Raw genomic sequence first — 72,089 nt, forward strand, 5'->3', positions numbered from 1 at the left:
CTGCGACGAAATAAGGGGTAGTCAAATGAAAACCACACACATTGAAAAACAGTAAGTAAACTGTGTATTGTTTCAAAAGTAATAACCGTAATTATCAATACACTTATCCCACTGTGGGACATGACGGTCTGTGCCTTCATGAAAAAGTGTTTGCGGTTGCCTACAGAACCTTGATTGTACCAAGGCGAGAACCTCTTCGTCCGAAGCAAATCGACTTCCACGGATGTCATTCTTCAGGACTCCTCCACCACCACCAGGGAACGTCTCACACCAGACGAGCGTAACCCCTATGTTTGCGGGCCCACATGTTGCCAAGGTTGTTTCCAGTACGCGCTTAAGTTGCGCTGACAAGCCCTTACACATACTCCAAGCAGTTCCAATCCCTCCCCATCCGATTTCCACATTTTTGGAGTCCTGAAGAAAGACTTCGTGACCATCGATTTGTTTCGGACGAAGAGGTTCTCGCCTTGGTGCAATCATGGTTCCTTAGGCCACCGCAAACACTTTTTCATGAAGGCATAGACCATCTTGTCCCACAGTGAGATAAGTGTATTGACAATTACGGTGATTATTTTTGAAACAATAAATAGTTTGTATTGTATTGTATGTTAACCAGAGACCTAGAAACGACGGAGAGGCTCCGTCCCCGCCGCAGCCGCAGTGGTCCACAACCCCACGACGACTGCCGCAGTCCATCCCTCCGCCGCCCCACACCGAACCCAGGGTTATTGTGCGGTTCGGTCCCCGGTGTACCCCCCCCCCCACCCCCACCACCACCAGGGAACGTCTCACACCAGACGAGCGTAACCCCTATGTTTGCGTGGTAGAGTAATTGTGGTGTACACGTACGTGGAGAACTTGTTTGCGCAGCAATCGCCTACATAGCGCAGCTGAGGCGGAATAAGGGGCACCAGCCAGCATTCGCATAGGCAGATGGAAAACCGCCTAAAAACTATCCACAGACTGGCCGGCTCACCGGACCTCAACACAAGTCCGCCGGGCGGATTCATGCTGGGGACCAGGCGCTCCTTCCCACTCCGGAAAGCCGTGCGCTAGACCGCTTGGCTAACCGGGCGGGCTATAAACAGGTTACTTTGTTGTTTTTTTTTTTTTTTTTTTTTTTTTTTTTTTTTTTTTTTTTTTTTTTTGTCTGTCTCGTTTTCATTTGACTGTCCTTTATACATGCCTGCCTGACATCTTGGTTTATTATTATCTCATCTGTTTTTGAAGTGCCTGTTTCTATGAGTATTTTGATATCTTCATATTTACTTCTGATTACGTGCATAAGATGAATGGGCATCCTCACTTGTCCGTTATTGTCCATAGTCTATTTTGATGTCTTCATATATACTTCTGATTACGTGGGTAAGGTGAATGGGCATCATCACTTCTCCGTTATTGGCCATAGTCTATTTCTAAGGCTTTTTTGAAGTCAATGAAAGTAACATCGTTTTGGAACCTGATTTCTCGTCGTTTCTCTAAAATTCTCTTGATGTTTTGATTTTAAATACATTATCGCTGCACGAGCTTCCTTTCCTAAACTCACTTCGCTCTTCTCCCAAACATGAGTCTGTTACCACTTCAAGCAATTGTTTATTATTTTTAAGCAAGCTTTGTAAACTGTATTTCTAAGACTTACACTCTCTGTCACGTGACTTCTTTGACCCTTTTTGAAAAATAGAAATTACTTCGCAGTTTTCCAATCATCAGGAATTTTGTAAATTCGATAGCATTCATTAAAACGAATGTATGTGTCTTAGTACGCACAATATCCTTTCATGCTTAATAAGTTCAGCATTAATTCCATCTGGGTCACAACGTTTGACATTTACAAAACTTTTCAGAATCTGTTGAACTTCACATAAAGTTAATGAAAAGCCAGCCCGGTTAGCCGAGCGGTCTAACGCACGGCTTTCCGGCGTGGGAAGGAGCGCCTGGTCCCCGGTACGAATCCGCCCGGTGGACTTGCGTCGAGGTCCGGTGAGCCGGCCAGTCTGTGGACGGCTTTTTAGGCGGTTTTCCGTCTGCCTCGGCGAATGCGGGCTGGTTCCCCTTATCCCTCAGCTACACTATGTCGGCGATTGTTGTGCAAACAAGTTCTCCACGTACGCATATACCACCATTATTCTACCACGCAAACATAGGGGTTACACTTGTACGGTGTGGGACGTTCCCTGGGGGGTGTCCACTGGGAGCCGAACTGCACAATAACCATGGATCCGGTGTGGGTCGGCGGAGGGGTGAAGTGGACTGCAGTAGTCGTCGTGGGGTTGTGGACCACTGCGGCTGTGGCGGGGACGGAGATTCTCCGTCGTTTCTAGGTACCCGGTTACCATACAACAAGGTTAATGGATTGCTATAACAGGGTGTTGGGTATTCTGTATTTAATGAGCGGTTTCACAGTATCATAAATTGTTATTATGTTGTATCCACTGTTCTTTATCAATGACAGTATTTAATTTCTTTCACATTTTACATGCAATGTTCAATTTTCCACGTACATCATATGAAATATTTGTAATTATTTGTCCTTTTCTTATTATTATCTGCTTAGCATGCTTCAACTTTTCGTTATATTGATGTTCTGTTTCTTGTGTTCTCTTTTTAGCAGACGTTGAAAAAATTTTTTCGTTTTTGGTTCACAGAATCTTCAGTTTCTGTATTCCATTTTCTTAAAGCTATTGCCCTTCTCACCGATTGCTTCAAAAGCTTCTCTTCATATACAATCTTTCGTATTGCTCCACTCAGCCTCTACATCATCTGCAGTTGGAATTTGTACAAGGTATTCCTGTAGTCTCTGTTGGTACAGTTTCTTGAAACTCTCTTCCTGTAATAAATATACTCTCGATACTTCTGAAAAAGCTGGTTTTCTTTTAACAAATTTATTACCTCTTGCTATTAAATTTATTGTTCCAACTAAGATGAAGTAGTCTGAACATGTAGGGCGTATCATAATTAATAGCACAAAAACATACAATTGAAAGAACACGACACTAGAAGCCTTAACGTATGCACTTTAGAGCCCATGTTTAAGGGACAACTTTTTTCTTCTGTTGGTCCTTACTACTCCTCTCAAACAATGGAGAGCAGAGACCGTGCAGTAGAAGAGATTTGTTTCACAGTATCGAAGATGAAGTGCTCATTCCTCTTAAGTTATGCTGGGCGATGATGACCACGCTGTTTAGCGCCCGAAAACCTCAAACCACACACACACACACACACACACACACACACACACACTCTTAAGTTATGCAGTCCACTTTTATTGAGGCTTTTTTTTTCTTCTTCTAGTATCGTGTGCTTTCCACTGTACGCCTTTCACCCTTAATTATGTCACACCCTGTATATCTTTCCCTCTATACGCCTTTGTCTTGTACTTGATTCTTCAACTTTGATTTTACTATAAAATAATCTATTATTGATTTAAAACCCCGTCCAGTCCACGTATATTTATGAATGTCTTTTTTTCCTAAAAAAGGAAATACATGGTTGCATGATTTCTATATACATAAATAAACTTTCACATACACTAGGGTTTCAAATTTTTTGTCTGGGACGTGTCGTCTCAGACCTGAAGATGGTTCCCATCCCTCACTTCCGACCAAGTTTCTCGGGAGTTTTCTCTTGGCTGCAAGGCGTCACCACCAGCTCGCTTGTTATTTGGCTGTACGTCTCTGCATTTCAGCTTAGGCTATGAAGATAGCAGCCACTTGAAACTGAGCTAACAGGTCAATTTGATTTTAGCATCCGGCTGCAAACACGACGAACAGACGATGAATTATTACGTCGGAAAAGCCTATACTGCAACATCAGACAGTGCAAGTCTCAGTTGTGCACTTGGACTCTCTTCCTTTTTGACAGTTTTCTTTACGTCGATGAATGTGGTTGCCTTTGTCCCTGAGAATCTATGTATGAGCAAGATTATGATGTGCATTTGAAGCCACATCGGCCGGCGGACAGAAGTCACAGGGAGTTGAACAAGATGCTAGAGGAACAGTGGTTGTTGGGAGATGATGCACAAATACTCGTTGTATGAGCAACCACTATTTCTAAAATATTCACCCTGTATTTTTTATTACGGAGGGCAGCTATGGCGGTTCTCTGAGCTATCAGTTACGACTCACGACCCATCCTCGCAGCTTTACTTCCCCAAGACCACGTAAGGCAAAAGTCGGCACACAGTTTTAATCTACCAGGAAGTTTCATACCATCATACACTCCGCTGCAGAGTGAAAATACATTCTGGAGATATATACCTCTCTTCCTCAGACGAAGCAATAACTACGTTAAAAAAAGAAACGAAGTCGTAAGGTTTAGTCAACAATAAAATGATCCATATAAACGCAATATGTGATACGTATTATTACTTTTCCTGAGGAAGACAGGTTTATATCTGTAAAAATCTAGGTAAAGGTTTGAGTAAACTTTTGACGTGCAACTGGTTGGCTATATGATTCCCATTGCCTCCATAAAGTGGTCCTACCTTTCTCCTGATAGGCCAGTAGACGTCACGCGTCTTGGGAGCTCACAGGTTTTCTATTCTCACGTTGCTGAATGACTGCGACGGATCCTCGATGAAAAGATTCTTCTCGTCTACTTTGAACTTTTCTATAATTCTTTTTTTCAGCTGCAGAAACCTTCTTTTAGAAAAGTTATTTCTATCTGGGGTCCTCTGTTACTGTGCAGTCTTAGCAAGGAGCAATGTCACTCTTTTTCTTGGGAAAGTGGTGACGGATAAGACACAAACTATTCCGATTTACAAGATCTTAACTTCCTTCGCGGAAACGTATGACGGACCAGAACAGAATGTAGTGAGAGTTACAAGACGATTAACATCGACAGACAGTAGCTTCAAAAATGCGACAATTTGATTTAATCACACGCAAGGACTGCTGTCGATGAAAATACTAACTGCGTATTTTCAGAACTTCAGTGTCATTTACAACGCTGGCACTGAGAGGGGGGGTGGCATAAACTGTACCTCACTGCATCCCGCGTCCCCCACTTTAAAGTAAGGGTGCAAGTGCTTCCTCCCCTCCCCACTTCATTCCCTCCACCCCACTCCCTTCCGCCAGTTGATACGCTGTTGAATGGGGTATGTGAACAAGCCTTCGTATTTTAGCCCGGACAGCTACCAGTAAATTAGTCTGTCAAACGCATATCCACCGAAAATCGACAGTTGCTATACAGAGATACATGACCGCAGAAACGAAACTTCATAAATGACATATTGATAACAGTCGTTGCTTCGTATCGCAGGATCAGCATACAGCATGCGAAAGCAGCACTAGCGTACATCAGCACTACCGAATACGTCCCTTTGGAAGCTGAACAGTCTCTAATGACTGCGCTGTCGATGAGACATTAAACTGTATCTTCTTCACTTTCTTACACCAGAAAATAAGGAAGATAAACAATATGAAACGTTTGGCTGGATACCATGAAGTCAATGTATACACATACAAAAAAAGGAAGGAGAGAGAGAGTTTAATGAATAGTTACTGCCAAAAAGGTAGACCCCAATATAAATATACTTTCATATCACTCGTCCAATTTTATCTTCAGGAGGCTATTCTTCAGCCTTGCTTACTGTCAGATATACAAGTGAGACAGAGCATGTAACGAAAATAAATGTCTGGTGTAAACTGTGAGACTGGTAGCTCTTTTTATGAATTCAATAATTAAGCAATCACTTATCACTTCATAACAGTGATTTTGAAGTTGCCTGGAGTAACACTTAACGAACAAGATATGCGACACGCCTCCGCTGGTAAAACTCTAAATTAGAAGTAATACGTTTAGAGATTGAAAGAGCAGTTGTCAGCTTAAAGACTATATCGAGAACTGTACTGCTTTATTAACTATGAAAGTGTTGAAGATGGTATGTATTTGCTTTCTTCTGTTCAACTTTGGCAAACTAAAAAAATGTAAATATGGTATGGCATTGTTCTCCACGATATGCTACGGGGTGGATTCAGCTGCTTGTCGGAAAGAGTGTTCTTCCTCCGACCACATTGGCCACTTCCTTACGGATATGTGAGAATTGTGTCGTACGTGTATGTGTAAATTATAGGTTAGTGTGATGGATGCGTGTATAGTGTAGTGTTGTATTTGTGTTGTATGATGACGATGTTAGAAGGTAGAAGATGGAACACAGTGCCGGTACATAGCCTACTATACTCAAATAGCACCAAGGGCACGGCGGAGCTTATCGGCCCCATTCGTCAGCCCTATTCGACGGACGGATCACGATCAACAGTGTCACGTACCCTCCCTTCATAACACATTGCGGAGAGGTTTGGAATGTAATTCAGGACTTTGGCGCAAAGTCTAGTGATCAGAAACTGTACGCCACATCTCTCCTCCTCTTGCCAGCCAAATAATGGCATTTAAAATTCGATCCAGCGCATCTCGACTACGGAGGCGAGTTCCGACACGGCAACATAAAATGAATGAACGTGATGCTGTATCTTCCTAGCGTAAGCCCACCTTTCCTCGAAAGCTTAACGGGGTGACAAGATGAGAATCTCCTGAAGTCTGAACAAGCAATAGCAGCGTCCTGTCTAGGTGTTTTTGCTGAATCATCGGCAGTCACTGCTGATAAAAATTTAGCTTGTTGCGCTTACCACTGCTGCGTCAACGCCTTGTACCGAGTTGCACTACCTGCTGCTCCAAAAGTCTTCAGCACTGCATTGGTTTGAAAGTATAGTGGTTAACATTCAACATCATTGTAGGTGGAAGACCATAAACTCGTTTGCAGAGCAGAATCATCTTCATAAAAAGTACATAGAAACACATTATTTCAGCCTAGAACATCTCTTGCAGAAGACAGTTCACGTCAAAAACGTAATCTAAGTGAGTAAGCGCACCACGAGTAAATAACTCCATCCAGATGAAACCGGCAGGCAAGTCCACATACAAGTTATGAGCTATTTCTGGTACCGAGCACCGCGGGTTTCGAATCCGCGCCAGACGCCATGGAACTCGATGACCACTAGAGGTGTCTGCAGCAGTCGTGACGTACGCCGTGGCTGCGTGCACTCCTGGCCCCGAACCTAGCGTGAAGGCGCCACTGTGGAGCACGTGGTCCCAGCGACCAATAGCGATACACCCTGTTGTGTATTTAGGCGCCTGCCCCTCACTCAGCGAAGCAGTCTGGTATTCGCGTTGAGTCGGTTGATATCTCGCTTACAGACATCGTGTTTATGTTGCGTGTGCTTACTTCCCGTTTACAAATGGACGTTGTTTTGATTTCTTGAGGTTATCTCTTGTGAACCCGTTGCTTAATACTTTGTTGTTGATCTTGGTGTCTTGCTCGGTTGTCCATCGTCGTGTTTGTCTTTCCATTCCCGTTCGTCTGTCTTCTTTGTTCGCGGGCCCCTCCTGTTAGGTTCCGCTGCGTTTTCGTTAGCGGCAACCTCGCGACCATTCCTGTCGTGGCTACATTTTGGCGACGAGGTAAATTGTAGAAGTTGGTAGCATGGAGGCTAAGTTGGTCTGTCTTCTAGAGAAACAGCAGCAGCTCCAGTTAGACATCTCACAAAAGTCGATGCGGTTGCTAACGGACAAAGTCAATGCCCAGGACGCATTACCACAATAGTTTCCGAGCCCTCTGGTGTCCGATGCTTTCCCTAATATGCGTCGTTCCCACCATTTAATGGCGCTAAAGAAGACTGGGAAACATACTTACATCGGCTGAAACATTTCACAGCTTTTAAAGTCGCGGATGACCCCTTGCAGTGGTTGTTGTTTCTGTCTTGGACCTCCCCAGAAAGTCTTTCTTCTCTGCAAGTTGTCACCCTTGTCCAATCCTGTGGCTCTTTCTTTGCAGGAGATATGCCTTTTGCTGGCAAACTGTTATTCACAGCGCTACCACGTGGTCGCCTCTCGGCTGGAGTTCCACCAGTACCACAAACAGCCTGGTCAATCATATCGTACCTGGGCCACGCAGGGTGTCAGCCGTCGATGCGATTTTACATGCACCATTCGGCAGTGTAAGGCTTCATATGCGGACTCCCTGGTCCGGTATGTGGTGGTTCAGCTGGCTCCCGATCCTGAGGTCCGCACTGCGGCGGTGAAACTCGATAATCCCTCATTGGAAGAGATTCTCCGCATTGCCCACGCATTTGAAATTGCTCAGGTAGCTAACGAGCACCTCATGGCGCGGCCACAAGTGGAGGCGATCGATATGTCTCTACAGGTTCCGCCCTCGCGACGTAGACGTGGCCCGGCCCACAGAGGCCAGCACCGTCGGGACTCCTCTTTGTCCAACGTCTCTATGGCATCAGAGCCTCCGGTCGCCCCTCGTCGCCGGTCGTGCAGCCCACTTCCATCTTGCCCACAGTGCTTTACAGCACACTCTCGAGCTGATTGCCCCACCGCTGGATAACGTGCACGCTGTGTGACAAGGGGGGGCCACATCTAATCTATTTGTCATAGTCGCTCGACTCGCTCCCATCCTGCCCCTACTGAGCATAGGATACAGTACATGCTCTGCAATCGGTCGTCCCACTGGAGGTCCCATCTGCACGGAAGCTATTCTTCACTCTCCGCCTTTTTATTGAGGATGTCAGTTTTCAGGTCGACACTGGGGCCACCGTCTCCCTGATTAATATTGCGACATATACCCACCTGGGCTCCCCTGCGTTGTCACCTCCCTCTCGGCGTTTGGTCGCCTACAGCGACGGTTCGTCGTCCAAGCGTCATACAAACATGTTCCCTGGCTCCTTACCCTATTTGTCGCCGACCATCCGTCGGATTCGAATATTTTTTACCTGGATGCGTTCCAGCTGTTTGGCTTTTCAATTTCTGATGAAGTAAAGGTCATTTCCACGGCTGTTCCTTTTCAGGACTTGGACGATCTATGCTCGGCTTTTGCATAATTGTTTACAGGGGATCTCGGGTGTGCTTCACTTTTTCAGGCACACATCACACTTCAGCTGGATGCGCAGGCTCGCTTTTTCTGGGCCAGACCCATTCCAGTGGCCTCACGGCCAGCAGTCAAGCAGGAACTTGAATGGCTCCAGGCCGCTGACATCCTCGAGCCTGTGACATACAGTGCTTGGGCGACACCATTGGTGGTTATACGGAAACCCAATGGGTCCCTCCGGCTGTGTGGGGACTTCAGCCCTACTGTCAATGCTCAGACCTTAGTACACACTTACCCCATTTCCCAACAGGAAGACTTTCTCGCCAAGCTTGCGGGCGGTGAGTACTTTTCTAAGATCGACCTGGCTGAGACATATCACCAGTTACCATTGGATATCGATTCCCAGAACATCATGGTTATCAACACACCTTTCGGATAATACAAGTACAAGCGCTTTACATTTGGTCTCTCTTCGACGCCGGCAATTTTCCAGTGGGTCCTGGAGCAGCTTACACAGCCCATCCCAGCCTGCATGAATTATCTGGATGACATCTTGGTCACCAGGCGTTCCCGCCAGTAACATTTGCACAACCTTGGCGCCTTATTTCACGCTCTGCAGTCTGCAGGTTTACACTGTCTACCGGACAAGTGTTGTTTTTTTCAACCGGAAGTGGAATACCTAGGCCACTGGTTTAGCAAAGATGGCATTCGCCCTTTGGATCGCAATGTTGCGGCCATTGAGGCCCTCCCTCGTCCCAAAGGACTTATCTGAACTCCAGGTCTTTTTGGGCAAGTTATTACTTAAAGTTCTTACCTGAAGCTGCCTCCATTGCTCAACTCCTCAATCACTTGCATCGCAAACGGGTAAATTTCGATTGGACTCCTGCCTGTGACCAGGCTTTTCTCCGTTTAAAGACGATGCTGAAGTTTGCCCCATGCCTTACTCGCTTCTCTCCAGACCGCCCCTTGGTTGTGGCGACTAATGCGTCGACATACGGCATTAGGGCCGTCCTCGCACATTGGAATACCGATGGCTCAGAACAGCCCATCACTTACGCATCTAAGAAGTTAACCCCAGCACAACGGAACCACTCCCAGATTGAAAAGGAGGCCCTGCGATAGTGTTCGCCGTACAAAAATTTCACATCTATCTCTTTGGTGCAAAGTTCACCCTCCTGACGGATCATAAACCCTTAGTTACGTTTTTCGGACCCCTCTCTCATCTTACAGAGATGACGGCTCAGTGTCTCCAGCGCTGGGCGTTATTTTTATGGAATTACACTTACACCATCCAGTATAAACCCACCACCCACCGTGCTAACACAGATGGTTTGTCACGTCTCCCAGCAGGCACCGATCCTGCGTTTGACCAACAGGACGTCCTCTGCTTTCGCATTGATTCTGCCTGCCAGGATGTGCTGGATGTCTGTCTCTTATAGCTGCTCACATTGTCACAGCTATGCACTGAGACACTATCTTGCAGCAGGTTCTCTGATTCATGGTCCACGGCTGGCCCTCCTATATTACTCGTCGGATGTGGACTGACTTCAGCCCCTGTCCCACAGGCTCTCTAAGGTCGACTGTGTTCTTCTGTTGGGCGTGGAGTCGGATGCCCATCGAGTGGACATCCCTCCAGATTTTCAACATCATGTGCTCAGTTTGTTACACTGTGGGCACTGGGGTACGTCCCACATGAAAGTTTTGGCTTGCCGGCACCTGTATTGGCCCAGCATCGGTGGCAATACTGACTGCCTGGTCCGCGGGTGTACTGTGTGTGCGCGTCACTAGGCAAGCCCCCCTCAGTCATTCACACCCTGGCCTGTGCCTCGTTGGCCCTGGGATCACGTCCATCTCGATTTTGCAGGCCCGTTTTTGGGGTCCATGTGGTTACTTATCATTCCATGTCGCCCGCATGGCATCCACCACCACAAGGGCCACACTCATGACCCTGGCCCAGGTTCTCACCATTGAGGGCCTGCCTCACACATTGGTCTCTGATAATGGACCCCAATTCACAGCATCTTCAAGCCAACTGTATCAAAAATATGTGTCCCACCTTTCTACCCTTCCTCCAATAGCACAGTGGAGAGGCTTGTCCGCAAATTTAAACAACAGTTTGCAAAGATGGTCATAGCATCTCCAACCACATCGACCCTCACCCTGTTCTTGAACACGTATTGCACCATGCCAATTGACGGACATTGTCCATCAGAGTTCCTCCATAGGTGACAGCTGTGGACCCTGCTGAGGCCATCACCCTCGCACCCCTGCTCCTGACCCTCTCAGCGTAACGCCCCCGGCGCAGCTGTGTGGTCCTGTGTGTATGGGAGCAAGGCGGGTTGGACGCCCACCATAGCAGTCACAGTGCATCAGCTGCGTGTGATGTCAGTGCAGACGTTGAAAGGGTTGGAGCACTGCCATCATAACCAGTACCATCCGTGTACCCTCGCGGGACTCCTGGCGCCGCTTTCTCCTACACTCCCACCTTCTGGTACCGACATGGTCCTTGAGTCACCACCACTGCCCCTGGTTGCTGCCTCCCCACGAGCCTGCCGCCGGCCCTTCCCGCCCCCAGGTAGATCGGAGGCTCCCTCAGATGCCCTGGCCTCTGGATCAGCCATCATGGACACCTCAGACGCCACTTCCTCCCTGACAACAGCAGTTGAAGAGCCTTAGTCTTCTCCCATCTGCCGCCCACTGTGACACCATCTGGAACATTTTCGCCCCTACGCACAAGTTTCAGGCGGGAGGGATCTGGTACTGAGCACCACGGGTTTCAAATCTGTCCCAGACGGCATGGAACTCTATGACCACTAGAGGTCTCTGCAGCAGTCGCAACGTACGCCGTGGCTGTGTGTGCACCTGGCTCCAAGTCTAATGTGAGGGCGCCACTGTGGAGCATGTGGTCCCAGTGGCCAATAGCGACATACCCTCTCGTGTATTTAGGCGGCTGCCTCTCACTCAGTGAGCCCTCCTGCCTTGTCTTTCCCCTTCACCTCCTACCCCATCAGTCTCCTGCCTCTTCGTACCAGCTGATGCCCCTACTCTCTTCATCCCGCTGCCTCCCCTGCTGCCCCTTGCTCTCCCCTTCTTTTCCATCCTCTCCGACCTCTCCCTCGGCAGGTCCCACCTGGCAGTTTTATACTTCATTGTGTGTGCTCCAAGAGGGTTTTAAGTGTGTTGTTCTGGAGTGCTTTTAATACTGTCGCCGACTTTTAACCTGTGCAAGTGCATTCAGTGTCTTCTTTGTGTTTTAAGAATCGCCAACTGTGTTTTTTTTAACTTTATGGTGACTCTTAATTGTCCCCTCATGAACGTCTCCCTGTCAGTGCATTTTTACCTCCATTATCTCCCCTTGCTCTCTTATGTTTCCCTTTTCTATCGCCTTATACATGTAACATTTTATTCTGGTTTCAGTTGTCATGTCACTCGACTGAAGAGCGGCGGATTGTGCCACTGACAGCCCCCCTTGCCCATGTGGGGCAGGTGAACGAAATCACAATAAAGAAATTAGAAACTCAGCGAGGCAGTCTGGTATTCACGTTGAGTCGGTTTATATCTCGCATACAGACATCATGTTTACATTACACGTGCTTACTTCCTGTTTACAAGTGGACGTTGTTTTTATTTCGTGAGGTTATCTTGTTAGCGGCAACCCCGCGACCATTCCTGTCACAGTTAGAACACTATTAAGCAAACTACATTGCCTGACAACAAATGTGAAGCACCCAGAAGGGGCGAAGGATACAACATTACACTTCACGGGTTGAAAGGGTACGTATGTTACTTGCATGATGAGAAATTCGAGTCATATCTACAAAGAACTTGACAATATGAACTACTTATCACTACGATGATAGACCCTCTCTGTTCTCGATCCATGCACTGATTCGACTGGGAATGATATCCGAATACCGTTGTATCTACTCCTGAGACAAGCTGACCCAGAACTGCTGTAACTGGTCCTTGATACAGGGTATAGGCAAAATAATGTGAACAACTGTAGTAACTTGGGAATGGTTTATTAATAAGGGGTTGGACCCCCATTTGCGCGCAATACAGCTGCGATTCTTCTTGGAATACTGGCACATAATAATTGTATATTCTCCAATGGGATGTTATGCCACTCTTCGATCAGATCCTCTTACAACTCCTGTAGTGATGAGGGAGGCAGAAATATGCTCCGGAATCTGCGATCCAATACCTCTCACAAGGGATTGTCAATGTTAGTCCGGGGACTGTGCTGGCCAGGGAAGACGCTGCAGTTCAGTTACATGCTCCTCATACCACGATTGTACTGTCCTGGCTGCGTGAATGGGTGAATTATCGTCCTGAAATATGGTATCATTGTTGGGGAACAACATTTGAATCATGGCCTTGCACGTAAATTGTTCACATAATCGTTGGCTGTAACATGGGCTTTGAGAGTAATGAAAGGACCAGCAGAATAACATGATATGGCTGCCCACATCATCACATCTCCACATCCATGCTTAATCGTTGGAATCAAGGAATCAGGATTGTAGGCTTCTTTGTCGCTCTCCAGACGTAAATCCGGCCTGATGTTGCAAATAACGAAAACGTTGACTCGTCGGACCGTATGACGTGTTTCCACAGAACAGCCATCCAGGATTTATGCTCCTGACACCGTGTTCTACGCTTCTTTGCGTTGGTTGGCTTCGCTAATGATTTCGGTATAGCAGCTCGTTCAGGAATATTCGTTTTATGGAGCTCTCAGCGGACAGTATAGATAGGTACCGGATTTCGAAGATGGCTGTTGAGCCTTGCAGTCACTTTAGCCGTCGTAGTTTTGTGTTGTTTTGACGCAATTCCTGTTAGCGTACGACGATATGTCATTTAGTTTTGATTTGCGCCCACTATTACGTTTACACGATGAAGTCTTTCCACGTTTCATGTAGGCTGTCATGACTGTAGAAACAGTTGCTCTTGAAACATTTAATAAGTTGCCTGCCTTGGTTACTGATGCCCCAGCTAATCGGGCCCCCACTATCTGCCCTCTTTGGAACACTGTTATACCTTTCATTGCACGTCCACCTCTGCTTCTGATCGCAAATACTAAGTGTGCACTACTCGCAAATAACCTGCAGTGATGTCTAGTCCGTACTGAACACACACAGTCCAGTGCGACACGTGCCTTACCTGCGTTGTTGACCGTCAAACATAATCATTCCGTTATTAGCGCTGTTCACGTTATTCTGCCTATCCCATGTTTCTTTCATACTGGCATTGAGATGGAATGGACGCCCGAGGTGGGCCCCGCACGTGTTCTATCGGGTACAGATCTGAGGATCTTGCCGGCCACGTGAATACCTCAGCACCTCGCAGAGAGTTCATAGAGATGCGTGCCGTATGTGGAGGATCATTGTCCGGTTGAAAAATGCCACCATGATACTGTTTCATGACAGGTAACACACTAGGATACCGTTGTCATCAGTGCGCATTAGTCATTACCAGTCATTACCAGACATGACCTGAAATCATACTCAAAGGGTCCCAACACCATGATGCCAGGCTGAACCTCTCCAAAACAATGGAAGAATAGGACCTCTCGCCATGTCGCCTGCATTCTCGCCAACGAGTCGTGCAAAGCCGCAATTCATCGCAGAACACAATGCGACGCCATTCATTAGGAGTCCATGTTCCCCGTTCACAGCACCACTCCAAACGCAGCTGTTCGTCTTTTGGTGTAAACAGCAGACTGAGCATTGGATGGTAATTCCCTAGACTGGCTGCTGTTAGTCTCCAACCAATGGTGCGGGATGATGAAAAATGTTGCAGGGAGTCCATTACATTTTCTCAATGGCAGGCGCATTTATGAAGTGGTTGCAGTGTGTTTGGTGCACAACACGGCGGTCTTCCCTTATGGTGGTCAGATGAGGTAACTCGGAACCTTGACGACGAGTTCGCCGTCGCGTTCTCATGCAGTCCAACACTGGGCCACCCTCAGGACCGAATGACGCACAAATCTCTACAGGCGATTCGACCAGGCAGCCAAACGAAGACTCACAATGAGGCAACGTTCAGACTTTGTCAGGTGCTGATAACGGCGTCTCACACAAGAACGTGGCATCTCTATGTTCTTCACAGTGATCATTCAATATCTGACCCCCACTGCGGGTCTGGGGTAAGAATAGGCCCGAGGTATTCCTGCCTGTCGTAAGAGGCGACTAAAAGGATTTCAACCGTTTCGGCCTTCCATGTGATGGTCCCCCTTGGGGTTTGACCTCCATTTTTCTAAATTCTACAGAAGTACGAGCCTTTTGGGGAAGGACACCTTACGTGGTGTACCACTGGTCCTAAGTGCACAAAGACCTTGGCACTCAGCATTGTACCGGCGTTGTAACCATACCCACTATTCCTCAAATTGGGCCTAAACACCTGATGGGTTGTACAAGTTACGCCCATAGTGCGTCCCCATCTGCACCTACGATCATGATGGACTTTCCATGGCACCAGAAATCCAGCACGGTAGCCAGCCCGTTGTGGTGGGGTCGTCATGTACCCTCTAGGTTGTAGCCCCCTGACAACACAGGGATCGTACTGCCGATACCTGAGCTGCACCCTCCCCATGTCGGCCAAGGAGTAGATGCCCGTCTCCTTGGGGCATCAGGACTCCCAGCAACGGTCATCCTGCCAGGTGGCCCTTGCTGAGGCTGGGTGGCGCCCATGGGGAGAGCCCCTGGTCGGAGTGGGTGGTATCGGGGCGGACATTTCGCAGATGAAACGTCAACACGTATCAGGTCGCTCTGCGGCCGAGTCTTTCAAAAGAAAAGGTACCGTTTCTAGTTCTGGTTCTCCTGCCCTTTCCCCCTTGGCCACTCCCTGGGAGGAGGGACAGGCCCGCCGGCTTGGGGCGAAGTACTTCCCCCGCTATTTGGTCTCATCTCGAACCGATGGGGGGACGTTCGCCACCTCCAAGCCCATGTTCTTTGTTCAGCACTATGAGGACATCTTCGGGGAAATCGAGGCTCTCAGTAAGATGCGTTCGGGGTCCGTTCTTATAAAGACCACCTCTGCCACACAGTCGGCGGCGCTCCAGGCGTGCGACCGCCTAGGGGACATCGGCCGGCCGAAGTGGCCGTGCGGTTAAAGGCGCTGCAGTCTGGAACCGCAAGACCGCTACGGTCGCAGGTTCGAATCCTGCCTTGGGCATGGATGTTTGTGATGTCCTTAGGTTAGGTAGGTTTAACTAGTTCTAAGTTCTAGGGGACTAATGACCTCAGCAGTTGAGTGCCATAGTGCTCAGAGCCATAGCCTAGGGGACATCCCAGTGTCCATTGTCCCACATCTGGCACTAAATACGACACAGGGGGTTATTTTTCATCGTGACCTCCTGCTACAATCTGATGAGGAGCGCCGAGGCGTGCATTTCGTCCGGCGCGTCCAGCGCGGCCCCAAAGACCGTCGCATCGACACCGGGGCCTTTATCCTCGCCTTCGAGGGGGACGTTCTCCCGGAGAAGGTAAAGGTGATGTGCTACCGGTGCGACGTGCAACCTTACGTCCCGCCTCCTATGCGCTGTTTTCGGTGTTTGCGCTTTGGGCACATGTCGTCACGGTGTGAGGCTGAGCCCCTTTGTGGCGAATGTGGACGTCCTCTTCGTGAGGAACATACATGCACCCCACCACCTCGGTGCGTTAATTGTCCTGGCATCCACTCGCCTAGATCCTCAGACTGCCCCGCATATCAGAAGAAGAAGATACAAGAACTCAAAACTTTGGATCGGCTCCCTTATTCTGAGGCCAGGAAGAAGTATGACCGCCTCCATCCCGTGCCGTTGACGACTTCGTTTGCCTCAGTTGTGTCCACTCCTTCCACGGTATCCTCACCCCTATCCTGTCCCCCCTCCGCCTCCTCCACCCATCAGGGGGCTCTGCCTCTGCCTCCACCTCCCAAATCGCTCCCTTCGAAATCCTCCTCCCCCGTGGTCCCCGCCCCCTCTGCCCCAGGGGCCACCCTTCCCCCTCCTCCTCTCCCCCTGCCACCTGAGAAGCGATCCTCTTCTCATGCGTCCATCGGGGAAACGTTCCGGACCCCAGCTTCCGAGCTCCGGCGTTCCAAAACGGACCCTGCGCGTGAGGACCTTCTTCGGGTCCAGCCCACCATCCCTGTGCCTCCTCGGCCTTCCAAGAAGGCCTCCAAGAAGCAGTCTCTATCCCCCTCTCCACCCCGGCGCATTTCGTCTGACGCTCCATCCGTGGGTCGCTGCTCCCGGCCGTCCTCAGTTTCGCCGGGACACTCTGCTGCCAGGCGCTCAGCTGGCCTCTCGTCGGCAAATGATGCTGCCCCTCCTACACAACCAGGGACAGCGGCCGCAGCTGGCGACGACTCGATGGAACCGGATCCGCCTCCCGCCGGTTGTAGCGTTGTTCCCTCGCAACCTGGCCCTCTGCGGCCGTTGAGGTGACCAGCTCATCCCCCGTCTCGTTCCCCCAACTTCTTGACTAGCGATGGCCTTGTTACATTGGAACATAAGAGGTATTCGATCTAATCGGGAGGAATCACAACTGCTCCTCCGCCTGCACTGTTCGCTCGTCCTTGGCCTCCAGGAAACCAAGTTGCACCCGACTGACCGTATTGCCTTTACCCACTATACCTCGGAGCGGTATGACCTCACCCCTGTGGACGGTATCCCAGCTCATGGTGGGGTCATGTTGCTCGTTCGGGACGATGTCTATTACCATCCCATCCCATTGACCACCCCACTCCAAGCAATAGCTGTCCGTATTACTCTTTCTGCTTTTACTTTTTCAGTTTGTACCATCTACACTCCACCGTCATCTGCTGTTAGTCGGGCTGACTTGATGCACCTGATCGTTCAGCTTCCCCCACCGTTTTTATTGTTTGGCGACTTCAATGCCCATCATCCCCTTTGGGGCTCTCCTGCATCCTATGTCAAAGAGGCTCACTCTTGGCGGATGTCTTCAACCATCTCAATCTTGTCTGCCTCAATACTGGCGCCCCGACTTTCTCTCGGACTCTACTCAAACCTACTCCCACTTGGACCTTTCTATCTGTTCTACCACTCTTGCCCGTCGGTTCGAGTGGTATGTCCTTTCTGACACCTATTCGAGTGACCACTTCCCCTGTGTCGTTCGTCTCCTGCACCACACCCCATCCTCACGTCCTTCGAGCTGGAACATACTGAAAGCTGACTGGGGACTTTACTCCTCCCTGGCGACCTTTCCGGACCACGATTTTCTCAGTTGTGACAGTCAGGTCGAATACCTCACGGCTGTTATCATCAATGCTGCCGCACGTTCCATTCCTCGTACTACCTCTTCTTCACGTCGCGTTTCCGTCCCCTGGTGGAACGAGGCTTGTAGGGACGCTATCCGTGCTCGACGACGTGCTTTACGCACCTTTCGCCGCCATCCTACATTGGCGAATTGTATTGAATACAAACGACTCCGAGCGCAATGCCGTAGAGTCATCAAAGACAGCAAAAAAGCTTGTTGGGCCTCTCTCACCAGCTCCTTTAACAGTTTTACTCCCTCTTCTGTCGTATGGGGTGGCCTGCGCCGGCTGTCGGGCATTAAGGCCCACTCCTCGGTACCTGGCCTGACCTCAGGTAATGAGGTCCTTGTTGATCCTGTGGCTGTCTCCAACGCCTTTGGCCGCTTTTTCGCGGAGGTTTCAAGCTCCGCCCATTACCACCCTGCCTTCCTTCCCAGGAAAGAGGCAGAAGAGGCTCAGCGACCTTCCTTCCACTCGCTGAATCTGGAAACTTATAATGCCCCCTTTACTATATGGGAACTCGAACGTGCGCCTGCACTGTCCCGGTCCTCTGCTCCGGGGCCAGATGCCATTCACGTTCAGATGCTGGCACACCTTTCTCCGGCGGGCAAAACTTCCTTCTTCGTACCTACAATCGCGTCTGGACCGAAGGTCAGGTCCCCATGCGTTGGCGTGACGCCGTCGTTGTTCCTATACCCAAACCCGGGAAGGATAGACACCTTCCTTCTAGTTACCGCCCCATTTCTCTTACAAGCTGTGTCTGTAAGGTGATGGAGCGCATGGTTAATGCTCGGTTAGTCTGGATTCTTGAATCTCGACGGCTACTTACTAATGTCCAATGCGGCTTTCGTCGCCGCCGCTCCGCTGTTGACCACCTTGTGACCTTGTCGACATTCATCATGAACAACTTTTTGCGAAGGCGCCAAACGGAAGCCGTGTTCTTAGACTTGGAGAAGGCTTATGATACCTGTTGGAGAGGAGGTATCCTCCGCACTATGCACAGGTGGGGCCTACGTGGTCGCCTGCCCCTTTTTATTGATTCCTTTTTAACGGTTCGAAAGTTTAGGGTACGTGTGGGTTCCGTATTGTCCGACGTCTTCCTCCAGGAGAACGGAGTGCCTCAGTGCTCCGTCTTGAGCGTAGCCCTTTTTGCCATCGCGATCTATCCAATTATGGATTGCATTCTACCTAATGTCTCAGGGTCTCTCTTTGTCGATGACTTCGGGATCTACTGCAGTGCCCAGAGAACATGCCTCCTGGAGCGCTGCCTTCAGCGTTGTCTGGACAGCTTCTACTCATGGAGCGTGGCAAATGGCTTCCGGTTCTCTGAAGAGAAGACGGTTTGTATTAACTTTTGGCGATATAAAGCGTTCCTTCCGCCATCCTTAAATCTCGGTCCCGTTGTTCTCCCATTCGTGGACACAACTAAGTTTCTAGGGCTCACGTTGGACAGGAAACTGTGTTGGTCTCCACATGTCTCTTATTTGGCGGCCTGTTGTACACGTTCCCTTAATGTCCTCAGAGTTCTTAGCGGTTCATCTTGGGGAGCGGATCGCAGTCCTGCTTCGCTTGTATCGGTCCATAGTCCGATCGAAGCTGGATTATGGGAGCTTCGTCTACTCGTCCGCTCGGCCATCCCTCTTACGCCGGCTCAACTCCATCCACCATCGGGGGATACGTCTTGCGACCGGAGCCTTCTACACTAGTCCTGTCGAGAGTCTTTATGCCGAATTACCATTGACCTACCGGCGCGACGTACTGCTGTGTCGGTATGCCTGCCGGCTGTTGTCTATGCCCGACCACCCCTCTTACCAGTCCTTCTTCGCCGATTCTCTCGACCGTCAGTACGGGTGTCTGCATGCTGCCCCCCGGAGTCCGCTTCCATCGCCTGCTTCAACAATTGGATTTTGCCCTCCCTACCACCTTCAGAGAGGGTGAGAGCCCAACACCACCTTGGCTCCAGGCTCTGGTTCATATTTATCTCGACCTCAGCTCACTCCCAAAGGATGGTACTCCGGCTGCAGTGTATTGCTCACGGTTTGTCGAACTTCATGCTCGACTTGCCGGTCACACCTTTATTTACACCGATGGCTCCAAAACTGACGATGGTGTCGGCTGTGCCTTTGTCGTCGGGGCCGCCACCTTTAAATACCGGCTCCTCGACCAATGTTCCAGCTTTACGGCCGAGCTTTTTGCTCTCCATCAGGCCGTTCAGTATGCCCGCCGCCACCGCCATTCATCGTATGTACTCTGCTCTGACTCACTCAGTGCTCTTCAGAGCCTTGGAGCTCCCTATCCGGTCCATCCCTTGATTCAACGGATACAGCAGTCCCTCCATTCTTTCGCTGATAATGGTTCTCCTGTCAGCTTTCTGTGGGTTCCCGGACATGTCGGAGTGCCTGGGAATGAGGCTGCTGATGCTGCAGCCAAGGCTGCAGTCCTCCTGCCTCGGCCAGCCTCCCATTGTGTCCCATCATCTGACGTTCGTGGGGATGTATGTAAGAGGCTTGTGTCGTTGTGGTGGGATGCTTGGTCATCCCTCCAAGGAAACAAGCTCCGGGCAGTAAAACCGCTCCCAACTGCTTGGACAACATCCTCCCGAGCATCTCGGCGAGAGGAGGTCCTTCTGACCAGGTTGCGGATTGGGCATTGCCGGTTTAGCCACCGCTACCTGCTCTCCGGTGACCCAGCCCCGCAGTGCCCTTGTGGTCAGGCATTAACAGTGCGCCATGTTTTATTGTCGTGTCCCCGTTTTAGTCAATTTCGTGTTGTCCTGTCCCTGACGTCTACTTTACCAGATGTTTTAGCTGATGACGCTCGAGCAGCTGCTCGTATTCTGCGTTTTACAACTTTGACTAGCTTGTCCAAAGACATCTAACCTTTTTACTTATTTTATCTGCATCCTTGTCAGGTCCTTCTGGTGTCCCCCCATCCCCTTGAGTTTTACTAGATTCCATGTGCTCTAACAACAGTGACTGGGCGCTAATGACCTCAGAAGTTGAGCGCCCTTAAACCACACCAAAAAAGAAAAAAATTCAATATCTGACGCTGTTCATTCCTTTTATATGCCCTAACAGGTCTGGTAACAACACCAGACACGAACAACACTAAGGCACTGTGGTCGCCGTTCTACTTGTCGGAGAGAATTGCAACTCTACATCATTTACATAGGGGCGATATTGTGTGCGTGAACGAAGTCCAGTTGACACGCACTGATTTCATTGTTGCAATATCTGTGTCGTTTTTTTTGTATCTAAAATACCTTGTTCTATATTTTTAAAGTGATTATTTTATATGACCATGTTGTAAAACTCTTATAACTCTCTTACTTGAAATAAAAAGAAAACCATTCACTGGGAATACTGTTTTCAAGTTCATCACTAAAAACACTCTTGAAAGAAAATAAATGTCTAGACGATATATGTAGATGAAGCAGAAAACTACCTCGGCTTATGTCACAATGTGCTATTAACAAAACAACCGCAATTTTTATGGACAAATTCATTAATTTATAGAAGGGTCTCTGTGACCCAGATGTGCATTCTACGTAAGAAATTTAGACCTGTACAAAGGGAGGGTTAAAAGTAGCTTCAGGAATTGCCAGAGTGAGTACTATTACTCTTCATAATACACAGTGTTTATCATAAGTAATGGCGAAAACTGACACTGGTAAATGTACACGACAATAGAAGCAAATATTCCTGTACACATGGATCATTTTTAGGTGATTGCGATTATGAAATTACGAACCACTTTTTCAAATGGTTCAAATGGCTCTGAGCACTATGGGACTTAACTTCTGAGGTCATCAGTCCCCTAGAACTTAGAACTACTTCAACCTAACTAACCTAAGGACATCACACACATCCATGCCCGAGGCAGGATTCGAACCTGCGACCGTAGCGGTCCCGCGGTTCCAGACTGTAGCGCCTTTAACCGCTTGGCCACCCCGGCCGGCCACTTTTTCAGTACGAAATATTGTCCTAGTGAAAGCAAATGTACTTGAAATATAAACTTTTTAATTACGACTCTATCTAATTGAGCTTGAATTCCATTCTTGATTGGTGTATCACATTTTGGTATGAACAGTAAGACATTTTGCCGGTTTGTGGTACTGCAATTTATTTCCGCCTTTCGTATACAAATTTATTAGCATTTTATAAACTGTACTCGTATACTATTATCGTGAATCACTGCGTCCTTATACAAAAAGTAATTTCTGTATTTACATCCTATGCTGATGTCCCTGGATGTGCTCTTCCATTAAATGCTTCTTTCACGTCTTTTAGCTGGCTGAAAAGACACGGCAAGCCGTGCATAGAGCTCGAGATAGTCGGTATCCGCATCGTCTTGGGTGATCAAGTGATAGCGCGGACGAGTTACTCGCGTCACGTATTCGGCGTGGGGTCGAGCGCTACAAAAGCGTATCCTGCGCGCTTGCTATTCTGGACACTCCCATTTAAGCCTCTACGTGGAAAGGCGAACGGCTGCCCCCCGCATCGACGTGGTTAGCAAGCAGCTACCGAATCTGCATGCCGATGCGTCGCAGCATCGCGGTTGTTGGCGAAGAGCTACAGGCGCGGCGTCAGTACTCACGATATAAGTCTACTGTAAATAAAAATCGTCCTCTATCAGATGGACACAGTGTTAGTTTAATGAGGAAAACTGTCTACGCATGTTGTCATCTGAAAGGACATTTTTATTAATATAGTGTGTAATTAGAATTAAATCTTTACTTGCAAATACTGCGTTACCTCACTCCGTTTTCATAGCTAAAGTGATGTCATTATTTCAGGTTTACTAAGCGACCATATTACTAATTAAAGTATTGAATTAATTGAAATAATAGCACAGTGTTAACAGAAAAGACAATTTTGAGTACTTCTTCACACCGAACATACAGAGCATATTGTATTAAGCTATTTAAACCAGATGGCAGTTATAAGAGTCGAGGGGCATGAAAGGGAAGCAGTGGTTGGGAAGGGAGTGAGACAGGGTTGTAGCCTCTCCCCGATGTTATCCAATCTGTATATTGAGCAAGCAGTAAAGCAAACAAAAGAAAAATTCGGAGTAGGTATTAAAATCCATGGAGAAGAAATAAAAACTTTGAGGTTCGCCGATGACATCGTAATTCTGTCAGAGACAGCAGAGGACTTGGAAGAGCAGTTGAACGGAATGGACAGTGTCTTGAAAGGAGGATATAAGACGAACATCAACAAAAGCAAAACGAGGATAATGGAATGTAGTCGAATTAAGTCGGGTGATGCTAAGGGAATTAGATTAGGAATGGGACACTTAAAGTAGTAAAGGAGTTTTGCTATTTGGGGACAAAATAACTGATGATGGTCGAAGTAGAGAAGATACAAAATGTAGACTGGCAATGGCAAGGAAAGCGCTTTTGAAGAAGAGAAATTTGTTAACATCGAGTATAGATTTAAGTGTCAGGAAGTCGTTTCTGAAAGTATTTGTATGGAGTGTAGCCATGTATGGAAGTGAAACATGGACAATAAATAGTTTGGACAAGAAGAGAATAGAAGCTTTCGAAATGTGATGCTACAGAAGAATTCTGAAGATTAGATGGGTGAATCACGTAACTAATGAGGAGGTATTGAGTAGAATAGGGGAGAAGAGGAGTTTGTGGCACAACTTGACAAGAAGAAGGGACCGGTTGGTAGAGCATGTTCTGAGGCATCAAGCGATCACAAATTTAGCATTGGAGGGCAGCGTGGAGGGTACAAATCGTAGAGATAGACCAAGAGATGAATACACTAAGCAGATTCAGAAGGATGTAGGTTGCAGTAAGTACTGGGAGATGAAGAAGCTTGCGCAGGATAGAGTAGCATGGAGAGCTGCATCAAATCAGTCTCAGGACTGAAGACCACAACAACAACATTGTATTAATGATCCGTTACACCTGATTTCCAGTGACAGGACGCTACATTCGTCGGTGCGGTACTTGTAATCTTCGGTAATGTTGTGAAAACCGTAGATAAATGCACATAGTTAAATACAACCTAAGAAAGAAAGAAGAAATAACAATGCACCAGGAGAAAATTATTCAGATAGGTCGCAAATTGGTACTCATACAGGTACCGACGGAAAATGCAAAACTGTAAACTTTGACGGCCGATGGATGTGTGACACTGCAGTGCAATTTCACCGTGAAGTTAGCAAGGAGAGTAAGCGGAGGATATGTAGATACCAGGGCATAAAGTCGTTGCAAATTTCAATCCATTTACTCAGTTGGACAGAAACTATTCCTCGCAGACATGCGAAGTGAACAAGTGTCAGCATTTGAGAGAGGCCATGTAGTTGGGACCAAAGAAGACGGTTGGAATAATCGACGAATCGCTCGACATGTGAGTAGGAGTAATGTCACTATTCGACGACGTTGGCAGGAGAGGGTGAACCATGGCCGAACCAAAGTCATGAAGAAAGTGGTCAACCTAGAGAGACGACAGAACGAGAGGACCGAGCAATCGTCAGAGAGGCACTCAGAGCCCCAGCTTCACCATTATCATCGATCCGGCGTGCAGCTGGCGCTTTAGTGGCCACAAAGACCATTAATAGGCGGCTTACAGGAACGGGGTTGAGCACACCGCACTCCTTGCGCCGACTACCATCGACCTCTCTACACCAATAAGCCTGTTTGCAGCAGTGGCGAGCGCATATTCAGCCAGAAATCTCGTTGACTGGAGTAGAATTGTCTTCTTGATGAGTCCCGCTTAGAACTGAGACTCGCTGAGAACTGAGGGGGTGCCGACAGGGTTTGCAAGCGCGATATTCAGTTCTGCAGTGACTTTTGCATCTGTCATCCTCTTATTTTTCGCCACAATCCTCTTCAATGAACGTTTGTCACGATGACTCAACACACACATTCGTCCACGTTGTGACTTAGCGGATGATTTTGTTTCGAATTCCCTGTATTAAGTACTATTATAAACGTTCGACACGGTGCCTCTTGAAACACCATACACCTCGATTACCTAGGTTACAGACGAACGCAGCACACGAGCACCAACAACTTGCCCTCGTTCGAAATCGCTTACGACAGAAATAATGCACTCACAACTCCACAAAGCACTTGTTCTGGCCTCGACTGACATATGCAACGTATTGAGGGCAATGCACAGATGCTTATGATCATTTCAACATTGTCAGTGACTTATGTGTGCCATTTTTTCTACACTTACATGATGAGTATGTTGTGGACGCTTCCGCCTTTCCGTATAACAGCCGCCCTCACATGGCTGTACAAATACTTTCCTGTTTCGATTAACACTCTGGTACCCTACCACGCCACGACTGGTCCGCTAAATCACCAGATCTTTATCCCATGGAAAACGTCTGTGACTATTTGCGGCAATAGATGAAATGAAACAATCAGCACCCAGGAAATTTGGTTGCCCCAACTAGATCTAATCATCAAGTGGCTAGAACTGGGCATGATGTACCTGAAGAAACTTATGGACTCCCTTCCTCGCTGAATTAAGGTCTTTATCACGCTTCGACAATATGGAAAACGGTATTAAAGTGGAGTTGCGACTAATTCGTTGTCAATTGTGCTTGTCAATTTAGTAGCAAATGATTAAGTATGGAGAGCAAAATTCTGACTGTTGTGTCTGGGGATAAGCGTGAGGATTGAAAACAATGATGAAACAGCAACTCCAATGAATAACGTAGGAGAGAACGATGACTCGTGGTTGACCACTACTGATTTTACTGTACTGGTCATCAAGAAACCTTTTACTAATGACGTTGCTACACACCCTTGTTGTGTGGCCTGCTTGGAAAACACAGGTAAATGCCAAGTGACATCATGGGTAAAAGTACCAGGTTCAGCACTCTTTTCTGTTATGCACACAACTATTCCTTCTCTCGCTTGCAAGTCAAGTGGTCAATAGCTTTTTAGTCTACAGTAGTAATTTAGCTTCTGAGTCAACAATAATGATTGGTGGATGATATCAAATGTTTGAAAGAATGACTCAATATGTCGCAGTCACACTTCAGGTTTAGGATTTTAGTGGGTGTGGGGACTGAGAAGAGAGGTTGTTGGCGGGCGGCAGGGGGGGGGGGGGGCGGCAAGCGCAGGAATCGAGTTCGAGAACCAGTGAGAGTGGCTGTTATACACCGAATAGTGTCACCTTGAAAATCTTTATTGTTCATGATTTCACAACACGGATTTTCTTTTCCGAGGCAGCAAAAGGACGCAGTGTCGCAACCTGGGCATGATGTGGAATATGAACACAGTACTCTAAAGGCTGCGGGTATTGGCGCATGTCAGGAATCAACAGCGTTGTTGCGCAGGTAGCCACATTGGAGGCCTGCAGGTAAAAACCTACAATGGTTTCACTAACAACGAGTGTGTCACACCTCAGCGCTTAGGCGTGTACTAACGACATACCACGGACAGTGTGTGTCTTGAAGGGAGAAGTCCAGGACCTCTATCATCAACACAGTCTACAGCCAAGGAGACGATTCTTAGATGCCTTGCTCTAAGAGTTGAAGGCGGTGGCTTGCACTCACTTGGTACAGCCCTTCACCAGAGGAAGGCCAAGCTCATCTATCTGCGTCTTTTATCGGTCACAGATGTGACCAAACAGCAGTGGCAGCTTGCAGCAGCCAAATACATACACAGTCAGCTGGCAGTCGTCTCAGTCGCGAAATTTCCATGCAGGCAGCAGGCAGCACATCACAATTTGCCAGCCAAGATGCTAGTGAAGCAGCCATTTCGTCAGACGGGATAACCAGACACTGAGATTGAGGCTTCTGAAACAGGGGTATTTAAACTGGACATGACATCTCGTGGCAGCGACACGGTCATTTCCCCTCATTAACTGAAGGTGTCAGTGATCTTGTCTCCATTGCAGTGTCCTAATTATTGTCAGTTTTTCTCGTCTTAGTAATTTTCATCTGGGCTAGGATGTCGTATAGCGGCTAAGCTCGGATGTTATAGATTATTATTCCATATTGCGTGGCTCGCGGAGAGACAGTTCGGATGCTGTCGTATTGCACTGTTTGCACTACTCACTTACTGTTCAGCTCGTTGTGGTAAAATGTCGTGGGTAGCGTCCTGCCTTCCGCTACAGTGGCACTCTTTGTGTGTTCCAGATTCCGAATGAGACACATGGCATGAGCCAGATCTGGTTCTCTGCTGTCTGCACCAAGCAATAATTTTGAAAATTTATATGTGCCTCCAGGAACTGTCGTGCACCTGTATCCTCACCGCTCACCAAGGACGAGGGAAAGGCACAAAAAAGAGTGGACAAAAAGAAAACATAGTATGAGCATATTTATAAATACAATAGGGTATTACAATTTTGGATTCCGCGGGCAAGAGGAGCGGGACGACAGTAAAACTATTGTGTGTAGGATTCGTGAAGGATGATCACATATTAAATCAAGACACTATGGTGACACCACACTGATGCGTGCCAATCTTTCCAGGTTAGGAAAGACTTCGCGATGTGAGATGCAAGTTAGGAGAACTAGCAGCTGATCTGCGAAACTGGACGATGCGCAATGAGAAAGGCGACCCAGAGTGCTGTACATGATCACTTCACAGGGAAAGCATGGCACAAGCAGAAGGAACTGCCGTGGCTTAGCCTACAAAATCAACAGCCCGTAAATGAGTTCCCCTGATAGTGAACAACGTAAAGAAATTATGAAAGCGTACGAAATTAAGTGCATACCACCCGCGGGTGAGTTAGAAATGACAAAACCTGTTAGAAACAAGTACACACACATTTTAACTGCACTCTAGTGAAATTGCAGGGTTTTCTACGAATTCAAGGCCAATTTTCACAATTCGTTCTACACCATTCGGTGCCAAGCACCTATAGCGAAAGGAGAAGCAGTCAAAAGGGAACTGACACGCATGCTAGAAAATGGTGTAGTAGAACTGACTCAGTCATTTTTGTAGCACGGCTTTGGTTGAAGCGCCCGCCGGAGTGGCCGAGCGGTTCTAGGCACTACAGTCTGGAGTCGCGTGACTGCTACGGTCGCAGGTTCGAATCCTGCCGCGGGCATGGATGTGTGTGATGTCCTGAGGTTAGTTAGATTTAAGTAGTTCTAAGTTCTAGAGGACTGATGACCACCGATGTTAAGTCCCATAGTGCTCAGATCCATTTGAACCATTTTTTGGTTGAAGCCTTGAAGGATGGTGCTGCAAATGTGATATTAGATGCAGCAAAAGTGAATAGAATACTGGCATACGAACAAGATGGGCCAGAGATCATGGAAGAGTTGCGCAAGAAATTTAATGAGGTGCACACTTTAATAAGTCTTGAGTTTAGGGCCGGGTGCGGGTAGATCAGTGTGATGGTGTACTGTCGGTAATACACGGCCTTTCTTTATAGGTGGTGGACCTACAAACATATCTGGTTGACGTTCGAACTTGATGTTTTAGCTTCTACATACATGTGAGCCATTTGTAATGTGTTAGGCTTTGATACGTCAAGACTGATAACAGTTAATATAGACAATACGTCAATAGAGGAGAAAACTACGGAGAATGCAGCCGTATATTAGGAAGAACAATGCACGCATTTGACGAGAGTTGATTCACGGTAAGTTGAGGAAATCGGTGCACATTTCTTCTCCTCAGATGAGATCTTACACAACCTTGAAAAACACTAAGGTCTCCAGGAAACGACGTGCCTAAATCTGTGTATTAGGTATATGCTTTCATTTAATAACACAAATTGCATGAGATGTTTGCCAAACATCAAATCTTCAATGCACAGCATTTGAGGACACTCACGGGACAGTATCTACCGAGTCCGAGACAAGTTTCAACAAATTAAGGAAGAACTATGCAGTGACTCTATTCTGGCTCGCCAAAATCTACTACAAGGTTCCATTTACCCACATATAGCTCCATACACTCGTGTATCTCCGGTGACGACCACAGCAACTTGAACAAGTAGAAACAAACGTTCGATCGTTAAACACTGTGTTGATTTATCCCTTACACTGCATGTTTGGGAAGGTATCACCATATGTGTTTAAGTGAAATATTTGGATTAGTGAAAGTAGTTAGTTTAATCAAAATTTTCAAAATGGCTCAAATGGCTCTGAGCACCATGGGACTTAACTACTGTGGTCATCAGTCCCCTAGAACTTAGAACTACTTAAATCTAACTAACCTAAGGACATCACACACATCCATGCCCGAGGCAGGATTCGAACCTGCGTCCGTAGCAGTCGCGCGACGCCAGACTGTAGTGCCTAGAACCTAAAGAAAAGAAACCTTGCCCATTTCAACACAAGTAAAAGCAGCTATGCTAAGCATATCAGGCTTTAGTTTTGAGCAGTTGTGTTCTGCTAAGTGCAGTGCAGCGACACACTATTACAGGACAAAATTTTCACGAGGGGACGGTGGTATAAACTCGATTTATTAAATGATTAAAATGGAGACTATCATTTAGAACTATATTATGAACCTCATTCCTTAACAATTACAATCACTTCCACAAAAATTCTAAGGCGCTGCAGTCATGGACTGTGCGGCTGGTCCAGGCGGAGGTTAGAGTCCTCCCTCAGGCATGGGTGTGTGTGTTTGTCCTTAGGATAATTTAGGTTAAGTAGTGTGTAAGCTTAGGGACTGATGACATTAGCAGTTAAGTCCCATAAGATTTCACACACATTTGAACATTTTTTCCACAGAAATAACTTCTTACAAAAATATAGTTAGTTAATAGAATTGTAAAACAGTGGAGAAAGTATAAGTCTGAGTGCAAGTCATATGAACAAATAAATTTGCAAAATCTCGTCTGGACATTCGGACTTACTAACCCGAACCAATAAAGAGGAAATTGCCAAATATTTGCTTTTCTCATTCTCATGATAGATTACGCTCGAGCAAGCATTGCAGCTGAAATACTATCTAAAATCTCCACACTTCTCAAATCAATCTTTACGAAATCGTATTTCCAAAATGCGAAAAACTCTGCATTTGTATCTCTGTGTTCTGGTCGTTATTTTCAGGTCACTCAGTAGCCGACTTCCACAATTACTTCTCACTGAATGCTACTGGCAAAGACAATGCTATTGACAACCAGAGATCACATTACTTGTACTCAGAAACTTGGTGGCGTAACATATCGGCTGTTGAAGACTTCTGTGTGAAAAATAACCTGTGTACAAATATTAAGTATGACACGTCGAAAAAAAAAAAATTAAAATTTACAACACTTTCATTGAATACCAAGAAATAAGCTTGAAATCTTACAATGTAAATTGGAGGAACGAAGCAGACAACAGACTTGACTCGGATTTTTTTCTTTATTGCTGGCAGCAGCGTAATACGCAGCTCGGCAGCCTACAGATAAAGTTAAAAAACATGAGGAGACATAACAATAAAAAGAGGAAATAAAACGATGACTGTTTAAAAGTGGTACATGGCGAAAACGTTGTGAACAAAACATAAAAAAGAAAGGGGTCAGTGATGCTGATTAAAAACATTTAGGAAACAGGCAGGCACAGTTAAAAAACACGATGTCAGTCTGGTTTCTGTTCGCAGCTTTTAAAAAAGGGATGCACAAACACTGAACACTTACGGAAAACACTGCTCTACAGAGTCCGAACGCATATGGGTATGGGGAGGGGGTGGAGGACCCAGACAGATGAGGGGGGAGAAAGTGGGGAAGCCGATGGAAGGAGAGGGCACAGAAAAAAGGGGAAGAGCAGGGCAGACACGAGAAAGGAGTGGGGAAGACGGTGGAGGGGAAAGAAAAAGGGCTCGCAGGAAAGAGAATGGAGTCAAGGAGTGGGTAGGTGGAGAAAAACAAGATGGAAGGGGGAGGGGGGAAGTCTGACTCGGAGAATGTGTGAAAACTTTTATCTCTAAAAGTGGCTTTTAGCACAGCCTCTAATTCCCTCATTTCATTTGGCCTCTTCTTCCTCACAATGTATAACACCTAATATAACCTTCGACATATAGTCTTTTATACGCTTGTATCCATAGCTGCAATCAGTTACTTGTAAGACACCTTTTTCTACGTGAAGATGTTTTTATTTTAAACTAGAACATCACACCAAATGCGAATATTGTCACATTTCCTGCTACCTTAAGGCACTGATGCTCTTTCAAGTAACGGAGGCTATTCGCTAGGTGGCAGTGTCATCATTTTCGCATTTCAAATACAATTTATCATGATTCAGACAATTTGTAAGTAATATTTATAAATTGCATACAAAAACCTTCCTTGTGCATTAGTGTATCGCTTAGCGAAAACGAGATCAAAATCTCCACAATAGTTGCTGAGATTAGTCTGCGCATACAGGCGGACACAAGGAGGTGACTTGAATTTATATATTTAGAGAAGATAAATGCGTTATTTCCGCCCCCCCCCCACTTTTATGAGGCACTCCAAATCCTCCGCCTTGCCTGCCGTATCTGTCTTCCATCCCCCACACATCCCGTATGACCTTATCCCCTTCCCCCACCTCCCTTTTCCTCCAACACATCCACATCCTTTACACTGTCTGCAGGCTTGATCCCCACCCCCTGTTGTCCTCCTTCCTCTCCACCCCCATCTGTTTCCCTACTTCTATCACTGTATCCCTCCCTCTGTCCACCTCCACACCATCTCCTTCATAGGGCAATTTCCAGCACGTCCCCATCCCAGATGATGAACTTCACTGTGACATCTACCCTTCCTACCAGCTGTAGCCTGGCCTTGTTCTGCCTCCTCCCCAGGGCCTCCCTTTTCCTCTCCCCTCCTTCCCCCAGAGCGGCGCCGGCCGCGGTGGTCTAGCGGTTCAGGCGCTCAGTCCGGAACCGCGCGACTGCTACGGTCGCAGGTTCGAATCCTGCCTCGGGCATGGATGTGTGTGATGTCTGTAGGTTAGTTAGGTTTAAGTAGTTCTAAGTTCTAGGGGACTGATGACCACCGATGTTAAGTCCCATAGTGCTCAGAGCCATTTGAACCATTTTGAACCCCAGAGCGGCTTTTTCCCTTCCCTCCCTGAGTCTGCACCCCCTGCTATTTCCCTTTCCCATCCTTCCCTCCCTGGCCACCTTTAGCGCGCCCCCACACATCTCCCCCTCTCTCCTCCCCCCTCTAGTACCGCCCATCCCCCTTTCTTCCCCTCTCCCTCATTTCCAAACCCCTGGCAGCTCCTCCCAGTTTGTTCCTCGTCTTCAGTGTGCTACATCAGTGTTGTGTTCGGTACTGTTCTCCAGTGGTGTCAGGAGCTGTGATTTTAATCATGTGTTGGACTTGTACGAAGTGTTGCTGTCTGTGATTGTTATGTGCTACGCCACCCATTGCAACCTTTATGCCCCAGCCATGCTTCGCCTTGTGTTCCTTTTAATTGTCACAGTGTTTGGTTTTTTATGTACACTTTTTATATTTTTATCACCATTTTAACAGTTATCCCTTTTGTATGCTATCTTCCATTATGTTTCCCCTTTTATATGTCTGTTTCGCGATATTTTCTCCTTTATGTTGTTTTAAATGTCTCCCTGTTATCTACTGTCTCTCGGCTGAAGAGCGGCGCCTATGCTGCTGCCAGCCCACCCCATATGGGGCATTGAAATTCAATAAAGAAAAAAAAAACGCGTCAGTTCATTTTCAGTTATTTGTTTCTCCCACCTTTACATTATCAAATGACAGCACGCAAAACTTACATTGTATGTCTACAGCACGATGTGATCAATGCAGCAGTGTGAAAAGAATAATATTCAATGGAATCCCTAATAAGAATTAAAGACAACTGCAGCACATATGGGTATAACAATTACAGATTTGAAGCCAATTAAAATAAAAAATAACATGTGGCAGGAACATAACTTCTGTCAAGAAATTTAACTAAAAATATCTGTACTACAAAAGTAGAAGATGAAAAAAAAACAATAATAGCGTTACAGCAGGGTAGGCAAAGTCGAAACAAGCGAAATATTCCAGATAACCATAGGTCGGAAGTGCACCCTGTGGGGCTATGGCTGTGAAGGTGATGAAGTTGTACTAATTGAAACGGTACGCCATAGCGACGAAATAGCTGGGAACCCGGGAGCTTTATATTATTTTAGCTCACTGAGATGGAGAATAACAAATTATAGTTTGTTTCCCACGTTAAAGAAACATTTTTCCTTTTTTTAAATAGTAAAGGATATATTGGGTTTTCCTCGATCATACGAGGGACATTGAGTTAGCAATGCAACAAATGTTTTTTTCGGAAAGCAGGTTGGTTTTATTCAGGATTCCAATACACCATTCTATTCCCCACTCTTTTGTCAAAAAATCCTGTTTTTCAACATAATCTCTGTTGAATGCAACGGCTTTATCTCACTTCACTGGGAGGACCTGTATGCCCAAATGGTACCACTCTGCTTGTCGTCGTCAGAGCCATCTCCTTGCTCCATCAATAACCTTCCCATCACTCACGTACTGATTCCCGTGGGATTCGTCCTTCATTGTGCCAGACAGATGGAAGTCGGAAGACGTGAGATCCAGTCTGTATGGTGGATGAGGAAGAACTCTCCAATAAAGTTTTGTGATCTTCTATCGGGAGCACGGGTAAAGCCTTGCGTCGTCATGGAAGAAGAGAAGCTCGTTTGCCTTTTTGTGGCTACAAGCATGCTGAAATCGTTTCTTCAGTTTCCTGAGGGTAGCGCAACACGCTTTCAGATTGAACGTTGCACCATGAGGGAGGACATCAAACAGAATAACAGCTCTGGAGTCCCATAAGACTGTCACCAAGATTTTACCATCTGAGAGGGGTGCTCTGAACTTCTGCTTCGGAGGAGAGGTGATATGGTGCCATTCAATGGACTGCCGTCATGGTGTTCGACAAAAATTGTCACAATCAGTCTTGTAACGCACAAGCATTCCACACAGATGGTATTTTGTTGCTGTTCATTATCTTCTGTTAAGTGGCAAGGAACCCAGCAAACACACACACTAACTGCTGGACGAGTGTATCAGAAGTATCAATAGATACATACAGTTGAGCAGCGAGATAGTTATTGTGTGATCCGTGGATCAGCTCGAATGACAGTGTCCGCAGCTTCCAAAATTTCAGGAGTCACAACTGTGTGCGGCTGGCCAGCATTGTTCCGGCGTAACGACAAGCGCCGGCACGAAGGTCAAGAGGGCTGTGAGACGACGACAGCCAATAGCACGCTGACTAGGACGTCACCACGACAGGAGCGGCTTCTGCACGAAGATAATAAAAGCGACACGCCACCTAGCCTCGGACGCACCATAAGAGCCGGAGTAGAAGACGAGCAGTGACATTAATGATAGCAGTGACTTATGAACATGTGTTATTGTCTTGCATGGAAATTGTATGTAGCGAAGGACACTGATCATTTGCATATCGCCAATTGCTTGCGACACCATTGTAGCTCCGCTAAGTACTGTCAATTCAATTGCTATAATAAAATCCATTAATATTATTTGGTTGTATGTTGTCTATCTGTCGGAGAAAACAGTTTCCTAGGCATCCTATATTACACGTCTTGGCAGGATTCCACAAGCATGTGGGACATTCGACAAGTTTACACGATCTTGTTGCGATGACAGACGCCTCGCCCAGTGACTCACCATGCTATTGTTCACCGACATGTCTCTATAGATTTTCTGCAAGTTCATACGAATATCTGCCAAGAGAAACTCAGTAACAGCTCTCTGCTTGGAACACATCTCCATTACAGACGCCATTTTTAAGGCTTCTTCTTCTTCTTCTTCTTCTTCTTGCGTTACAGCCTCTGTAGGACCACAGGTAGCCCCTTTGTGGACTGCGTTTTCCCCTTCTTCTCCCAGAACCTCTTCATTCTTCTCTTCTTCTCTCCCGCTCTTCTACCGAGATCTTCAGTTTCCGTTTCTCCTGTCGGCTCCACTGGTGGCACTCTAATCTGTTCCTGTATTCTTCTCTGTCAATGATCTCCGGCATATTGGTCAGTGTATATTTGTTCCTCCAATCTTCCTTTCCTTCGACCTTGATCCCCAGTTCCAACCTGTCCTTCCGAAGTTCAAGAACCCACTTGGTTCCTGTCTTTCCCCTTGTCCTCCCTGTTGTTTCTCACACTCTCTTCGTCATTCTGTCCATACTCATCCTAACTACATCTTCAGCAGACCTTTGAGTCTGATTTCCCCGGATATTGTTCTCGTGTTCTGGTACAATTCTTCCCTAGGTCTTCACATCCACCTCTCTCCACCTCTTTTGAGACCTAGTATTTTTCTCAGTGTTTTTCTCTCTTCTTTCTCCAATTGTTCTGCCCCATTTCTTCCTAGTGTCATCGTCTCAGCAGCATATAATACTGCATTCCTCACCATTGCCTTGTAGTGGCTTATCTTTGCCTCTGTGGATATATTCTCATTATTGTATATGTCTCGTCATACAGAAGGCTGACCTCATCTTCTTTATCCTCTCTGTTATTCCCTCCTTGCTCCAGTTCCTTCCTGTTATAAATTCTCCCAGGTATTTAAATTTGTTCGCCATTTGCACAGTGCCTTCTGGTGTTTCCCAGTCTGCAGTGGTATTTAATGTCTTTGTCTTGTTATAGGCGATCCTCAGTCCCACCATTCTGGCTACCTTACTTAAGTTGTCGAGTTGTGTCTTTGCGTCTTCTTCTGTCTCACTTACTGTTGCTATATCGTCTGCAAAGGCTGGGCAGTCCACTTGAGCCCTGTTATCCTTTTTGTCCCCCACATGGGTCTTTGGTATTCCCATTTCCTCGTTTATTGCTCTCCACTGCCTGATCACTTCGTCCAGTGCTATATTGAACAACAATGGTGACAATCCAATTTTGAAGGCTACGTATAGCGCTGCCAGCTGTCGGAACTTCATGAACCTACAATGCCTGAAGCAGCAATATTCCATGATGTCTCTCTCAACAAACTCCGCATTTTTCACCGAAACTGGCAGAGAAAAAAGTGTGTTGCATTACTTATTGAGCACCCCTCATACAATTTGTTTCTCACGTTGAAGAAACATGGCTTTTTAATGCGTTTTAAATAGTAAAAATATACTGGATTTTTCCAGGATGATACAAATCTTCAGGGACGATGAAAATGGACATGTGTATCAATTTCAGACAACCAGAAGCGGTCCAGAAGCGACTGAGTCCAAACTTACAAGTGAAAAAGAGAATTTCATATCTAAGAATTTTTGGAATGAATTTATTTATAGGGGTTGTACAAGAATATGGAAATATAGCAGGTGCATCTTTGCAATTACATACAGATGCTCGTCAAGTTAACAGGTTTCGATCTGGCATTTCACCACCAATGGCACCGTGCCATGTCCTCAATACGTTGCAAGTGTCAGTCATGCTCAGAAGACAGTATTTTTGTGATATTATGTGAATGTGTGGTGTAAGTTCTTTCGCATATATTCTGAAGAACAGACACCGCGCATTCACGTAACTGATACGCCTCGATGGGCTATGGATTGACACTTACCACTGCAGATGCACATTTACGTTCGACCTCCAGTGGGAATCTAAAAGTAGCGAGCACGGAGTACGTGAAAGAGGACTGCAGAGAAATGGTGGAGGTAGGTGGGAGTGCGGCTCGTCCGAAAAGTGTGTCGAAATAATCCGTGCAGTTGCGATTAACACTGTGTCCTTGTGGCACAGTGGTTAACAAACGCCTAGTGAGCAGGAGATCTCGGGTTCGAGTCTCAGTCCGGCACACATACGAGGTGCAACAATAAAGTAATGAGACTGATGTGGGGAAAAAATGTTGCTTACCGTTTTAGTCAAGTTTAGTGTTGTCTCCTTCAAAGTAGTTCCCTTCTGATTGCACACACTTTTTCCAGCGCTTCTGCCATTGATGGTAACATTTCTGGAACTTATCTTCTGTAATATCCTCCAAGACCCTTGTCACAGCTTTTTGGACATCTTGTGTTGTTTGAAAATGGTGTCCCTTGACTGCTGTTTTGACTCTTGGAAACAGAAAAAAGTCGCACAGAGTCTGGTGAATAATGTGGCTGTGATAGACTGAAATTTGTTGTGAGGTTAAAAATTTCTGTACTGACAGAGCAGTGTGGGATAGCGCATTGTCGTGATGCAGAATCCAATTACAGCAATGTTGGCACGCACACGAAGAATTCTTTTCGAAGTCTTTCTAAAATTTCTTTGGTTAACTGTTTGTCCAGGAGGCACCCACTCTTTATGAACAATTCTCTTGGAATCAAAGAAGCACACAAGCATGCACCTCACATTTGTCTTTAAGATGCGAGCTTTTTTGGTCTGGGTGATCCCTTTGAGCACCATAGCGAACTTCGGCGTTTCGTCTCTGGACTTTACTGAAAAAAACAACTTTCGTTACCAGTGATAACACGGTTCAACAATTCTGGATTGATTTCCGTTTGCTCTAACAGATCGGCTGCCACATTTTCCCGTGTTTCTCGCTGTAGTGGTGTGAGATTTTTGGGGACCATTTTTGCACAAATCTTTCTCATACCAAGATCTTCAGTTACTATTAGATGAACCGTTTCTCGGTTGATGTTCAGTTCTTCTGCAATCATTTTCACGTATAATCTTCGATCAGATCGTACGAGTTCACACACCCTGGCCAAGTTGACATCCGTCCGTGAGGTTGATGGTCGTCCACTGCGGACTTCATCTTCAACATTCGTTCTGTCTTCACTAAACATTTTACGCCAACGAAAAACTTGAGCTATTGACACAACCTCCTTTCCAAAAGCCTCCTGGAGCTTACTGTAAGTTGGCGTCACGTTGTCACCCAATTTAATGCAAAAAGAAATGGCATACTGTTGCGCAGTTTTATGCGGTTCCATTTCCGTGACGAGAGAGACAAACACGTGTTACCTCATTACATCACAGCTCACAACTGAGCAGTTGCATCGATGTGCTGCTTGGACTAGAAGCAGCTTATAGACCAAGGTCAAAGATACTGTGCCTACACAAGCCTGCAGGGTTGCCACATCTTGCAAAGAAAATAAGTCTCATTACTTTATTGTTGCACCTTGTATTCACTCGTCGCCGTTTGAAGTCCCGATGCAGCTGATATCATCAGTTCCTTCCATTTCCTTTCTTGTCTCCCCCCTCCTTTTTCATTTTACATAATAGAACACAGTATTCTGTGTAGCTTTGAGTGAAGCTAAGTGGATTCGAAAGAGGGGAAATTATTGGTTCTCGAATGTTGGGCGCATCCCAAACAAAGGTTGCCGAAGTGGAAGGTGTTTCAAGAGGCACCATATCAAAGATTTATACCACATACAGCGAAAACAGAAAAACATCATCCGCTAAATTACAACACAGACGAAGCTGTGCGTCAAGTGATCATGACGGACAGTCATTGAAGAGGATTGTAACGAAAAATAAGGGACGACAGCTGCAAAAGTCATAGTCGAATTGAATGTCGTACTCGCGAACCATGTCACCACCAAAACATCATGCAGGGAACCCCAGAAACAGAGAACTGGAGTGTGAGCTGGAATTCCAATACCGTTCATCAGTGATTCAAATGCCCATAATAGGAAAATGTGTTGCCAAAGCCGTAGAACCTAGACACTGGAACAATGGAAAGATATCATTTGGTCAGATGAGTCCTCTTCCACGCTGTTTCTACATCTACATCTACATATATACTCCGCTAGCCACCAAGCGGTGTGTGGCGGAAGACACAATTCGCGCCAAAATCATATTTCCCCCCCTCTGTTCCACTCGCGGATCGCGAGAGGGAAAAATGACTGTCTGAACGCCTCAGTACGAGCACTTATTTCCCTTATCTTTGAATGGTGATCATTACGCGATTTGAAAGTTGGTGGTAATAATATATGCTCTACATCCTCGGTGAAGTTCGGATTTCGGAATTTAGTGAGCAGCCCCTTCTGTTTAGCGCGCCATGTATCTGCAAGTGTGTCCCAATTCAAACTTTCTATGAGATTTGTAACGCTCTCGCGATAGCTAAATGTACCAGTCACGAATCTTGGCGCTCTTCTTTGGACCTTCTCAATCTCTTGAATCAGACCCAACTGGTAAGGGTCCCATACAGGCGAACAATACTCCAAGACTGGACGAACTAAAGTATTGTAAGCTATTTCCTTTGTTGAAGGATTGCATAGCTTCAGGATTCTACCAATAAACCGCATATCTAGAGTTCGCCTTACCCGTTACTTGTGTAATCTGGTCATCCAACTTCCGTCCCAAGACTGATAAATGACGGGGATTCAGTGATGATTTGGACAACCATGACGTGGTATTCCATGGGCTCCACGGTTACTCTGCATGGTCGCTTTATAGCCAAGGATTATGTGACCATTTTGGCTCATGAGGTCCATCCTGTGGTACAATGTTTATTCCGCAATGGTGATGAATTCCACGAAGATATGGCCCTTGTTCTCACAGCTCGCACTCCACTACTGGTTTTGTGAGCACGAGGAAGAATTGGTCGGATCTGCCCTGGTCATCATAGTTACCAGAGGTCAATATAACTCAGCCTTTGTGAAGCACTTTGGAGAGAAGGAAGCGCTATCGCTATCCACCTCCAACATCGTTACCTGAACTTGCCACTATTTTGCAGGAAGAATGGTGCAAGATACCCTTGAATACCATACAAGACCTGTATTTATCCGTTGCGAGATGACTGCCGGAAGTTTTGAATGCCGGAAGTTTTGAATGCCGGAAGTATTGAATGCCGGAAGTTTTGAATGTCGGAAGTTTTGCATGCCGGAAGTTTTGCATGCCGGAAGTTTTGAATGCCAACAGGTTTTCCTAAACCGTATTAGGCATTGTAGAGGGTTGTGTTTTTGGTATTTACATATTTCTGCCTACCCCCTGTATGCGCTACTTGCACCAGATGTGGGATTCACAACATTTATTCGAAGTGGTTTCCTCAGTTTTCTACTTTTTCTGCGGCCGAATTCCGTTTGCTTTGATTTAAATTACGTAAAATCAAGAACAGTGTAAGTGACGAAGAAGTATATCACAAACTACGTGGCGGGCACATGCAAGGCGTTGTCATTAAGTTTTAATATCACCTGAAAAAATAAAACTCCGTAATTAATTTCGGTTTATTTGCACGTACATATCTACAGTACCCCAGCACGCCGCTTGATGGATCCAAACAAACTGACACAGTCCGTTGATAACGTGAAGAATCGTGCGGTATTTCATTTTCAGAATCGTCGAATATGTTACAGCTGCGACTTTGTCTTTTTTAACGAAGAGACCGGCTCACTGGCTGAGGGTAGCCACGTGAGAGGCACGTGGTGCTGAGGCGGCGCGCAGTGCGTCGTTGCCTCGCTGTCGCTTGTACCGTTCTTGCCCCAAGCCTCCCCGCATTGTGTGGTCCGCCGCGTGTCTTCACGTCTGTCGGCCCTGCAAAAATAGCCATGAACGCCTCTGTCATACTGCGACACAGCGACAATACTGCCCTGTGAGGAGTAGCTGAACACTCGTGTTAATGCCCTTTTCAGAAGTAACATCCTGTGTTCCGCTGAATTTCCTGCTTCCACAATTACTGCTTAGATTTTCTACACAAAGCTCGTAAATCGTGTAACAGAAATAAATTGTTTGGTGAAGGTCAAATATGTTTATTCGCTGAGGTTCAACAAGCTGTTTCGTAACCTCACTACGGTCATTCAAATTATATGTACAGGGTGTAATAACTATAAGAGCAGATATTTCTGTTGGTGTCTGAGGACGGTGTACCGAACAATATTAGATCACTACTTACGTCATTTGCAGACCAATAATTGTAGCTCTTACAGGTCGTATGTTTTTTGTGGTGGGTAGTACCTGCAAGCGCACGAGGCAAGGGCAAGCCATGACTATGTTTTCCCCTGGGCAGCAGGTCAGGTGTTGAAGAGTGGATGCAAAATGGTTAGTATGTACTGACTGGTGTAATCCATTTAGTCCCGTAGTTACAACTGGGCAAAAAACACAAGGTCGTAAATATTTTTACATGTTTGTGGGAAGACTGTTCGATGCAGGAAAAACAACCAACACACTGATTTGTGTACATGTTCAGGTACCACATATACAAATATCTTCACTTATACCAATTACATCCCGTATTTAGGCTTCCACCGTCTCTGTAGCCAAGGTCGCTAACACACACTTGTGCAGTGGCCATAGAACTGGAAGTAGCCGGTTCGTATCTTGGTGGTGCAATAAATTTTCGTCGCTAGTATTTCGTCAGCAAGGACTGTGTAGGTGTTGTTCCTGATCGCCAGACTTTGTTCAAATGTCCTGAATTGAACTCCAGGTCTCTGCGATTTAAGGGCATGCGACGTTGTTGATGATCCGTCCCTCAGATCGGGACGTTATGCTAGGGCGCTAGACAGTCCCCTCGTGATATTTGAGACGAGTAAGTTATGCGCGGGCACTCTCCATTCATCCATTCCATCACAGACATAACAGTGTGTGAGCACTTACCAAAGTCATCCAAACGACACACTTCCAAACAGTTTGGAGAGGAGCATATAAGCCACCTTTTATTAAGAGAATGTCCCATACGTTGCTGCGCCCTATAACAATCGTAGTGTATATAAGCAAAAGTTTTGACTTAGCATTCCTATTTCTCTAACTACACTACTGGCCATTAAAATTGCGACACCACGAAGATGACGTGCTACATACGCGAAATTTAACCGACAGGAAGAAGATGCTGTGATATGCAAATGATAAGCTTTTCAGAGCATTCACACAAGGTTGGCGCCGGTGGCGAAATCTACAACGTGCTGACATGAGGAAAGTTTCCAACCGATTTCTCTTACACAAACAGGAGATGACCGGCGTTGCCTGGTGAAACGTTGTCGTGATGCCTCGTGTAAGGAGGAGAAATGCGTACCATCACGTTTCCGACTTTAATAAAGGTAAAATTGTAGCTTATCGCGACTGCGGTTTATCGTATCGCGACGTTGCTGCTCGCGTTGGTCGAGATCCAATGACTGGTAGCAGAATATGGAATCGGTGGATACAGGAGGGTAATACGGAACGCCGTGCTGGATACCAACGTCCTCGTATCACTAGCAGTCGAGATGACAGGCGTCTTAACCGCATGGCTGTAACGGATCGTGCAGCCACGTCTCGATCCCTGAGTCAACAGATGGGGACGTTTGCAAGACAACAACCATCTGCACGAACAGTTCGACGACGTTTGCAGCAGCATGGACTATCAGCTCGGAGACCATTGCTGCGATTACCCCTGACGCTGCATCACAGACAGGAGCGCCTGCGATGGTGTACGAATGACAATGGATCCAGGTTCTGTTTACAGCATCATGACGGTCGCATCCGTATTTGGCGACATCGCAGTGAACGCACATTGGAAGCGTGTATTCGTCATCGCCATACTGCCGTATCACCCGGCGTGATGACATGGGGTGCCATTGGTTACACGTCTCAGTCACCTCTTGTTCGCATTGACGGTACTTTGAACAGTGGACGTAACATTTCAGATGGTTACGACCCGTGGCTCTACCCTTCATTCGATCCCTGCAAAACCCTACATTTCAGCAGGATAATGCACGACCGCATGTTGCAGGTCCTGTACGGGCCTTTCTGGATACAGAGAATGTTCGACTGCTGCCCTGGCCAGCACATTCTCCAGATCACTCACCAATTGAAAACGTCTGGTTAATGGTGGCCGAGCAACTGGCTCGTCACAGTGGGCCAGTCACTATTCTTGATGAACTGTGGTATCGTGTTGAAGCTGAATGGCCAGCTGTACCTGAACACGCCGTCCAAGCTCTGTTTGACTCAATGCTCAGGCGTATCAAGGCCGTTATTACAGCAGGAGGAGGTTGTTCTGGGTACTGATCTCTCAGGATCTATCCACGCAATTTGCGTGAAAATGTATCAAATGTCAGTTCTAGTGTAATATATTTGTCCAATGAACACCTGTTTATCATCTGCATTTCTTCTTGGTGTAGCAATTTTAATGGCCAGTAGTGTAGTTGGTCATCAATGACAGGTGCCTCATAACTGTGTTACATTAAATTTCTACAATATACAGATGACAAATGGGGGAACAAAGAGCAGTTTTTCTTGCTCTGCTCAGTTGAACAGAAACTGGCTTAGTACATTCCCTTCTAGATATTCAACTGTAATAGTGGACCGTGTGCACTATTGGCATTCAATATAAACTGCTGATAGCGTGATGTTCTTTCGTTACTCAGAGCAAATTGTAACTATGTTTTCTCCCTACCTAATCCTAAAATCTATGTAATTGGCGTAATTATAGTTGAAACTTCTTGGCATATTAAATGTGTGTGCCTGATCGGGACATGAGAAGTTACTGATGAAAGTAAAGGTTCAGGATCGTATCCCTGGCTGGCAAACAGTTTTAACACTAACACTAACAATACCAAACCATTTTCCATAATGCGCATTATCGTGGGCGAGGGAGGGGGATGGGGGTGCTTTATCCCCAACCAAAAGCAAATTTTTGAAACCAAATTCGTTAATTACTGTTGAGTTATATTAACAATATACTTTTTAAAGATGCACTGGTGTGTTACTGGGGTCCAGAACACGAAAATACCTTTTAGCACACGCTTACCAGCATCAATGCACTTTCAATAACGTGTACTACCAAGGTGGGAGGGGGATGCGTACTTCATGCCCACCTTAAATTTTTTTGAAATGCGGATTTCGTTAACTGTTATTGACATTTTTTTCACAACACACTTCTTAAACAGATAGTGATGTTAGTAATGTCCTGATCCTGAAAATATTGAATATAACATTCATTGGGAAAAGTGACATCTACTGCTAAAAACAAAATTTTTAGGTTTAAGTTTTACTGAAAATTTTTGAACTCTTAAATGTGTCATTGCAGAAAGGTGCCTTAGTCACTTGAATTTGAGGAACAACAGAAACTTGTCCAGTTCAATAACTAAGGAATATACGACTACAGAAAAAAATACTAGTTAATTTTCTGATAAAATGAAGTAGATTTTGTATAGTCAAGCTCGATAATGAAATAATTTAGCGTAAAAAATACACAAAATCGGATGACTTAGATACTTTTCTTTATTGAAAATATTAGGCGCCATTTCCAAATGAAATCATTTTGCAGATTAACTTTGTTGCCTGAAGAACATTGTATTTATACACATACATGAATAGGATAACATCACAGGTAGTAAAACATAATTTCAAAAAATATTATTTCAGTTTACTGTACACGCAAAATCAAAAATCTGATAAGGTGGCTTTGCATTTACTTGATAACACTTTGCCTATAGTGAACCTAACAGCTGTGCTTTGTCATTTGCAAAATATTAAGTGTCCCCATGTGGCCAGGATATAACTTCTTCATAAAAGCTCATATATTCTTTAGGGATATACCGTGGTACTTTCCGGACACTTCTGTCTTACTCAGTTTTATAGGAACTTTATCGTATTGATATAATGCTTGAGTGGGAAATGTGTGTGGAACAACTCTTCCTGACTGATACAGATCGAAGGTGTGTTCGATCAATCCACCAATCCAGGTGCTTGGTACAAAACACCCTTTAATTTTCGACGAATACTTGAAATAACTCAACTGTGATACACTGAAATTCTGTTTTCTCTCTCTAGAAGCACATTGTGTTTCTAGAGATACCGGCATCTTCTTATAAAATTGAAGCCATCATTTGGTAAAATCCTTAATATCACTCGTTTCAACCGTTTTCAAAGTAATTGCGCCGGTTTTTGAAGATGCAACAATAAGCTCGCAATATTCATAGGGCCTGTAAATCCTACCTCTCTTCTTAAGAGCACGTTTTATCATCCCAAACTTCCAGCCACACGGCAAGAATGAATATCTTCTTAATGGACAGAAGTGGATAATAGTATCAAACAGATTCAAATTGGTTAAAGCAAAGCAAAACCTTACAAGAGTGTTATTCTTATTTTGTCCACTAAGTTGTCGCTACGTAGGTCTAATTCTGATGTGTTCTTTGCGACAAATAGTCAATAGAATCATTAAGGAATGAAACCACTTTATTACCCTGTCCCTCGCGTTACACACAGAAATGTGTTTCTTCTGTCTTCAAACTGGGAATGGAAAACACATTGTTGGATAACTGCCTGAAATAGAAGATATCTTGAACTGGTATTACTGGCAGCTATAGGTTCTGCGCGAAGTGAAACACTAGGACCACAGTGTTTTTATTATTCATACATTTTTCCTTGCTTTCCTTTAAAGCACTGTAAAATTTATTACTTTTTCTTTTGTGAATCATTAGTTCAGCTACTGCTGCCCGTTTGGCTGTTTGATTCAGACTGGGGTTTGTAACTGCATTGTTTAATTCCTCACAAACAGAGCACACGTCAACTTGTGAGCATCCAAACCACAGTGAAAGTTTTCATGGAAGCATCTGTTTAAAAAAATATAGTTTATCTCAGTATTTGAATGTGTCTCTTTAAAGAGTGAATACATGTTGCTCACAGGCAAGAGCGCATCTAAATAGTGGATTATTTTGCCAAAATAATGACTTTGCTTCTCTGGAAACAAATCAGTATGTTCCTGGATAAGCCGCAGGTGCTCTACTTTTATAGCGTTTCCACTGGATCCCTTTGCCTTTGTATCATGTGGTAACTGTCCCAGTAGTAGCAATCTGCGAAGTCTTCTTAGCGTTTATCAGACACGTTGTATGAAGAGAAGAAGGCTTTCCTGGAAACCTGCACTTTTTTCTCACACAACAATACATTGTATTTAAATGCGTTGTCTCTCAGATTTGGGTCTTACCTGAGTAGTCTGTGTTGTGCTGGATCCACCACTTCGCTCATTCGCTGCAAACGAAGATTCTGTTCATCCTTTGTGTTTATCGTATAGAGAGTTAAGAATTTAGCTTCCTGTTCCTCTTCAGTGAAAAATCTCAAAACATTTCTTGCAACATCTGTAAAATAAGAAACCAAAAACAATCATGTAAAATAAATTGTCATGTATAGCTTTTCATACCTAAACTGAGAAGCTGTAACATCATGTTATTACTTGGAGCAAAGAACTCAAATTTAGTATGGTTCTAAATTTAATTTGTTTATTCTCATTGTGCTTTCAGGTATTGAATACTGCCACCGCGACCAATACTAATATTGACAATTGAACATAGTTGTACAAGCAAAGACATACAACTGAATCTACCCTTACGACAATCTGAAAAATCGGTCTTTGAACAATGTCTCGCTACTGAATTTTAAATTATTCACTTCTTACAACGCCCTCTTTCATTTTCTTAGGAGAAACATCAACCACAGTCTCGTTTTTCGTCATTGTAAATGTTTTGACGATACTAGCGCTCACGCGTGGGAAAGCTGTGAAGTACCCAAATCAGTGAGTTAGGAACCTATCTGCAATGTAGTTCATATTTTCGTACAGGATTTGTCACCCTTCCGATATCAAAGACACAGACACCTTTGGGTTTAGAATGTGTATCTATATGCATGGATGGTTACATCTCAGTTCCCCCAAAAAAGTGACTTAGATAGCTTCCTGCAAAGACACATTCATTTACGATATCAGATAGAAGAATTCATTAAAAACAACAAATATTCTATTCAGAATTTTAAAAAATAAAGTAATTGACTAGACTACAGTATTTTCAAAAGGAGAATATAACGTATCTTCATCCCCCCCCCCCCCGTGGTACTGCGAGGTTTAATATATCAGGAGTTTCCAATAAACGCAATCTCCGTTGAAGAATGAAAACGCATTCAATAACCGTATTTATATTTCGCACATTCGGTGGTCTGGGTTTGTGGAAGACGTAAAACTGGATGTTAAAGTGTGTGGCGTTGAGAAGTTCTCGTATATCGTAATACTGCTGTTTTGTTTTCGCGTTGCACCTGGAGACGACTTTTCCAATAATCGATATTCAAGATCGCTTTTCTGATATGTAATTTCGTACTTGGAGGAATATGTGCGTTCTTGAGCGCCAGTTTCTAATTATATTTTGCTGATAATTATACGCACTTGGATTTAGTTGGTTTTGCATTGAGTTTCCTAATTATTTATAATATTGATTTCGCTCTATAAAGGCAATGAGTTTCTTACATTTAGTTGTTTTTACACTGTGGTTCGAGCTTAAGTGACAGTTGTTAGTACATTTTGGCCAACGACGGGTTCAGAGATTCTGCTTTCACTGCTGACGAAACTAGCGTGCTTCAAACTGACGTAACTTTTAAAATATTTTTAATGTTTTTCATCATTAAACTTTATTTTTACGTTGAACCTTTCTAATTACCGTACTTTCACAGGAACTCGTCCAACGTATCAACGGCAATGCATCTTGCATCTGTACATCTAACCACAGCCATTTATTTGAACACTTGATGTATTGCATTATGGTAGGGAGTGCTTAGAATAAAGTCATCCCCTCATTAAGAATCCCACGACTATACTCTTTAAACCCAGTACATGATTTACAATTATCTTTACATACACAAATATTTTTCCATGATTTTTAATGTTAGTTATAGTTGCAATATGGCGGCGTGACCACTTTTCGGCCTACTCTCATAGCTTGGTGACTCGTGTTCCGTTGCTTTATGAAGGGCTCAGCATTTTCAGGCAGCAAGTGGGGACATACATAACACTGACATATGTAGGTTCACCGCTTAGTATTTGTTAACTAACAGCCGCTTATACGGTTGCGGATGACGTGATGTAGGCTGAGAGAAACGACAACAGAAAAATCACATAAAATATGCAGCAAACAGCGACAACAACTCTTAAAAACATGCCGTAACATACAATAAATAAGGTGGTATGAAAGATTCACAGAAAACTATATTTCAAAAAACGAACAGTAAAAATTTAATAATGTGTTACAGTGTTTGTATAACTATGCTATGGGAATTGCCTTACTTTTCATATCGTTTAAAGGTCAAGCAAAGGGCTTAATATGCCAGAGCACCATTATGAGCTGGAAAAACCTTTATTGGAATGTCTTTACAACACCAGCCACAAAGATGATACAATGCACTTATTTTCTGATGAACGACATGGATGCTGGCTTAACTGGATGCGGCTATTGGGGAATAGAACGAAGTGTAAGTTGAATGGTGACAAAATCTTGTATTGCTGACATCACAAATTGTTTGAATTTTTTAATTGTCCTAACGTAAGCGGAGAATCATTTGGTAGCAAACGTAGTGGACAAGTCTGATGCTATCAAATAAAAATTAATCCTGTGGAAAAATCAGTTTCAAGTTCATGACATAGCTCAAGGCAGTCATTCGTTGACCAGACATGACTGAATACTTTTCAACAATTGAAACATCTCAAAGAAATCGAAAGACATTGTACAACTGAAGATGGATTTTGATTTATTTGTCAGACCGTTTTCGCTTTGTCGCTGCTAATGTACAGCATTACTTCTCACTTGTGGTGATAGACGTACAGTGGATCACCTATTTCAATAACTTGTTTCTCAACTCCAGGAATTTACAAGGCATTGATAAAATGTTACGCATAGAGCAATATCCTCAACAACACAGACAAAACATTAAAGTTATTTCAACGTTTGGTTCAACAATGCTGCTGAATATTATTTCTTCTCTTACGAAATTGGCGAAGTCCCGCCAACATTTAGGTTTAACAGAGTATAATATCCTTAACTCTGTGTGTTTGATTCTATAATGAACCATAGTTCTAGAATTATTACATATTCCAACATAGAAAACTGTATAAGTTTATAAACATCAAAATGTAATGTTACATCCCACTATGTGATGCATTTTGTAGTTCTGCTCACCGTATTATCACTGTATGGTGTATTTATTTAATCGAATTAAGAAAATAATCACTTTGGCAGAAAAATATGGAGCTGAATTAGACATTCTTTTTAAATGCGAACATTTTAGGTTAGACTTTACCGGTACTGTTATTGACATTAAATGAAACAACAGTTTACTGTTACCATCACTGTTTACTTATCTCCACGACGCGTTTCAAAGGTTTGAACCTCCATCATCAGGTGGATTTACATTTGTTAGTATGACATTTGTGTGTGTTGTGTTATGATTTTTTGGAGGAACTTGTGGCACTGTCTAGTGGAGAAACAAAACACTGTTTCAGAAAATGGTTTTCAGTTTCTTTTCACAAAAAATTAAACGTATATCTAACGGAAAACATAAAATAAGTAAAATACAGTACCTCCAGTGGTCACAGACATTCGCGATAAAACCCCTACTTATAAAAGTATGCTGCGATATACACTGAAGCGCCAAAGAATCTGATTTACGCATGCGTGTTCAAATACAGAGATATGTAAACAGGCAGAGTAAGGTGCTGACTGTCGGCAAAGCCTACATAAGACACCAAGTGGCTGGCACAGTTGTTAGATCGGTTACTGTTGCTACAATGGTAGCTTCTCAAGATTTAAGTAAGTTTGAATGTCGTGTTATAAATGGTGCACGAGCGATGGGACACAGCATATCCGAGATAGCGATGAAGCGAGAATTTTCCCGTACGACCATTTCACGATTGTACAGTGAATATCAGGAATCCGGTAAAACATCAAATCTCTGACGTCACTGCGGCCGGAAAAAGATCCTGCAAGAGCGGAACCAATGACGACTGAAGAGAATCGTTCAATGTGACAGAAGTGCAACCCTCCCGCAAATTGCTGCAGATTTCAATGTTGGGCCATCAGCAAGTGTCAACGTGCAAACCATTCAACGAAAGATCATCGATATGGGCGTTGGAAGCCGAAGGCTCCCTCGTGTATCCTAGATGACTGCAACACAATGCTTTAAGATTCGTCTGGGCCCGTCAACACCGACATTGAACTGTCGATGACAGGAATCATGTTGCCTGGTCGAACGAGTCTCATTTCAAATTGTATAGAGCTAATGGACGTGTACGAGTATGGAGACATCCTCACGAATCCATGGACGCTGTATGTCAGCAGGGGACTGTTCAAGCTGGTGGATGCTCTGTAATGGTGCGGGGCGTGTGCAGTTCGAGTGATAAGTGATCCCTGATATGTCTACATACGACTCTGACAGGTGACACGTACGTAAGCATCCCGTCTCATCACCTGCATCCATTCATGTCCACTGTGCATTCCGACGGACTTGGACAATTCCAGCAGAACAATGCTACACCTCATACGTCCTGAATTGCTACAGAGTGGCTCCATCAACACTTTTCTGAGCTTAAACACTTCCGCTGGCTGCCAAACTGCTCAGACATGAACATTATTGAGCATATCTGGTATGCCTTCCGACGTGCTGTTCGGAAGAGATCTCCACCCCCTCGTACTGTTACTGATTTATGGACAGCTCTGCAGGATTCTTGGTGTTAATTACCTTCAGACGTTAGTCGAGTCCATGCCACATCGTGTTGCGGCACCTCTGCGTGCTAGGGGGAACCCTACACAATATTGGGCAGCTGTACCAGTTTCTTTGGCTCTTCACTGTACGTCTTTTGCTATTAGCTGCCCTGTGTTGCAAACACGTCTTCCTAACTTTCCCGCATGTGAAGCCTTCAGCATACAGGCGTCTCACTCACAGCTGCTCGGAATAGCGCAGTGGTAGGGGAAGCCAGAGCGCTCGACTCCACCCACAGTGCTGACGAAGTGCGAGTTCGCTGCGGGAACGCAAATGTTGGCCAGGTTTAGCTTAGATTCAAGGGGAGCATGGAATGAAAGAATAATTCTTATGAAACCAAAAAGAAGAAATTTTAATGTGACATAATAACATAGTAATAAAAATCAAGGCAGTCTGGTGGAGAGTACACACCTCTCCTCACCCTCAAAATCAAAACCTGCCACTTTCTAATACCGAGTACTCCATCCTGTCCCCTGTGACGTGCGTGGATCCTCCTTGGCTAGCTGACCACATAGTGGTCGAGACGTAGTTGCTCAAGCCTGTTCCACTCTACAAAAGCGGCCCTCCTCAGACCATCCAGTGTGTGACGAAGACTTCTGTGACAATGGATGGCAAATTTCAACCGGTCCCAAGCCTGCTAAATTGGGTCGATGTCAGCAGATACTTCAGGCCGTTTCATTTGATTGATTTGTACCTGCTGGAGGTTGACGTTCAGAAGGTGAGTTCGCTGTACTTGTGCACTATCTTCTTCAAATGTTGGAATACCCTGTCCTGATACTACACAGTCCTCAAAATACCCTACATAAGGATGTGAGGTGCCCGACTCTGAACATGTTAGCCATCAGATATGAAGATGGTAGATTACCATGAAGGAAAGGAACATTCCTAATGCGCCCTCATGGTTGATGAACTTGACTATTGCAAGGATCATATAAAGAATTTCAACAATGTACAGCGAACAGTTCATCGTTGCCAGTTGTCTGACTCGGTCAGTGTGTCGACTGTTACTGAAAATGGAGAAAGCCGAGTTTCGTGCTGTTATTAAACATTTTCATTTGGAAAGTTGGACTGCCGCACAAATCGAAACAGAGCTGAATGAACTTCACACGAACTCTGCACCATCACTGAAAACTATTTACTTTTGGATTAATGAAATCAAACGTGGTTGGATAAACACCAAAGACAAAGCGCGTTCCGGCGCCCAACTGAGGTCACCACAAAGGAAACCACTGACAAAATCCATGATATGGTAATGCAAGACTCCCGAATAAAAGTTCATGATATTGCTTAGATTGCAGGCACCTCAAATGAACGAGTGCATAGTATCCTGCACGGAGAAATGGCTATGAAGAAGTGGGGGCAGCAACTGCTCACAGTCGACCAAAAGAGCATTCGCCACATTTCAACGCAATGTCTAGCCTTGTTTATTAGCAAACAGCAAGACTTCTTGCGCCGATTTGTGACTGTTGACATTTGGGTTCATCATTATACACCAGAGTCAAAACGCCCGTCAAAACAATGGACACAGGCTGTTGAAAGTGCGCCAAAGAAGGCTGATAATGTGATGGTCACGGTTTCTTTTTTTTATTATTCCCAAGTAAAAATCCTCATAGATTACTTGGAAAGAGCAGAACCATAACTACACCCTATTATGCTTCATTGTTGGATCGTTCGAAATTTGCATTGGCTGAAAAAAGACCAAGGTTAGCGCGCAAAAAGTGCTCTTTCACGAGGATAATGCACCACCTCTAACATCAGCCATAACAAATGCGAAACTGCATTACTTGGACTTTGAATTGGTTTCTCATTCACACTATTCACCAGACATAGTAGCAAGTGACTTTATCCTGTTCCCTAATTTGAAACTTTGGTTTGTTGGAAAGAAATTTTCATCAAATGAGGAAGTGATAGTTGCAGTCAACGAGAGTTTTGCAGAGTTTGACATAACCTGTTTTTCCGGTAGTATCGAACAGCTGGAGGATTCCCTGGAGCAAGTGTATGTCACTCGGACAAGACTACGTCGTGAAATTAGGTGAGTTTTTCACGAAAAAATGTTCAAAATGTGTGTGAAGTCTTATGGGACTTAACTGCTGAGGTCATCAGTCCCTAAGCTTACACACTACTTAACCTAAATCATCCTAAGGACAAACACACATACACACCCATGCCCGAGGGAGGACTCGAACCTCCGCCGGGACCAGCCGCACAGTCCACGACTGCAGTTTTCACGAAACTAATATTTTTTCTTGCTTTTTTACCAGAGTCATCAAACCGCCATGGTACAAGATCGGTCCACCCTGCCTGAGCCCGTGTGATCCGACGTGCACTGATACCCGACTGCCTTCATGCTCTTCTACGACGATTATCAGGCGTCAGGCAAATCCTCACCAAACTCGGTGGTGAAGAGAAACCCATGTCACTGACAGCGGCTCCTTTCCAAGGGTTGCTTTGCCCACTTTCTATGGCATGACCGTGCTGGTGCTTTGATACTACTGCTCGTAGCTGACACCTAATGGGAAAGTTCGTCGTGTGGTGAAGACTGAGTACTGCTTGAGTCGGCACAACCCTATCGGTTGCCTCCAGGAATACGATTCGCAATTTTCTAGCATTCTTCTTTGGGTACCTACGAGACGCAACTTTTAGGAAGCGTTATTCATTGGTCTCGTTGACTACGACGACCAGTGCGAGGCACTTATTTTCCGATGTGTTGTGTCATATGACAGTAGTTGGATGTTCGAATGGCGTCGCCGTGATGTACGCCAATTTTGTGAGTAACTTCCCGTACTGACAACTTTTCTTGCAGTAAAGTGACAATCTGCGCACAGTCCAAGTTTGAAGTTACTATTCGAAGCATGTTGACAGACTGAACTGCATACGCAGGTTGTTTTATCTCCATCAGTGTTGGAGGCACCGTGTGGTCTGCTGGATTGCACCGAGAACGCAGGTGGGCTTTTACCTCCATTACGCATTTGGCAGTACGTAGCAGATTTCCCCGCGATTAAAAGAGTATTGAGAAAGAGATTCTCGATCAAGTAAAACACAGACTATCCAAATAACGACGGTGACCTGGGCACATACATTTTATGTGTATAATTAATGTAAAACATTTGCTTCTGGAGCTACAGCTTTGTACTCAGTCCGAGAATAAGTAGCCGAGTGCGTCCATGAATTTAGCAAGAAGTCGATCAGGTGTGGTTTCTGATGTTCAAATTTCAAATTCCTTCCCTTTTTCCATTTCCCAAGTTCGAAAGTAGTTCTCTCAACTAATATTTCGTGTATATCTTCTTTCATTTCTTTATTGTGTTAGATGCTTCCAAGTGATCGTGAGTAATACATTGAGCACTCAAATGAAGACGAGCAATCGTCTTCCGCAAGGATCTGTTCTGGATCCCCGTTATACAGTCTTTATATCTCTAATGCCCGAAACTCACCTCACGGAAGTTTGGATACGCCGACGATTGGGCACTGGCAGTATGTTGTAAAGGTATGAAAGCCACTGAGGGTATCTTGACAAAGGACCTAAAAGATGTTGGGTAATAGCATTAGAAATTGCAACACCGTGCCACAAAAAGTGAAGTCTACATTGCAGCTTAACAGTAAGTTAACCTACAGAGAACTCAGAATTTACTTTGAGCACATACTGCCATTCCACAATCGACGTCCAAAACAATTAGGCATCATCCTGGAAAGATCACTGAGCTTCAGGAATCATGTGTCAAACGCTGAAGCCAAACTCAGAACTTGCAACAACACCTTGCCCGCACTTCGTGGTGGTTCAGAATGGTTCAAATGGCTCTGAGCGCTATGGGACTTAACATCTGAGGTCATCATCCCCTAGACTTGGAACTACTTAAACCTGACTAACCTAAGGACATCACACTCCATGCCCGAGGCAGGATTCGAACCTGCGACCGCAGCAGTCGCGTGGTACCCGGACTGACGCGCCTAGAACCGCTCGTCCACAGCGGCCGGGTTTCATGATGGTCTTCAGGCTCCATGCTGCTTCAGCTTCAGGTGTAGCCTGGCCCACAGCGAAATACTGTGTACTGGTTTGGTTCAACAGCACTCACACTAGTAATATCGATGTCCGACAAATTCAAACTATGTGCCATATAACAGGTACAATAAAGACGACCACAACCTTCTGGTTATCCGCGCTGTGGAATACAGCTCCTCCCCATCTGCGACAAGAGAAGTAACTCACAGAGAACTCAAAAAGATCGAGAATAACCCTCTTCTACAAATCCACCAAGATAACGCCGACAGCGAGAGAACCATACTGCGCTACAGACATTCAACTCTAAACACTACAACAATTTTTGATGAAAATGGATCGCTGGAAAGAGGAGTGGACCGAATAGACACCTCATGCCTATCTTATTTCGCCTTTGGACCACACCACCCGGATTCAACAAGCCTCAGAAAATCTCATCCACCCTAAGTGGAATACTGGCAAGTGCGATTTTGGAGCAGGTAGGCAAATCGTAAACGTATAGCTGAAGACTGTCCATTGACAGCGTTTATTGGTGAACGCTCCGAGTTCTTGCACGCTACTGGAAATGTGGTAAAATATATCACCAATATGGACATTCGGCTGTAGTTGTTTTTCTGTATATTTTATAGTTTTATGTATTTTATATGTTTTTATATTGATTGTTTTTTATATGACCGGTATGTTCTATATGTATACTTAATATTTGTATTGTACACAATTTTTATGTAATTTATTCGTGTAATGCACTACGCCATACCCTAAAAAATAAAATAAGTACATTAATTTGTTTTCGTCTGGATTTCTTGACCTCCGCACAATTTTCCACATTTTCTTCCTTACTTAATAACATGATGTGTATTTCTCCGTTCGCAATAGGAGCAGTATTTCATAGACAATAGATATCGTCCGTAATCACACTATGATCGATGTCAATGCCACCTACACAACGTAGCACGCTTTCATTATCGAGCGATGTCGCTAGAGATAAGGGCTGTGACATGAGAACCGTGTAATCTCTGTCACATGTTTGTGTGTCGCAAGCTGCCGAGCCGTGAGCCACGTTCAGTTCTTCACGTAGACTAAAAGTACCACCCCGACTTAGCAAATTTTCCTTCTTTTTTACGTTCTTCGATCAAAATCTCCAAGTTAGATCGCAAAAAATATGAAGTAAAATAGTATATATCTTTCCTAAAACGTCAGGACCGAAAAAGAGATAAACCACGATAGAAAACAGGCCACTTTGGAAAGCGTGTTACATGTCCAGAAATAAGATACATTATGTGGAATAGAGATAAAAGAAATGTTTCTGCTGAAGGTCAACCAGAAAACTCTCACACGGTGACGATCAGTTTATTCCAAATCAGGAAACGGTTGAATTGTTACCTCGTATTTCTCTTGTCTCTGCACCATGTGGTGCACACACAATGGCCTAGTGAATAGCGTCATGTGCTGTAGGGAATATGCCAGCTGGCAGAAGCTAGTTTCTCCCATCAGTAGAACGAATCGGCACATATAACACTGTTTGTTCGTATTCTATTTAGTGTGAATGAGATTTGGAGAGGCTTGTTGAATCCAGGTGGTGTGGTCGAAAGACATATTACTGCATGGAGTGCCTATTTGGTCCACTCCTCTCTCCACCGATCAACTGCGCTAAATCCATTTTTATCAAAAATTATTGTACTGTTTAGAGGTGGATGTTCAAAAATGGCTCTGAGCACTATGGGACTTAACATCTGAGGTCATCAGTCGCCTAGAACTTAGAACTACTTAAACCTAACTAACCTAAGGACATCACACACATCCATGCCCGAGGCAGGATTCGAACCTGCGACCGTAGCAGTCTCGCGGTTCCAAACTGCAGCGCCTAGAAGTGGATGCCTGTAGAGTCTAATTTCTACATCTACATCTACATGGATACTCTGCAAATCACATTTAAGTGCCTTTCATAGGGTTCATAGAACCACCTTCACAATTCTCTATTATTCCAATCTCGTATGGCGCGCGGAAAGAATGAACACCTACATCTTCCCGCACGAGCTTTGATTCCCATTATTTTATCTTGGTGATCGTTCCTCCCTAAGTAAGTCGGTGCCAACAAAATATTCTCGCATTCGGAGGAGAAAGTTGGCGATTAGAATTTCATGAGAAGATTCCGTCGCAACGAAAAACGCCTTTCTTTTAATGATGTCCATCCCAAATCCTGTATCATTTCTGTGACACTCTCTCCCATGGTTATGTTGTCCGTCTATCTGTCTGTCTGTCTGTCTGTCCAACTGTTAAGAATCCTCTTTCTTAGAAACGAGGAAACATATCTAGCTCAAATTTATGTAACGGATTAAGGTCTGTGGTCCATTGGCGATGTAGAAGTTTGAAGCTTCTAAATAAACTCAGTCAAAATATACAGCCATTTATATAATGTATCTTGATACTCGGAAGCTCAACCCGTCCAGCTAGAATCATGAAATTTGGCAAGAAGCATAGATCCACAGTAAAATTAAAGAGAAAAATCCGAAAGTGTTAATCTGAAATCATATCACACGAAAAAATATTTCTTTTGTCATTCGTTAGCCAACTTCAGACTTGAAATTAAAACATTCTCGGAAGTCTTGGAATCCCTGGGACCAATATCTTGCCAGTATCAATGTCGATAACAGGAAAAAATCGTCGGTATCCTCGATTCGCGGAATGGATAAACTGTCTATATACATAACCAAGTTTGTACGGAACCCTCAGTGCGCGAGACCTACTCGCACCTGTCCATCTTTTTTTTTTTTTTAAAAAAAAAAGTAAGGAACAGAATTCGCAAGACCTTCGCCATTTCGTTACGCGCAACTGCAAAACTTCACTACCTGCTGTGCTGCACAGCATAACAAGCAAGTAAACACAGTGCTACCAACATATAGCCAACTCACATCTGTCCCAAGTACACCTTACAGGAAAAAAATTGAGATGGCAATTGGACCAAAGTTAGGAGTTAACAGAAAATTAATTTTAAGCAACAAAGTTTAACAAAAAGGTATGTCAGTAACATTAATTCCTTCCCTGTTGTACTGTGCAACAGAGAACGAAGCTTTGCCGTTCTGCATAACGGCAAGGCGAATGGCGTTGCGAATTCTGTCCCTGCCTGTACTTATTGCGTCGAACACCTTTTTCTTTTCTTTTTTTTTCAAAATTACAAAGTTCGTCAGCTATAAAGAATTTGCGACAATAGACGAAGTTTTAGCCGCTGTCGAACAATTCCGCATACAAACGAGAATACTTATGGAGAATTTCGACCTTGACTTCGTAATCAACACTGATCAAACTGACTGCCAGTATCAGGCAACGTATAACAGATCACTTTCGGAAAAAGGAACGAAAACCGTTCTCGTCCGAAAAAAGATTTAAACAAGACTACTCATTCTTGTACGGCTCAGTATACCATAACCGTCTCAGGGAAGGTGATCCCATATGTTTTTTACGTATGCCAAACCGTCCGGAAAATTTGGTCCAAACGTTCAAAACCGAGTAGCCGAATTAACTGGAAAATACGGAAATGTAGTCGTGTCCTGCACGAAATTCGGCAAGTTCACGAAACTGATGTACGAAGAATTTTTGCGTTCTGTAATACTTCCATACGTGGGACAGAAAATTTTTTTGTATATTGTCGACTCGTGGGGACGGCAAACCGATTCAACTTTGTACGCTCATCTATTCACTGAAGTAAGGAAAGCGAGCACCTGCACCCTAAAAGTGCACTCCTTATTGCCAGCCCCGCGATGTTTATTTTTTCCGACAGGTGAAAAACTTCACGAAAATTATTCAGAATGCTCCCGACATGATGAAAGATAATAGAGAGATCGCTTCTAGGGAAGATTCGATAAAATTACATTCGCTACTCCTACATCAATTCAGCGCAAGACGGCTGCTTTCATAAAATGCGCGTGGTGCTGCGAAAATTTGTGCTTCAGTTGTTTCTATGATAAGTATCACCCACGATATTGTTCTGGCACATCAAGCAATGTGGACGATGAAAAATAAGATTTTGTAATATTGCATGACAGAAAAAATTAATAACTGAATATATCCTTATAATTTCGCACACCTTACTCTGTTTGTTGATATTCTTTGAAATAAAACTGAAAAATTCGGATGATTTTGAAAAAAAGAAAAGAAAACCGATCGAGCAAAATTCGAACACGGTACCTCCAACGCGGCAGCCGTGAACCTTTTCCACTGTGCTACGCTGACTTGCTCGGAATATTTGTAATGTTACGGAATACAAAGCACGCAATGAACTTCAAAATCAATTTTCTCAAAAACCAAGGCCCGTCGCTAAAAAACCAGATAACCAGGTACTCGGGGTAAGTGCCTCTACAACATATTTGAAGCGCATCAAAATCCTTGATTTACAGTATGGATGGTGCCCTTGTTAGTGAAGTCTTAGCAACTGCGATTCCTCAACGTAACTGCCCAATATGTCCGTTACGACATCTGCGACGAAGGCCGCCTCCATTGGTCCGATAACTACATAAATGCTTGTCGATTCTTGCTAACGGTGTTCTCAAGTCTCCCCCCTGTTACGCCATTACCGATCTCTTCTATTTTCATAACTCATCCCCCACACTCTAGCAACACTAACAGTCTTCTGTGCTTGCATTGGTGAGTTTATTCAGCTGGTGGTGTTGCGTTATTGCCATGTGTGCATCTATAAGGTTACATTAACTGTATTGTAGAACCGTTGCCGGGAAATAGGCCCCATTTATTTATTTATTATTCACTTTTTCTCGGGCACAGTGAATACAAAATGTTTTGTTCGTTCGTGCTCTGTGTGTTGTTGATGGAACAATATAGTTTTACATGAAATGTATTCGCAGTTGCGAATACGAACAGCCGTCAGCTGTGTAGGGGAATGACGGCAGTGAAAAATTTTGCTGGACCGGGCTTCGAACGCATATTTCCCGCTTTAAACGAACAGTCACCTTGACCACTTTGGCTATCCGTGCACGACTCACAGCCAAACTTCCATATGTCGTCGTTTCTGCGTCACAACCTATACACACATTATGTGATTCCCGTACAGGGGAGGACATTTTAACTGAAGGTCGCTGCCAGATATCGGCGGATAAGTAAGATATTGCAGTGACTGTGCTGTTAAGAAAAACGATGCAACGATCCTTCGGATATGCAATCCATGTCCGAGAAAATATTGCATCGTTCTTCTTAACAGCACAGTCACTGCAATAGTGAATATAGTTTTGATTCTAACAGTCTAATTAGGTACTTGCCTGCTCATTTTGTTTGTTGTGGCCTATCTAATATTTCTGACTTATGTGACTGGGTTTCTGTCAGGATCATTAAGAATCTAATCGCCAATTAATAACAACGAGGTTTGCGCCTTTATTCAGCAATAATTTAAATTGTTTTCAACATTATAGACAAGAGTTCCTAACCATTGCGCGCCAAGAAGACAGCGTAACACTACACGTGGTCCCCTCCCCATTTATCTACACTACTAGCCATTAAAATTGCTATACCACGAAGATGACGTGCTACAGACGAGAAATTTAACCGACGGGAAGAAGATGCTGTGATATGCAAATGATTAGCTTTTCAGAGCATTCACACAAGGTTGGCGCCGGTGGCGACACCTACAACGTGCTGACATGAGGAAAGTTTCCAACCGAGTTCTCATACACAAACAGCAGTTGACCGGCGTTGCCTGGTGAAACGTTGTTGTGATGCCTCGTGTAAGGAGAAGAAATGCGGACAATCACGTTTCCGACTTTGATAAAGGTCGGATTGTAGCCTATCGCGATTGCGGTTTATCGTATCGCGACATTGCTGCTCGCGTTGGTGGAGATCCAATTACTGTTAGCAGAATATGGAATCGGTGGGTTCAGGAGGGTAATACGGAACGCCGTGCTGGACCCCAACGGCCTCGTATCACTAGCAGTCGAGATGACTGCCGCATCCGCATGCCTGTAACGGATCGTGCAGCCACGTCTCGATCCCTGAGTCAATAGATGGGGACGTTTGCAAGACAACAACCATCTGCACGATCAGTTCGATGACGTTTGCAACAGCATGGACCATCAGCTCGGAGACCATGGCTGCGGTTACTCTTGACGCTGCATCACAGACAGGAGCGCCTGCAATGGTGTACTCGACGACGAACCTGGGTGCACGAATGGCAAAACGTCATTTTTTCGGATGAATCCAGGTTCTGTTTACAGCATCATGATGGTCGCATCCGTGTTTGGCGACATCGCGGTGAACGCACATTGGAAGCGTGCATTCGTCATTGCCATACTGGCGTATCTCCCGGCTTGTTGGTATGGGGTGCCATTGGTTACACGTCTCGGTCACCTCTTGTTCGCATTGAAGGCACTTTGAACAGTGGACGTTACATTTCAGATGTGTTACGACCCGTGGCTCTACGCTTCATTCGATCCCTGCAAAACCCTACATTTCAGCAGGATAATGCACGACCGCATGTTGCAGGTCCTGTACGGGCCTTTCTGGATACAGAGAATGTTCGACTGCTGCCCTGGCCAGCACATTCTCCAGATCATTCACCAATTGAAAACGTCTGGTTAATGGTGGCCGAGCAACTGGCTCGTCACAATACGCCAGTCACTACTCTTGATGAACTGTGGTATCGTGTTGAAGCTGAATGGCCAGCTGTACCTGTACACGCCTGTGTTTGACTCAATGCCCAGGCGTCTCAAGACCGTCATTACGGCCAGAGGTGGTTGTTCTGGCTACTGATTGCTCCGGATCTATACACCCAAATTGCGTGAAAATGTAATCACTTGTCAGTTCTAGTACAATATATTTGTCCAATGAATACCCGTTTATCATCTGCATTTCTTCTTGGTGTAGCAATTTTAATGGCCAGTATTGTATATTCATTCCGATAGTAACTGACTACGTCGATACGTACGAAATATTGACAACTGAGTGCCATTCGCAACAATGTGGTATGAACTCAATGTCCTGAAACGTTGCAGAACAAACAAAGATGAACCTCAGATCGCTGCCTATAGTACTTTACAGATGTCGCAAATCTCCAACGACCATATTCTCGGATGACATTCCGACTCTTTGTCGTCTACTAACCGTTGCAGTGGAGTTCGTACACTTCTAACAGATACTAATGACGTCACCTCATGTATCTTCTACTACAGTCCGATTCATGAACGATGGCAGTTCGAGCAAGTAGAGCCACAGATGGTGACTCCATTGTTGCCGGGTCCAGGGGACAGTTGCGGTGTGCTTTGCGCTTAAAGAAAGCGTGTATCCTCCAAATTATGTCTCTCGCTTTCTTTTGTAGAATTTGTCGCTTGCGAGAACCATTAACGATGGCAACTCACAATAAGTGGAATAAAAATTTTCAATGGAGAAATAACATAGCCAGTCGGCTGTAAATAATTGTTTAATACATTTACCTACGTTTCGACACCTCTATAGATGTCTTGATCAGAATGAAAATTTAAAGGTCCTATAAAATAATGCATAGAAAAATAAGCTTCACAGAAACACTAGCCAAGATGAAAAATGTCGTAGCATAGAAAGGTTATGTTATGTTATGTGAACCGGGGACCTAGAAACGACGGAGAGACTCCATCCCGGCCGCAGCCGCAGTGGTCCACAACCCCACGACGACTACCGCAGTCCACTTCAGCCCTCCGCCGCCCCACACCGAACCCAGGGTTATTGTGCGGTTCGGCCCCCCCTCCTCCCCAGGGAACGTCTCACACCAGACGAGTGAAACCCCTATGTTTGCGTGGTGGTAGAGTAATGTCGGGAGGATTCGTGCCGGGGACCGGCGCTCCTTCCCGCCCGGAAAACATAGAAAGGTTACTTACGTAAAGTTACATTGCGAGAAGTCAGTAGTCAAAGTTTAGAGCAGACATGCTCAAGTCAAAAATTAAAAGCCTTCGAGCCTTTAAAGGAACATCAGACTGAGCGACCCAGTGGTTTACATTGCTGCTACGAAAATAAGTTGTGCCACCTATCGGGCGAGGACAGTGACGTATGCTCATTTGAGGCATTATAAGAGAAATAATCGAATTAAACAGCAGTTATGAAACAATATTCAAGGAATGAGAGCTTTTTGAGAATACAAGATAGTCAAGTAAATGACATACAACTAACATCCATGTTTCAGACCTTCCTGAAATACTCATTGCGTAAAGGACAGAGTATTGCAGAATATTTACACAAACAGCTGCACAGTCCGAAAACATCTGCAGGAAGGAAACTCTTAGTGGTACACATCTGTATGATATGTGAAGAATAATATATTTTGGAAATAGAGGCAGGAAAACATAGTAAAAAATAAAGGACTCAAAAATCCCCCAGTGGTGGATTAAAGCCATTGAAAAAATTTTTGTTTCGTAATTGTAAATGTTCGTTGAGGATGAGGCCATAGTTCTTAGAAATATGCTCCAGCTCTTCAAGTACGTCGCGTCTGTGACGTATCTTTCTTTCCCCTGTGCAAAACGAAAAGTTCTTCAGCACTTTTCGGTTTGTGACCTGAAATTAACAAATGGTCAGCCGAACTTGAATTATGTACGTTAGTGCCTCTTCCAGTGAATGTTCCTTATATCAGATACTGTAGGATCTCCCGCTTTGTCCTATATAATAAACAGACACGATCACAAGTGATTTTATAAACTTCTGGACTTTGTGTAGGAGCAAGTGTGGACTTGAGGTTGTGAATAAGATATTTCTGCAAGTTATTATTAGTAGAAAAGGCAACTTTGCATCCATACCTTTTTAACTAGAAGACTACGAATTCTATAAGAAGTAGAGCCTAAGTATGTACTAACTCACTCGCTACAATCACCATTATTGCTCGCAGAAGAGCGTCCAGAACAGTACTGAATGCTCATTGGCTGTCGCGGAATGCATGACGTAGGTGCGCAGAACAGACCTAAACTGGACCGTCATCGTTCCTGACTTGAACTGTAGTGCCGACCTTCCCGTGATACCGAACTTGAGAGTCCGCTCTTTTTAAAATCAGCCGCTTTCAGTTTTCTTTCCAGGCGCATGGGGCCGAAATAATTCTCTGTATAGCCAGCACCTGCCGCATACCTTTATCAGTGCATCACGTGTCCTCCACGTGAACCAGGTGCGCTTGTTCGCACGGTTCAGTGAAGGTCTAACCAGAGGACCGCGTCTGCTCCTCACCAACGACTTCGTCTAGATGCATAGGGCTTGGCCAGAAATGCAAGTGAAAGAAGTGGCAGCTCCAGAAGGTCAACCGTTTAAAGAAAATAGCATTTTTGTCGTGGGTCGGGCGAGGCAACAGACACTTACTTATTGTATGTTAGCCTGCTTTACAGGCGCAACGAAATGGTTACAGAGCGGTAACTTGATGGTCATGGGTTCGAGACCCTATACGGAAACTTCTTTTATTTTCATTTTTTACGTTAATTACATTGCATGTAAATCGAAACAATGTTAAATACGTTGTACATATTAATATTTTCGTAAAAGGCATGAAAAGAAAAGGCAAATGAAAATCTGATTATTGAAATAAATTTACGGGAATGGATTATAAGGACCACACGAGAATGTCGTAGATAATATTATATACTTTTGTTATCTTGGGTGATATTCATCGTGAAAACAGGAGAAGCGTTATAAACGCTGCATTTTTATAATTACGTTATTGTTTTAAAGTTTATACAGAGAAACAAACTTGATTTTCATTTATAAAAGCATCGCGCTCATCATACAGTTTGACAGCAGACCACGTGTAACACATTATTTTGCCAAATACATTGGCTAGGATAACTGGTTATGAATGATGGAATGTATTTTGATGCTGTCTTCTGAGTATGTGATTTCTTTTTCTCTCTCGATAAGACAAAGCTTTTCGATCAAATTTTTTACCTGACGATAAAAACAGACATCGCATGGTCGGGCAAGGGGAGTGCATTTGAGGGGAATCACTTCAAAACTGAACGATGGAAATCCTTCCTCATTTTGGAAAACCTCGTCGCGTAGTTGTGAATTTCTTTGTTCTCCACACGACTCAGTTAACGGAAGAAACTTGTTCTCTGCACGTAGGCCTTCATCACACCAGTCAAAAGAATTTTATATAAGGTTGTTGTAATTTTCCCGGATCCTGAGGAAGTAATAACGACATTTCTATATTTTACCGCGTACTCATCCACAGTTTTTTGAATCCTTAGTCCCAGGCGGCCTGTACGTCCTTGTAAGCATACGTAGACTGTTGGCAATAACTTTTCGGAAAGAGTTATAGAATATTGCACTGTATCCGAGTGGATTGCTTTGTCAGTATTTCAGTTTATGTGTAAGTTACGCAAAAACTGAAAATTAAAAACAAAATTCCGCATAAGGACTGGACCTCACGAACCTTGTATTACCGTTCCTTACTCTTCCTGGTGTGCCAACCGCTGTCTACAAACTTTAGTAACATAAATGACTCATGCCTCGCCCAACCCGTTTCAAAAATTGCTAATTTTTTTTCTTAACGCTGTGCCATCTGGAGTTCCCACCGCCATCACTTTCATTTCTGGCCAGGCCCTGCATATACCTTGCATTAGGACGAAATCGGTGATGAGTAGGCGCTGTGCCCTCGTCAGTGTTCTAGTTCACCATGTGTCAATATATTCCACATTACTTGAAATTGTAGAGGGAAGTTACGAATAAGTAAATAAAACTTTTCGTGGAAACATACGTAAAGGAATGACTCGTTTACATGTTGCAAGAAAAAAGGAACCAAATCAGCTTTTTTTATTTATTTTTTTATTTTTTTTATAGCTCTTACGCTAATATTAGCACTTCTTGCCTAATATGATTGTGCTCACATGATACGAGGCACTTTCAATAAGTAATCTAACACAATTTTTTCTCGACCAGTTTCGGTTGAAAAAATGCGAAATTAGTTGTGGGACATCGTCGAATATTCCCGCTTCAGCTCCTATAGTTTCATGAAGTTCCGATAGGTAGCGGCGCTAAATGTAAACTTCAAAATGGCGTCTGTCGCGGAGGTGTGTTCCAAGCAGAGAACTGTCATTGTGTTTCTTTTGGCGGAAAACCAGAGCATCGAAGATATTCGTAGGCGCTTGCAGAATATCTACGAAAACCTGGCAGTGAACAAAAGCACGATGAGTCGTTTGGCGAGGCGTCTGTCGTCATCGCGACAATGTCGCGCAAAACTGTCCGATCTCACCGCATACCAGCCGGCCGCACACGGCTGTGACTCCTGCAGTGTTGGAACGTGCAGACACTCTCATTCGAGGTGATCAACGGATCACAATCAAATACCTCACTTCTCCACTGAACGTATCTGTTGGTAGTAATGACACACTCACCCACCAGATGCGGTGCTCAGAGATGTGTGCCCGCTGGTTCCTCGCCGCCTAACAGACGACCATAAAGAGTAACGAAGGACCATCTGTGCGGAACTGCTTGCGCATTACGAGGCTGATTGTGACAATTTTTTGTCGAACATCATCATAAGCGATGAAACATGGGTTCATCATTTCGAACCAAAATAAAGAGGCAATCCATGGGGTGGCGCCTCACCGTCTCTCCTCGAAGTAAAATTGTAAGTCATAACCCCCAGCCGGCGACGCTCTTCTGGGACTCTGAAGGAGTTATTCTGTTTGACGTCCTCCCTCTTGGAGCAACAATCAACACGGAAGTGTACTGGAGTACCGCCAGGCAATTGAAGACACTACATTACGTAAATTTTTATTATTATTTACCGCATTAAATAAACTTTACAGAGCCGGCCGGTGTGGACGAGCGGTTCTAGGCTCTTCAGTCTGGAACCGCGCGACCGCTACGGTCGCAGGTTCGAATCCTGCCTCGGGCATGGATGTGTGTGATGTCCTTCGGTTAGTTAGGTTTAAGTAGTTCTAAGTTCTAAGGGACTGATGACCTCAGATGTTAAGTCCCATAGTGCTCAGAGCCATTTGAACCAAACTTTACAGAAAAGGTAACAAACAGCTAAAGGGGCTTACACACACACACACACACACACACACACACACACACACACACACAGAAACAGGGGGAACTATAAAGAGAGAGAAAAGTAAACAAAATTCAAATTCGGCGCCAAACTCACTCGGGAACAAACGAACGCCAACGGGTTGGTTGGTTGTTTGGGGGAAGAGACCAAACTGCGAGGTCATAGGTCTCATCGGATTAGGGAAGGAAGTCGGCCGTGCCCTTTCATAGGAACCATCCCGGCATTTTCCTGGAGCGATTTAGGGAAATCACGGAAAACCTAAATCAGTATGGCCGGACGCGGGATTGAATGGCTCTGAGCACTATGGGACTCAACATCTTAGGTCATACGTCCCCTAGAACTTAGAACTACTTAAACCTAACTAACCTAAGGACATCACACACACACCCATGCCCGAGGCAGGATTCGAACCTGCGACCGTAGCAGTCCCGCGGTTCCGGACTGCAGCGCCAGAACCGCTAGACCACCGCGGCCGGTGGACGCGGGATTGAACCGTCGTCCTTCCGAATGCGAGTCCAGTATGCTACGCCAACGGGGTTAGGAAACAACATAGTACTCTCCGCATCTTGCGAAGTAAAGAGGCGTTTATCAAGAAATAAATTACATTAATATGTGTGTGCAGTGTCCTCAGAATCCACAAGAAGAAGGATCAGTTGCAAAAAAACGTGAGGTAGTAACCAATGTATACGCAAAACATTTTGACACGCGAAAAATCATGTTTTTAAAAATCAAGGGATGTGTTAAATCTCCGATGAAATTTACATTCACATCGTTTGGTTTGCAGATGACAAGCTATCAGTGCAAGACACTATAGACTTTGTCTTGCAAAATCACATAATGTAAAAACACGGTCAGAAGCAAAAACGAACAAAAACTTTCTTTAGACCTCACTTTGTTAAATCCATTATAACCTAAAATATTTTCAATTTTTACAGTTTTTCAGTAAACGAAAAACCCACTGATGGTGACACAGAGGTGCTAAAACATGTTTAGGTAAAAAGAGAAAGCAGTGTGTTTGCTAAAAGGCGGAAGCCATATCCTATAATTGAAGGAATGACTTCAGCAAAGTGAACAAAAATGGGTCTGAGCACTATAGGACTTAACATCTGAGGTCATCAGTCCCCTAGAACTTAAATCTACTTAAACCTAACTAACCTAAGAAGAACATCACACACATCCATGGCCGAGGCAGCATTCGAACCTGCGACCGTAGCGGTCGCGCGGTTCCAGACTGAAGCGCCTAGAACCGATCGGCCACAACGGTCGGCGCAAATTCATCGCCACAAAAATTTCGCCTTCTTCATTATAACGCAAAGCCTCATACGAATATGTGAAAGGAGCTCACAGAACTTCATTGGACTGTTCTTTCTCATCCACCCTACAACCCGGACCTCGCATCTTCCGTCTTCCACCTGTTTGGTTTGGCCCAATGAAGGATGCACTCCATGGGAAGCAGTACGTGGATGATGAGTAGGTTATCAATACAGCAAGGCGTTGGCTCCGACGTCGACGAGTAGCGTGGTAACAAGCGGACGTACAAGCCCTACCAATAAGGTGGCGTAAGGCTGTCACACTGAACAGAGATTATGTTGAAAATTAGGGTTTTTTAGCCAAAAGAGTGGAGAATACTTTGGTGTATCGAGATCCTGAACAAAACCAGCCTGCTTCCAGAAAAAATGTGGCTTTACTTATTGAACGCCCTCTGTAAGTAAGATTTTACGTGGAATAAAAGAATGACTATTTTACATATTGCAATGAAAACGGAACCAACTCAGCTGTTTTTCAACTGTTAGGCTAATATTGATATTTCTCATGTAATTTGATTTGACCTCTTGGTACATTTACCTCATATCAGATAATATTCTATATATTGAAGCTGGTATCCCTGATGTTCGTTCCCTCCTCGCATTACGCAGAGATAGCTTATTTGCTACACAAAGCGGCAAGGAGGAAAATTAGAGTTCAATGACCCTCCATTGGCGATGTCATTTGAGACGGAGAATAGGGTCATGCTGGAAAGGAAATCGACCGTGTCTTTTACAAAGGAACGATTCCGGATTTTGCCTTGAGCAATTTAGGAAAATCACGATATGAACTCGACTGAACTTGCTTGGCGCCAGCTGACATATGCGGTGTGTGGTCACAGGGATCAAACTCACACGCCGGACGACTTCCGGAGAGCCGCCGTCGAATACTGGGGACGGGTTTAAGCAGCCACGTTTCGTCTTCCTTGAGGACAGCATGCCATGGAGGGTCCTAGTATACTGCAGTGCACGGGTTGCGACAACAGTGCACTGAATGTTATCGAGTAGAATATTTGATTTCACAGATGCACACTTTGGACAGAATATTGTTATTATGGTTATCATTTCGTTATTCTTTTAGCCCAGTATTGCTTCATTCTTTCTAATGTCGCTTTTCTTTCTTCTTCGGAGATTTCAATCGTTCGTTTGGTTTTGATTTTGACTAGGAAGCACTCTTCTTCGGTCTTTTTTTTCTGTTTTACCTGTAGGCATATATCCGGTGATTTGGAGCTCTTTAACACCTTCTCCGTTTCCTTATATCAATTTGGTTTCGCTTTCGCTTTGTTTTTTTTTTTGTGCTTAGCCTACTTAAGTTCAAAATGGTTCTGAGCACTATGGGACTTAACTTCTGAGGTCATCAGTCCCTAGAACTTAGAACTACTTAAACCTAACTAACCTAAGGACATCACACACATCCATGCCCGAGGCAGGATTCGAACCTGCGACCCGCGCGGTTCCAGACTGTAGCGCCTAGAATCGCTCGGCCACCCCGGCCGGCAGTCTACTTAAGTTCATTGTCAGGATGGTTCTACAAAAATCAGTTCTTTTCTTCAATGTGTCTGAGAGTTTCTCGGTTATTTGGTAAAAGATTTCATTTATGATACAGAACACAAACAGTTATGTTGGGGGAACATCTGCAAGTGAGCGTCGTAATACTCATAGAAATCAGCACTTCAGTTGTGGGGTTTTTATTTTTAGATTCACTACCAGTTTCCGGCTAGCAAATGTTCATCATTGCGCGCAATTACAGAAAACAAACAAAAGAATTGAGCTAAAAAATAGTCTTTACCCTACGCTTGGACGCATAAAATAAAACGAATGAGCACTATCTTATATAAAATTCTAATAGCGGTCGGGCTAGACACGGTGAAAAGCGAGAAAGGAATACGTCGTTATACCATGGCGACAGCTAATAATAAAACAGAGAAACCGGGTAGATGAAGAGGAATGGTGTTAGATAAGCACCACAAGACTTACGTGTGCTGCTATGCCGAGCTCTGGCAGACTGGATAGACCAGAGATGGCCGGCGCAAGCGAGGACAGACAGCGGAGTGGCGTAAACGAGGCAGGGAGCCAAGTGGTGACACTATGGCCACGGGTTAGGACCGCTGGTTGCGAATCGCATGAGACGTACTGTTCTGCTACATGTATATCCACTAAATGCAATGTGTTTATCAATTACGGCAAAAGTTTTAAGGTTCAGTTAGTTTTTATTCCGTGAAATTTTAAGAATTCTGCTTTAATTCTGCAACTTTTAATGGTTTTTTTTTTAACTTCTGATTATGGCGTAATACCGAAACCCTGTTAAATGTGTAGCCACTAGCTTGCGCCTAGCACTTATAAAACGAACTTTATTGTTCATTTAGCTTTCATTCTTCACAGATCTCTTCAAGCTACTAGCTTTTTATTTAGTAGTTTTTATCACCTGACCGTTTTGTTTCCTCATATTAATGTGCTCATTACACTTTTCTACGTGCCTTTCGATTCCTTAGCTTAACTTTAAAATATTTTTTCTCTAATACGTTTTAAAAATCGTCAGTTTGAATGTTAACCGCCCAGCCAGTCGGTCACATGCCAATCGCTTCCAGTCGTACTAACACGTGGCCATAGTGCTGCCACTCCTAAGTTTATCAGCTTAGCTCCCTCCTTCGTGTGTTCCATTCCGTGCTCTGCGATAGCCTGCAACGGTCGCCTCCGGCCTACCCAGTCTGCCGGCGCTAGCGATCGCAGCGCACGACGTTAAGTGTTCTGGTGCTTATCTTACACCATGCCTGGTTTCTCCGTTTCATTATTTCTCGCTTTTCATCATATCTAGCCCGAGCGCTGTTACCATTTTATACACTGGTCAGCCAGAACATTCTGACCACCTAGCTAACTGCCAGTATGTCCACCTTTGGCACGGATAACAGCGACGACGCGTCGTGGCATGGAAGCAGTGAGACGTGGATAGATCTCTGGAGGGCGTTGGGACCAAGTGTGCACAAGTCACCTAATTCCTGTAAATTCCCAGGAGGGGGGAGGGGGGGGGGGGGCGATGAGCTCTGACGCCACCTTCAATTACATCCCAAATGTGTTCGATCGGGTTCAAATCTGGCGAGTTGGGCGGCCAGCACATCAATTGGAACTCACCACTGTGTTCCTCGAACCACTCCATCACACTGCTGGCCTTGTGACATCACGCATTATCTTGTTGAAATATGTCACTGCCGCCAGGAAACATGATCGTCAAGAAGTGGTGTACGTGGTCTGAAACAAGCGTCCGATACTCCTTGGCCGTCAGTATGCCTTGCACAACCTGCACTGGACCCGTGGACGCCCACGTGAATGTTCCCCAGAGTATAATGGAGCCGCCGCCAGCTTGTCTCTGTCCCGCAGTACAGGTGTCAAGAAGCTGCTCCCCTGGAAGACGACGGATCACGGCTTCCCATTGGCATGATGAAGCATGTATCGGGGTCCATCAGACCATGCAACGCTCTGCACTGCGCCAACGTCCAGTGCCGATGGTCATGCACCCATTTCAGTCGTTGTGGTGTTAACATTAGCATATGCATGGGTCGTCGGCTGCTGAGGTCCATCGTTAGGAGTGTTCGGTGCGCTGTGTGTTCACACTTCTACTTTGCCCAGCTTTGGAGGCAGACGTTATTTCCGCCACTGTTCGCCGCCTGTCCTCTTTCACCACTCTGCCCAGCCTATGACGTCCGACGTCTGTAATGAGGGATGGCCTCCCAACCCCACATCTGGACGTGGTTTCACCTTGGTCTCGCCACGTGTTGAAGACACTCACCACAGTACTCTTCGAACATCCTGCAAATGCTCGTGTCGAGCCTCCAGGCCATCAGAATCTGCCCTCGACCAATCACAGATAGAGCGCGCGCGTTTCCCAGTCTACATTCGGACAAAATGCTCACTGATACTACATGCATCGTGCGTGTGTCTGACTAGCAATCATTCCTCGTGAGATGACATTGCTCTCGGGTGGACGGGTTTATATCGAGAGTAGGACGAGAATAGGCTCTGGCTGATCAGTGTAAATGATAGTCTCCATTAATTGTATTTTATGCGTCCAAGTGTATGTAAAGATTATTTTTTAGCAGACTTCTCTTGTTTGTTTGCAGTAATTGCATCTGATGATGGTATTTGGTACCCCTAAACGGGTCGCCAATCAAAAAATAAAACCCTACAACAGAACCGGTGGTTTCCGTCTCTATTATCATGTATAATATTTTGTTGTTATGGAATTTGGTGCCTGGTTTTTTCTTAATATCTTCCTTTATTTCATCTCTACCCTTTCATTTCTGTCAAGGTTGATGATGGTAAGTATTTAGGTTGTGTATAGCGCTAACGGTTTGTTTACTTTGTTATACTGTCTTGTCTTGGTATTCCACGAAAGGAACTTTTTGTTACACGCCCCAGCA

This window comes from Schistocerca serialis, chromosome 4 (genome assembly GCF_023864345.2).
Source record: "Schistocerca serialis cubense isolate TAMUIC-IGC-003099 chromosome 4, iqSchSeri2.2, whole genome shotgun sequence".
NCBI classification, from domain to species: domain Eukaryota; kingdom Metazoa; phylum Arthropoda; class Insecta; order Orthoptera; family Acrididae; genus Schistocerca; species Schistocerca serialis.